The sequence below is a fragment of the Talpa europaea genome (genome assembly GCF_964194135.1).
Source record: "Talpa europaea genome assembly, chromosome: 6".
NCBI lineage: Eukaryota > Metazoa > Chordata > Mammalia > Eulipotyphla > Talpidae > Talpa > Talpa europaea.
This window is the reverse complement of record NC_140072.1, coordinates 25,244,558-25,316,287: the sequence shown is the minus strand read 5'-3', so window position 1 is coordinate 25,316,287 and position 71,730 is coordinate 25,244,558. Positions and strand designations below refer to the sequence as shown.

Here is a 71,730-nt window from a genome sequence, read left to right as displayed (position 1 = left end):
GTCAGGGAGCCAGGGGCCAAGCCAGCAGCCACAGGCTGGGCAGCTCGGCCATGCTTCCAGAACAGACCTGCGAGTGCGGGACCAAGCAGATGGCCTTGCCCTCTGCTGTGGGGTCAGGCAGGCCTGGGAACCAACCTTGCTCTGCCACTGACTGGCCATGGAACTTTGATTACTTAACAAACGTGGTCTGTGTTCAGTCCTGTGAAATGAGGATGCCAGAATCTACCTCTCAGGGAAATGCCTCACTGGGGGCTGCTGGGTGGGCCGGGAAGGGAGCATGGCCTGAGTGTGTGTTTGAATCTAAATTTGATCAGATCGGACCTTTGGCATTTGGGGAACCAAGAGACTGCAGGGGGAAAGACGGCCTTTCTGTTCCAAGGTGGTGGCTCCTAAGAGATTCATGTGCTTCTCTGGTAGAATCTGAGAAGCTTTGTTTACTTCCCTGCTCTCCCACAATAGGGCCTCGTTCTCGGCATTTCCTTGGGTCACACGGGGGAAACAAACATAGACGAGACAGAAGCCAGAAGGCCACTGCCCAGCAACCAGCACCCAGGGCCCAGCCAACAGCTGCGGTCAGAGAGCCCCTCTCCTCAGCTCTCAACATGGCCCTCAATGGCCCCTCGACAGCTCCCTCGCTTCATGCCAACTCCTTCCTTCTCTTCCCCAACCTCCCTTGCAGAGAGAGGGGCTGCAGTCTCCATTGAGCGGAGGGCGCTGGAGACTCCGTGGCAGCCATCCAGGCCACTTCTCCATTAGCCCCCGCAGGCACGGGGCCCTCGAATCTTTTAAGAGCCCCCCCCCCCATACTTTCATTTTGTTTAAAGTAAGAAGAAACAAGTATAATAATATAATGAATATATAATCATATACTTATGATATATAATTATATAATATAGAATCATGAATTCAACTGTCATTATAGTCACCTTTATACCAGTACAACCAGAAGCTTAATTTTTAATAATGTTTATGAAGGAAAAGTCTGACTCAGGCCTAAGGACATCAGTGTGGCCCTGGGCCTGGGGTCTGGACTCAGGCGGGCACTTGCTGGCTCTCTTCCTCTAAGGGTGTAAAAGGTGAGCCCTCAGGACAGGCTGACTCACAGTTCCTGGAACCTGCTGGAACACAGACAACCTTACACCTATGTGGCAAAACCCACCTGGAGGCCACCAGGCTCAGCAAGGGGGGGTCACCTTGCAAGAGGGTGGACCCCTGTAGGGTAAATGGTTTGGTAAATGGTTTTCAGGCTTTTCTGCCCTCCCACCATTAGAATTGCCCTGCCTGAAGGGGCACCTGCAGTTGTTACATTGTTGCAAGCTGTCTTATTTACTTCTGCTTGCCATGGGAGGAGTATTGAAATAGTCACCGAGAGAAGCAGAAGCAGGAGAGAAGAGAGGCAGGAGAGAGGGGAGAGAGAAGCTAGAGAAGCCCAGAGTGAAGATTTGCTGGGGGCTTGGAGGCCTACCAGCCTCCTGCCGCCCCCTCCACCCCCTGCACCCTTGCATGTCGGGTACCTGGTTGCTGTAATACACGTAAAGCCTAATAAAAGCCTGAGAAAGCCACCGAGGGCTCCAGGACTCCTCTCTTATCTGGTCTGCTGGGATCCTAAAACCTGCCCTGTGACCATCCTGCCCCTACAACCCCCCCAGCCAGGATCAATGCAGTGGTGCAGCCAGGGGCTGCAGCTCTTCTCTGGGCTGATGAAGGGCTGGCTGTCCGCATTAGAGACTCCCATCCATGCGGAGCACAAGGCTCCTGCCTCCCGGTCAGGCTCAGATCAGCCACCCATCTGCACTCAGCTGCTTGTAATTGCAGGCCCCTGGTGCTGGGGCTTTGCTTTCAACATTGATTTATGGGAAACACAAGGTTGCCTGAAATCCATTGGAATTCCTCCTCCATGAAGCAAGGGTTCTGGGGCAGAGAGTGGGGTCCTGGTACCCTGGGGGTTGGGGCAAAGATGGGGTGGGGAGCAGTCACAGCACTGGAGCTGTCCCTGCACAAGGGACTAACCCTATGACCAAAACCACCCCCTTGGGGGGACCACAAGGAGCCCTCCTTGGAGAGATGATAGAGTGACACAGTGAAATTCTCTGCAGTGCTGAAAACCAACCAGGCAGAATTACACATGTCCACAGGCTGGAATCCCATAAACATGCTGGGCAGAAAAGAAATGAATTGCACAAGAATACGCATCAGAATGACACTATTTATACAAAGCATGCAAAACAACTCTGTAAATATTCAAGAAAATTACATACGTAATAAAAAGTTAAAAAAATGCATGACATTGAAAAATACCAAATCCACGATAGTGGCTGGTTGGGGAGGGGGTGCGATGCCAAGGAGGTGTATTTGGGAGGTGCTCGCAGCTTTGTCATTTTGTTTTTCAAATGTGGTAACTCATGGGTTGTCATTATTTCACAATTCATTTTGGTATATCCTAACGATTTTATAACAGTATTTTGAGGATACTGAGACCTGAAATGAGTGAAAGATGAAAGAAAAACTTCCAGCTTCACATCAAGAATCCCCCAGATGCAAAGTTCCCAAAGAGGTTTCCAGATGACTTGGGAATTCTTGGAGCAACACCCATGAGGAGAGAAAATGCACCCACAGCCTGGGCCTGCTTCCTCTCCATGTGGAAGGTACATGTGGGGTGAAGCTGAGGTCATACTCGTAATGCCACACCTCAGGTCAAAGCTGCATCCCCCCTCCATCCAACCTAGGACAACAGCTCTATCTGGAGGTTTCAGGACCACCTCCCCAGGCCCAGTGCATCTCTAGTGTTCCCCTTTTTTTTTTTTTAAGATTTATTTTATTTATTTATTTATTTATACAAGCACTGGGTACAGTCAGAAGCGCGGGAGGGTGAGAGAATTCACCAGAGCCAGAGCGGGGAGCAGAGCAGGCAGAAGGACCGAAGTACACTGCTGAGGGGAGCAGCGGGCGGCAGGAGAGGTCTGCGCATCATGTGGGACCCTCCTCTGGTGGCCGGGGAGCAGCCGGGGATCGAACCTGCGCCGCAGAGGCCACGGGCAGCTTCTCAACCCAGCGCTCAACCACTGCGACACCGGGGAGGCCCTCTAGTGTTCCCCTTTTCTGGACAGACACCACATCCTTCCATTGTACAAACCAGAAATCTGGAAGCCATCCTTGACAATCTATCCACCACCTGCCTGAAAAAGCCTCCCTGACCCCAGATGGCCACTGCCTGCCCTGACCCAGCTCTCCAGCAGCCAGGCATAGACGGGCTTTCAACCAGCAAATGTGCAGGCAAAAAACAGGGGTCTGTGTACCTCTGGAGAATAAGCAAACTGTGTTACTCCAGGATGGTTTAGTCTCAATATCTGGTTCTCTGGAAATGGACTGTATTCAAGTTTTTATCTAGGGCATGAGCCTTCACAGCACCTAACATGGATTCTTAAATTCACACAGGGCCAAGGGCCTGGAAACCAAGGTGCACAACTCCAAACATGCAGAAGGACAACTCGACCAAATTGCACAATAGCGGAGGGGCCAATAGCCACAACCGGCCAGCAGACATGTTTTGCTTGGCCTACACCGTGTTTTAAATAGGAATTTTTGCCAACATGTAACATGAGGAGAGTAGACATAAAAGTCCTGATTTGAAACCAGAGGAACTGGCTTCTCATGGCTGGTGTTCTCCTAATTCAACCCCTTCCTGCTGGGAAGGGGTGGCCCCACAGATAGAGCTGTGTTCTCCAATAGTCTCGCTCCCATGCTCCCCACAGCTCCCCAACCCTGAGGTCCAGGGCCACCCACCCTCTTTCTTGGGTATTTTTTCTCCTCTCTTTACATAGTTCCCCAGATCTCTGTGGGCAGTGGAGTTGGTGAACCCTCCTTTTAGGATCTGAGAACAATTTTGCTAGTAAGAAATCTGGCCCCACAATACATACGTTCAGCTCGCACCCACGGGGGTGGGAGTTAACAGTCCAAGTTAGAAAAGATAACCTGGTGTGATGACAACCCAGGCCAGGCTGGCGAGAGGAGCCAGCTTTGCCTTGCAAGTTTCAGTCAAATTGGCAAGAGAGGCCATGGGAGGGGAGGCCGTGAATCTGGTGAGAGCTCTAGGCTGCGTTTTCTTTTTACATTCTAAAGTAAGGCACTTTTCATAGTACCAGAATATCCCCTCATTCCCTCTACCCCCACCCCCAGATTCAAAACCCCCCTTCTCCCTATACACAGTGCCAATAGAGAGGGAAGGGATGGTGGGATTTATGACCTTCACCAGAGGCATGAGCCTGCCCCAAAGACTTCCAAGCAGTAGTGGCTAGGAGGCCTACTCCCGAGGAAAGGCAACCAGCCTGGAATGGAACTCAACTATAAGAAGTTTCAAATTCTCGGGTGACACAAGGGAAAGAAGAAAGCAGTAGCAGGAAGAAGGGAGGGCTCTGGGGGTGGGCGCCAAGGGATCACGCACTGCTGGGGTCCTGAAGGAATGATCAGAGGGGACCTGAATTCAGGCCACTGGAAGGATATCTTAGATAAGAAGGGTGAGTCTTGACTTTGCAAATGCTTTCCTCTTCCCCACCCCCAGTTCTACCCATGTTAATCCCTCACTGGAAACCTGCATGCAGGGTAGCTAGACATCTTTCTGCTCCTCACCTTGCTCTTACATACATACACCAGGCCAGAAAGAACAGCAGGCCCCTAAGTCCAAGCTGTTCAGGTCTTGAAGACAGAAGACTAACCATGAGTGTCATCTAGCCAGAGGATCCATGGATGAACTTGGATGAACATGGATGAACCATGGATGAACCATGAACATGGATGAACCATGGATGAACATGACATCTTCCCCTCACAGGCAGGCTGCAGGTGCCAGACAAAAATCACTGTCAGAACAGCCCAGGTCCATGAAAACAAACCTTAAGGCAAAGCACAACTGTCTCTTTCTCTACATTTACACAAAGACCAGCTTATATTCAGTAGACACCAAAGGGTTAATCCCATTGAAGAAAAACTCAAGAGGGAGAAACTTTAAACTGCTAACAATATTTTCCTGTAAATTGGGACAAAGCAGCCAGGATTTGGTGTGAGCTATGAGAAAACACTCTGTTTCAGCTAATGAGTATCAAGTTCCCTCAGGCACCTGAAACCCTGCCATACCGTTGTTACTGCTGGGCCACGCAGGTATGACAAGAAAGACATCTGCCATTCATGGTTTTCCCCGCCATGCTACTTGGCACGGGCCCCAGGAGCTTTTCCAGCAGAGGGAGGGGTCTGCATGGAGCCTTCTGGACTCTCCTGCCTAGTCTGGGTTCGTTGAGTGGCCAGTGTCAGAGGGACAACCTGTGGGATGAGACTGAAGATCAAAGAGACACCAGGCTCTTCTGCAGCCCACACCAGTGCCTCAACCTTCTGGCAAACTCCAAGCACTCAGCCTGACTCCTGACCACCCCGATCACTCACTCAGCTCCCCTCTCTCTCTGACCCCCCATTCCTTTTCCCAGGATATGTTCGCACAGCAGGAAGTGACTTCTCTGGCTCCTCCTATTTTACTGCATCCAGAAACAAGCCCACCAACCAACCTTTTCACTCCACAGTTTCACTGCCGATGCTGAAGGAGACAGAGGGGGGATGATGAAGTCACCACGCAGGGGGAGACCCCTGTGCAGTCAGCCTACCTCCAGTTTTATAGTCAAGGTCCTCGGTGGCCAGGCTAATTCTCCTCTTGCCCTGAAGTCAATCATTCTCCCTTGCAAGGCCATCCTCTTCTCCTCCTTCCTCAAAACTTCTGCAGACCCCTTAACTGCTCACCACTTACTTTCCCAACTTTGATTTGTCCTCACCAGAGGGAAGGGAAAGTTAGGTCCACCCCACTCCCATGAACTTTTTTAAAAGGAACCCAAAAACCCAGGCAGAATTCTAGATTCAGAAGCAAACATCCAGACCTACCCAGTCACAGACAGACAGACACACACACAGATACACATCCATATACTCAGAGACAAAGCAAGGCCCACCCCAGACCCCCTCCCCACCCGCTCACACTCAGCACAGACCCACAGCCACACTCAGGCACCCACACCAGGAGCATGCCCTGCACCACGAGTCATTTGGAGTTTCTTTTGAGGAAAAACATTCTGCTCCAAAGAAGGCTTCTGACAGGGTCGTTTTTTTTTGCAGAGCGACTGAATAAATTGCCTTTGTGCAAAAATAAACACAAGTGAACTGCATTAGCCGAGCGAGTGACACATTAGTTACAGATGCGGGGCCTGTCAGAACATTGAAGGAACAGCTTTTATTGGGGAAGGGCTGAGAGACTCATAAATAACCAGTTGGCAATCTCGCATAAACATTTGTGCGTTCACATAAACACCGCCTACCACAAATGCAGGCCCAGCTGCCAGCCCGGCCTGGAAGAGCCCTTTCCCCTGTCCTCTGAGACTAACAAGGCCGGCAGGCGGGGGAAGGGTCAGAGGCGCCTTTTCTCCCATAGTCCCAAGTTTTTGGACTCAAGTTCTATGGGCTGAAAGATCCAAGCTGCATCTTAAATATCTGCCGGGAATGAGGGTGTGGGCCCAGCCTAATGAACGAACTCCCCCCTTGATTTAGGGTGGGAGAACACAGAGTATAATTGCACTGGGGTCTGGATTATTAAATAAAACCAAGCAAGGAATTTTAAAAGAGCTTTGAAATGTCTCTTTGTTGCTACTCCAGTTGATTGGAATCATTGGGAAAGTGGGATGAGGGCAGCACCACCCTCACACCAGGGACAAAGGCCATGGACAAGACACCAGCCTTGTGTGTCCATGGAGAGCACCGGAAGCCTGGGTTTCCTCCCATTTGCTCTTGAGATACCCTTGCCTTGGGCCCCCAGAGCGCTCTTCTCTCAGTAGAACACTTCAGAGCCACATCGAGCAAATTCCATAAAGAGGGACAAAGCAGAAGGTGTAAGCTGACAAAAGTCTGTGCTCTACTTTGTTACCTGCCAACCCAACACACCACTGCTACCTTTATACTCCACATCTCTCCCAAGGAAAATCCAGCCTCTAGAAGGGATCTGATGCACTATGTGTCCTAAGGTATGAGCTAGAGTTAATGCTTCATTCTTATCCCACTTCCTCCCTCTGTCACAAACGCTTGACTGAGAGACAAAGTATGAAACGGTAAGATTTCAAACAAATGCCTAACACTCAAGATTGTTGAATTTTTTCATCAGCCAAGAGAGGGGATGAGTTGGGATGTTTTTAAGGAAGAGAGAAAGGAGAGAATGCTCACTGGCCCCAAGATGGCATTATGATGATTAACTACAAAACCAGCTCCATCAATGCTACCTTCATCTCTTCCCTTTGGCCAGAGCTCAGAATGCTCTTAGGGGAAGGAAGCGACAAACACCAAAAAGACAAGCAGAAAGGGATGGGCCAGTCTTTGAGATGTATCCCTGGCACCGCCTAGATCTGCCATTCCTTGGGGCTTCCATTGTGCAATCTTTCCACTGGTCCCCCATTTTCCACCAGATAAAAGGTTAAATCCTTAGATGGAGTGGTCTATATTTTCTTCTATTATATCTCCTCATCTACTCCCACCCACCCATCACCCTGATTTCCCTCACTGTCCCTCATGCAACCCGGGGCCTAGCCAAACTGTATTATTCCCCTCCTCATCCCTGTGCTGCCATTTTGTGCTTCCCCTTAATTCAACCTTCTTCCAAGAAGGCCTTTTCCATCCAGTTCTGCAGGTCCAGATCCAACCTATCTTTCCAGACTCAACTCAAAAGCCTCTGCACCTCACCCTCCCTTGAATTCTGGGAGGACTTCTCAATACCTTGCTGATGACTCTCCTTGTTCAAGATTTTGTATATCTGGCCTATCTCAAGATTTTAAACTCTTAGACCTGTGCATACTAATCTTTTCAGTACTGCTCCCTCCCAACCCCAAGCCAGTGCCGGAAATGGTAGTTGTGTTGAATCCATGAAAGTAGGTGGTGGCTGTGTCTGGGTGGGTGATGGTGGTGGTGACAGGATGTGGTGGCAGAGTTATGGAGGTGGGGGGAAGGAAATGGTGGTGGAAGATGGCGGGAGTGATGGAAACTAGCCAGCAACTCTTCCCCCAAGAACCTCCTCTTGGCTTTCATTTTGAAGATCAACAACAATCAGAACTGTTGTTGCTTTGGAAGAGAAATTAAAATGCCAGGCAGGTACAGACAGCCAAGCACCATAGTCCTATTGAATAAACCTCAGCCATCTAGGCCCTTCTTCCCATCAACAAGTGGAATGCTTAATGAGGAAATACAAAGCACAGCCCGAGATAGAAATATTGAAGGCTCTTTGGCTAGGACATCCCTCAGGAGGGAACACAATGTAGCCATAATTTATGGCATTTGATATTTTTTTCCCAATCTTATTTTTATAGACATTATTTCATAGGCTTCAGCTTAAACACAGATGGAAAAGATTCTGGCTTTGTAATAAGAGAAGGTTTATGGCCAGCCAGCCCACTGCTCTGTTTGTGTGTGAGTGAACGCACATTATCACGTCCTTAGGTGGGGCTGGAAGATGCCTCTATTATGTGTTTGGACTTTAATCCAACAAGGCCGACTTCATCTCTTTCCTTTGGCCTGAGTTCAGAATGCTCCCAAGGGAGCAAGCGACAGACACTGGAGGGCAAAGGGAATAGAACTGGGCCAGTCTTGGAAAGGCGTTCCTGGCCCCGCCTGGACCTCCATTCCTTGGGTCTTCCAAGGGCCTTGACCCAGGGACTGGGACCTAGACCCTATAGGACAGAGATAGCAGGAAGTTGACACTATAGAGTTATAAATACAACTCTGAGTTGTGTGATTTGCATTGTCTTTTGGTGGGTGGAAAGGGGGTGAGGAAACTGAACTCACTTACCTGTGAGCTCTCTTTCCTCCACAGACATCTCAGGTAGCTCATGTCAAATAATGCTCTTAAATACATGATCTGGTGTATGATGTTCATAGTCTGGATAGGCCAAGGTTTGTTTAATCAACCTCATTCAAATTGTGGAGAGAACCATGGAGAGATCTAAGGAGGAGAATGATGTTCCTCATCACCTGGCAAAATGGTGGCTTGGTGTTTCTTGTCCAGACATTCCAATGTTGCACAATCTCAGTGATAAGATTCTGGGAGAGCCACCCAGAACATTCAATAGATCCAAAGAAATGGTCATCGGCACCTACTGGAGCCTTCGCTGGGCTCCAATCACTTCTGCTCTGCAGGTAATGTGTCACACCTGCACTGGGGACTTGGCCAGGGCTGAAAGCTTTGAAGCAGGAGTGGGTGAAGAATCTGCTTCAGGCATCAGAGGGCTCAGGAAGATATTGCCCACCACCTGGGCTGCTTGAGAAATCTGGCCCAGGTGCCCAGCACAACAGACTAAGAAGCTGAATTTCACAAAAGACTCTAACCAGGTGCGGAGGGCAGGTTGTGTTCTGGCTGCCACCCCCTTTGTTGGGGGGAGCCACACTCCTCCACCCAAGTCTGGGAGTCCTGGTGGGCCTTCTGCCAATCACAGCGCTCCTCACCCCATCACCCCCTTCCCCCCACAAAGCCAAAATCTGAGCCCTGTCTCTCTGCCCTTGGACTTCCCATTTATGGGAATCAATAGAGTCACTTTTTTGCTTAAGCCTGTTTGAATTTGTATCTTGTCACTTGCAGCTGGCGATTTCTCAATGATACACCAGGCTTATCGCTGACTGAAATAAGCTTCAGACAGAAATCTAAATCAGAGCCTAAGTCTTCAACAGTCAGAGTTCCACGGACCTTCAGGACAGAGGCACGGTGCCCCTGCCAGGCCTGTGCAGTGCCTGGAAGTGTTCACGTCCTTAGAAGTAGGTGAGAGGGGCCCCTGCTAAGCCCCACACTTCAGAGGCCCCACATTTCACACACACATGCATGCACAGCACATACAATAAAAGAACATCAGGGCCTCCCCGGTGGCGCAGCTGTTGATCGCTGGGTTGCGAAGCTGCCCACAGCCTCTGCAGCGCCAGTTCGATCCCCGGCCACCTGGTGAGGGTCCCACATGGCGCGCAGACCTCTCCTGCTGCCCGCTGCTCCCCTCAGCAGTGTACTTCGGTCTGCCTGTTCTGTTCCCCGCTCTGGCTCTGGTGAATTGTTTTGCCCTCCCACGCTTCTGACTGTACCCACTGCTTGTATAAATAAATAAATAAATCTTTTATAAAAAATGTTTAATTTAAAAAAAAAAATCAGATACCTTGATGCCTTGGGCTCCAGCGCTCAGCACCCACCCAACATGGTCATTGCCCTAAACATCCAGGCTCCAGGCACATGCTTCTCTACGTCATGTCATGTCCTTGAATCTAAAGGAGACTGTAACTAAACATCATAAAATCTCAAGGATTGTGCCGCTACTGACATGAGATGGAGCCCACTGGGGACTATAAGGGAGGCTTGAGTGGTGGAAGCACTTAGGTAAGAAAAAAGACAGATTCGTTTAGCAATTCCTTCCTTTCACATAGCAAGCAGGAGTCGAAGTTGCTGATGTATCCCTGTAGTGTAGAACATGCATTTTCTTGCTCTCCTTGTGTTTCCAGAGGTACTCACAAATTAGCATAGTAGTTGCTACAATTGCACATGGGAGCTGAGGGACATTTTCCAGTATAAATAATTCATAATTTTCCTATGTTTGCACATACACAGGTCAAGATGTAACATGCATGAAGTGTGACACTGAGTCTTTGCATTGGCATCTAAACAGACATGAAACTATGCTAGGACTGTGGACGGTTTTACTTCTATAAAACTGTTTACTGAGATTGAACTGTTCAAAACTTAGATTAAAAATTCAGCTTTACATAAATATTTTAAAATTGTGCGTGTACTAGATAAATTCATTATTTATCCTATCATTTATATCTGCTTTTTAATTTTATTTTTGAATATATTAACAAAAAATAATTTGTTAAAAACTTACATAAAAAGTCATTTGAGGGGCCCAGTGGACTAGGGGGGCAGATTATGGATACTTTGGGGGTGGCCATTGCGTGGCTCACACATCTGAAGAGGTGGAAACTGTACCTCGAAATCATATGCAGTGTTGTGAACCAATGTTACCTCAATAAAAAAATTATACATTTTTCAAAAGTTATTTGAAGTTTTGATCTTTTATAGTTTAATTTGCAATTTGTATTAAAATAAATGTAATTTTTGTACTATTTCAATTGCCTATTGTTTCATAACAAAACCCAAAACTTAGTGGCTTAAAATGAATTCTTTTTCTCTCACACAATTCTGTGGATCGACTCTCTCAGTGATCTCTGGTTGTTGAGTGTGGCTCTTGTATGGCTGCCATCCAAGATACAAGTCAAATGGTGGCAAAGTCTAGAGTCAAATTCAGATTCATTTGTACTATATGGCCAAGATGGCGGCTTCCTCACCTATTTGTGGTGTGCAGCTGGGAGGCTGGAACAAATGGAATCTGGCCAACTCTATTGCTTTTTCCTATGACTTTTCACAGGGCTAGCTTGTTTTTCTCATAGCATGACAGTCCAGAAGACTCAGACATCCTACAGATTGATTGACGTACCAGAGCGAACATTCCAAGATATCAGGAGTTATATTTCACCAAGTACTAAATTGAAGACTAGCTACTGCTGTCTGCCCTCTGGCCCCAATGAATCATGTGCTTCACACATTGAAAATATGCCCACCCTCCAAGACCCCCAAAGTCTCTTTCAGGAAGGCATCAGGCTTAGGCTCCAAACGCAGAACTTTGGCATCCTGACCAGGCCCAGTGCAGAGGAGGTGCCCCTCACATGTGGCTCCTTGGAGAGGGTTTCTCTTGATTGAGGAGTTGTGAACTGAAGAGACAGTTAACATCCCCCAAAATCCAATACACATCAAGGAAGGAGACACAGGGTAACCACAGGGTAACTACAATAGACATTCCTGTTTAAAAAGGAGAAGAAATGTATAGACCAATTCTGAAATCAAGCTAAGTCCTTCTTTAGGGTCTGAGCCTGCTCTCTGGGTGATTACCCCTCGCTCTAGGCATCACATTCTAACTTATGCTTCCTTTTCCAGAAGAAATGGTCAATGTTTGCTGCCAAATCAACTTGTTAGCCTGTTTCCTGCCTATAATAAAAGGTCTCTTTTCATTTTTTAACTGTTTCTATGCTTTTCAACCCAAGCTGATATCATTCTTTTAAAAACATGAGGGTTGGGCCTCCTTGGTGCTCAAGGGGTTAAGCACCGCACTATGAAGCAGTCCGCAGCTTCTGCAGCATGAGTTTGATCCCTGGCAGCCAGGGAGCAACCCACATGGCGCAGCAGACCTCTCCTGTTCGCCCGCCACTCTCCTCTGCAATGTATTTCAGTCAATCTGCCTGTTCTGTTCCCCGCTCTGTCTCTGGTGAGTCCTCTCACCCGCCACATCTCTGGCCTGTGCCCCAGCTCTTGTATGCATAAATAAATAAATTTAAAAAAATAAAATAAAATAAAATAAAATAAAAACATGAGGGTTTCTTATATATTAAATTATAACCATTGGACAAAACCACATCCTTATTTATTTTCAAAAAGTTCTGTCTCAACTTACACCAACTGTGAGGTTGCTGAGGGTCCTTGGAAGTCCTGCCATCCAGCAGAGAGGATCTGAGACGTGTACCCCTAACATTCTTAGAAGCCCTAGAATCTATCCAAGGGACATCCCCTAAATCTTTCTGAGGTCTTAACAAAAGGCCTTCCAGCCACACCCTTGAATTTACCTTTACCTGAGAACATTTTCCTGGCAGCACCTTAGAATGTTTCTTTGCCCTGAGATCATTTCTTACTTTTTCTTCCTGCAGTCCTTTGCTGGCTGAAACAGCAGACTTTAGACTCCTTAAATTTCTTAAATTATGCTCAAAAACTTCTTTAGTTCATCTCTCTTTTCCTATTCTATGAGAGTCAGCTGAAAAAGCCAATCAGCGCTTTCATCATTCTGCCAGGAAGTTGCCTTAGCCACCCACCAAGCGCCTTCCTATGTCCTCGTTACTGTGGGGGAAGAACCCATGCAATTCTGCCAGTGGTATCTCTGGGACTAGTTTCTCCAGCCTCCAGTAACAGTCTCCACACTGTGTTTCAAGCCATTAGTAATATTTCATGATTCTTCAGCTTCTATCCTCCTACTGTTCCAAAACAAATGCTACCAGTTCTCAGGGTTTGGTTTAAAACACTCACGTCCAGCACTGCGGTACTAGGTCTCCAAAGAAGGCCCCCATGAACAAGACTGATGGCATTTATGTCTCTTTGTGGTCCCCCTACACTGAATTCCACATTGAACTTGGTGGTTTGCGGGTAGAGAAGCCCACCTATCCATCAGCAGAGCCAATTGTGGTTCCACTGGCCTAACTTGGCACAGCAGAGAGAACACAAGAGTGCAGGACTTTCCCCAGTGTCTGGGCCCAGGGCCTAGTGCTAGTTCTGCAGTCAAACCACGCAGACTTTGCAGCCGGTATGTATTTAGAACTATGCTTCCCACATTCCCCCATTTTTACAATTTCAAGTATGTGTCCTTTCCCCATAGTTTCCTTCTAAGAAATTATTTCTGAAAAAAAATCCTAATGTTTTCTTGGTAAAATTAAGGTGAAGAGATCTAGCCATCCTTTAGCCAAGTGCAGAGCAGTGAGAAGAGACAGGCGGGGCGCGGAGGTTGGATGGAGGAGGTGGCAACAGCTGCAGTTGTTGACAACAGCAAAGCCGGGACATGTGTGATCAGGATTACTTGTAGGTCTCACTTTTGCCAGGCTATGCAGGCGACGACCTGGATCCTGAGACGGGACATGTCTGGGGCCCGTAAGCAGTGCTCTACCTCCTGGCTCCTTCTTTTCTGGTCTATGTGGTCACTGCGGGTGAGTCTCTCAAACCTTATAGAAGAGCAGCTGGGATGACAGCAGACTCTATGCTGGAGGCCCAGGCTTGTGTTCCAGTGTGGCAGGGTCACTTCCTGGGTTTCAGCCCCTACTCTGCCCTCTTTCTAATCTGGTAGCACCTGGCAGTGTACTTAATCCCTCTGTACCCCAATTTCCTGATGGATAAAATGGGGATGAGAGTGGTGATGATGATAACAATAGCATCTGCCTGGTTGGCTGTGAGGAAGAAGAAAGGAGTACAGGTGAAGTGCTCAGAGCTAAGCCTGGTGCACAGAAGTGCCAGTGTGAACTCTGCTGACAGAGAACATCTAGGAGGCATGTGGGTGAAGGATGTTCAATGCACAAGCCTTGAGGAGGAGGGGTCAGATCTTCTCAGGCAGAGTCCTCCTGTGGCTCAGGGGAGGGGCTGGCCAGGAGCAGAGCCGCCTCCTGTCACAGCCACACAGCACCACAACTCCTTTAAAGAGATCTCCTTGTATTAAAATTACAGCCAGCCACCCAGGGCAAGAAATTGGGGCTTTGGATGTCTGTGTCTTGTTAGTCCTCAATTTCCATAATGTATGCACTTAGGGAGCTTTTGTTTCTTTCTCTGACAAACTGGAAGTTGGACTTGAATTAAGACTTGAGGTTAACGATTGGCAGGTGAGGGAAAAGCTATCTCAGAGACTCAGTTTTCAAGCTCATAAAATGAGGGCGCTGGACTCGATCTCAAATTCCCCAGTTCACTCTACCATTCTGAAGCTGTGATTCCTCACTGCCTCTCCCAGGCTTGCGCTCCATCAAGGCCACATCCAGGGCAGTGTTCTCTGAGCCGGGGGCAGTTGGAAAGCCATCGAGGCAGCCCCTCGGGCTGCCAAGCTGGGTTGAGCAACCTAATCCTCCCCTTGGTGCAGAGACCTTGCTGCCAGGCCCCAGGAAGCATGGGGGACTTCCCAGTTGGGCCCACCTCAAAGCCTCCAGCTGGCAGACGCCTGGTCCAAGAGGAGGTGATGAACAGAAGCCTGACTGAGGCCAGCATGGAGAAATCAGAACCATTGCCCGTGGGCAGAAGCCCGCACTACCTAAGGACAAGGGGGTGGGACGAGGCCAGGGATCCTAAGATCTCAGCAAAGGTCAACACTTAATTTAGCCTCTGGAAGTGAAAGCAAGTCTGGCCTCTTCCCCCAAACTGTCCTCAGCACCCCCAAAAGAGAAGGAGCTGTGAACTCAACATTCATTATAGCAGGTGCAATTTGGAGTAGTTTGAAAGCCCAGAGGACAAAGAAAATCACATTTTGTTTTAACCAGCTGGTTGAAAGCTAAAAGGTTCTGCAAAGTTCAGCCCTGTGGCTCCCCAGTCAAATGCAGGGGTTCCAGACCTGGTCTTATGACTATGGAAGTGCATCTACGGTATAGAGGGGGCTTCATCACACACATGGGGAGGCCTATGACTGAGGTGTCTGTGAGCATGAAGTTTATGTGTGCAGGGTCCAAGTCCAGAACACCTGGCCTGAATCACCAGCTAATTACTAGCTTTGTGACTTCACGCTATCACCTCTAGGTGACTCCATTCACCCATCTGTTAATTGGGATAAACAACAATACCCATTTCACAAAGTTGTTGTAAGGGTTCAAGTTCATAATCCTCTTGTATAATGTGAGAACAATCATAGCTGCTGTAGAGTAAATTTCCACTAGATGTTATAATTATTACAAGTGAATGTACATCTACATCCATAAATGTAGGTTCAACTTCAAATCTATACAAAGGTTCATAGGTATCCATGCATTTTTGAATACCAGGGTATACACATTGCGGTGTCTATGTATGTTTAGGTGTAGTAAACCTTTCTGTGCATCCAACGAAAAGAAGAACAGCTGGCATGTGAAGGTCATGTGTCAGGTGCTACTCTGAGAGTTCTATAGGTATCCACAGGGAAATACATAAATGTGGATTTCTCCTCGGCACATATCTGGCCACATGGACAGTGAGTACCTGTGAGTATGGCCAGAATCCTGTTCAGGACTCTGAGTCACAGGCCTCAGAGTCCTGTTCAGAGTCCTGTTCCTGAGTGAACTGTGTGAGAGGAAGCTCACACCACAACCTGCCTGCCTACAGCATGGATGGGGGGCAGTGAATTAGATGCACCCCTTTCCTGGGCTCCTTGTTAGTTTGAATTATATGCATCTTCTTTCCTCCAACTGGAGAGGGCAAAGGAGTAACCTGGAGAGGAGCCCACCAGTCACAGCCTTCCTTTCATCCTATGACAGTCCTGGTCTTGCCTTTGCCCTGGGCCATGCGGGGAGTCGGGTACCCAGCTCCAAACGCCAGCTACTTCTGACTCACTGTTGTTCTCACTAGAAGGACAGAGTCTAACACCAGCAAGACAGCAAATTCTCCTCCTCATGGAAACAGTCTTCACATTTCACTTGGTATGTTTGCTTTGTTCCCTTATCAGTGTTGGTAATATTTCAAACATAAATGGACAATATTTGAAAATTCACGAATGTGTTTTTCTTTCATGCCTTTATGAGTACTTGCCTTTCATTTTCCTTGGTCTGTGCCACCCATCCCGGCCTGAGGAGAGACTGGGGTGTAAGTTTGACATGGAAGGAACAGAAGGAAAAAAACACGGTCCTGTCTGGCATCCCCCATGCAAAACAGGATTAGGTGGCAGGTCAAGAGCCTCCCAAACCAGGCTGTTCCCTTCAGAGCATATTTTTGAGCCCCTCATCTCTCTCCTTGGGCATGTCTGTGATGTTGTATGTCATGTCCCCAGGCAAGAAGAGGAAGCACTTCCTGCTGAGGAGTGATGAGGAGGGAGCAGGAGGAAAGTGGCAAGGGAAACAAGTGGTCCCATCGGGCTTTGCTTCAGAGAGGAAGGCCCCAGAATGAGGGCCCCTGAATGAGCTCGCCATTTGCAACTGGGAGGAAGCTGCATCCCAAGCATGGCCTCTGCCTCTGGCACCAGGACTCTGGGTTGAGCAGAGGAGACTCAGAAGGCACTTCAGTTCCCAGAGCACACAGCACAGCAAGCAGACCCACAGGAGTGGACTGGTCATAGGAGACCCTCTGGGAACAGCCGGGAACCTCTAGGCACAGAGGGCCCAGACCATGAGTTACACCAACACCATTCCAAGCACAATCAGTGGTGTCATATAAGCTATATTTCTCTGTCCGTACACCTCGAGATTCTAGTGGGAAAATTGGGGGAAGGCAATCTGAGAACTGAGCACGTTTATCTCAGAAAAACAAAACATCACTTAACAGGAAGGCAAACTGGTCAGGTCCCATGAAGTTTAAATCAAGTCGAACAATTCATTGTTTCATTCACTAATCTTTAGATAGGGGTTGGGAGAAAGGCCAAATTCATTATAGACTAATAAAAGGGGAAATTACTCTTTTTTTCTGCATAGATTAATTGAAGTGTGAGTGAAATTTTCAACCCCGCTGGACACACCAAAATAGAAGAGCCCGCCCCAGCCCCACTAAAACGTCAGCTGGGTTTCCACTGAAGACAATAGCCCAGCGAAAGAAGCGTCCTGGCCTCTGGATCCCAAATAGACTCCTCCAGAGGGTGAGGGAAAGACAGGTCGCAGCAGAGCAGACCGAGCAGACCAAGGGTTTCCTCTCGCCCAAGGGCTCACATCACCGTCTTGGGCCCTCACACAAGCTTCCCTCCCCCTGGCTTATCTGTGATTTTTTGAGGTAAAGAATAAGGTTCTAATTCTCTTTCCAAGCCGTTCCCAGGCTCACAGTCTTGGCCCCTGTCTCTGAAGCTGTTGCCATTCCTCCTTCCCTGGGGAAGAGAGGACAGGAATGTGAGGTGTGAGTTGAGTGAGGTCCAAGGCCCTGCACACTGTCTGGGAGGAGGGGTGGAGTGGGGCCCAGCACATACAGACAGCAATGCTGCCACCTGCTGGAGCCATCAGGAGAGACAGCCCAGCCCGAACGAGCTCCATCAGCCTTGGGTGTAGCCCCTGCAAAATCAAAGACTCACTTTTCTTTTCCAGAAATGCATTCTTCACTCACTCCCCCACTTGGTCATCTTGCCGGGTGGGCCGGGTCATCATCCTACTTTTTGGATAGGAAAGAAAGAGCAGAGTGACATCTGCAGTCACAAGACCAAGGATGGCAGGAAGGTAACACGCAGTCTCGAAGTCAAGAGCTGTGTCACCTCCTCAGAGTTCAGACTAGGTTGTCCTAGAAGGGAGAGGGTTCTAGGTTGATAGGGACATCCCCAACATCCACGAGAGCTGTGAGGGGCGGCGCAGGCAGTGACGTCCTCCTGCTAGGCCCGAGCACCACAGCAAAGTCTCTGCAGCTGGCTGTGGTCCAGAAAACATGCACACTCTGCTCGTCGGGAAGTCACCCACACGTTACCTAACCGTTACCTAACCGACTCTCAGGACTTTGGGCACCAAAATCTGAAGCGCCATGAGGTTCAGGCTGACTTCCAAGGGGACGCTGACCAATGCCTATCCTGGTTAACTGAGTGCCCCCTATCCCAGGACACCCACCCACCCAGGCCCACCTTGGTCACTGTTCAGAGTTCTCAGTCTCAGCCCTCAGAGGAAGTGTATCCACCAGCACACATGTCCCTAAGGTAACACACTTAGCACGCCACCCCCCCACCACCACGCCCCAGATGTCACTCTTGCTTTTCTGTTGGGATCATTTTATATTGAGCAGGAAAAGTTTACTTATTTTGAATTCTTTGACTTTTAAACCAGTGAGATTACTATTTATTGAATAAAAAAAGGAAAGTGAGATTTAAAGCATAAACCAAACTATTTTAACTGATTCAACATGAACAATTGATGAATACAGATTTAATACTAAAAAAATCCTAAGGGGGATTTCTGCATAGCGCTCGACCCAGGGACCAGGGAAAGGCAGAGTTGCAACAGTGACTAAGAGTGTCCCTGCAGTCCCCACCTCTACTTTCTGCTCCCACTCCCAGGCACCCCCTTGCATACTCCCTCCCTCTCCAGCCTTCCCCAGGTGGCTCTGCTAATTCACCCTTGTGGTGAAGGGGCTGAGGAGGGCTTGACAGGCTCCCCACTAAGGAAGGAGGGCACAGGAACCTCTGAGCTCAGACACCACTCTGCATTCTCCCGTGAACACTGCAAGCCAAGACCCAGGTCAAGCATTTGGGACATAGCAAGTAACCACCTGCTTCTGGCATGGGCTTCGAAGAAGAGTTACAATTCTGCTTGGTGGTGGTGGTGATTTTGATGAGAATCTAGAAGGCCTGAGTCCTCAGGTAGGGCTGTGGGTATGTCCTTGTACACAAAATAAGTAGTAAAAAGCCAGCTCCCCAGGGTCAGCCTCTTTATAGCCATTTTCCCAAATAGCAAGAGCAGCCAGAGGGTGAATGGGGATATTTCTGTGGCCCCTGCTGAGAATGTCCTGAGGTCATCAGCCAGCAGATAGGCGGGTCACAGGGGTTAGGACTTGCTCCATTTGGGGCTCTCAGGATTCCTGAGTCTCCTCTTTGCCTCCCATTCCAGCCCAGGCCTTCACTTAACCAAGATAGTCTGCAAGACAGAAAAAGTGCCTCTTTTATGACCAACCCCCCCTCCCATCTACACCCACCATGAGGGTAACGAGTTCATTTTTACTAATGTGTTTTGCACACGCTGGGAGATGTTTGGGGCCAGTATTAAAAGCCCATTAGTCCCAGAGCAGCCGTTCCTGGCCCTCCTCCTGACAGCTGAACTGGGTAGTCACCCTCACAGTCAAGACTCTGTATTAGCCCAAACCGCCTCCTCTCCAGACCTCCTGCCTCCCCTCCTTCCGCTTCTTCGCTTGCCAGAGACTTGGAAAGGCAGAAAACTGTGGACAGATCCCAGGTTTCCCTGCAGGCTGTGGCTTAAGCAGGTTCAGTGACTGGTCTTGTGGCTGACCCAGCACCCACTCCAGCGCTCGGGAGTCTTCCAAGGCAGAGCCACAGCGCCACCTCGTGCCAAGGCGCATCCTCACAGCAGGCCAGAGCCAGTGCAAAAACTTCCCAGTGTTTCCTCTGTAGCTATTTCACTGTTTAGTCCCCAGGGTCTTCCCTAGTTCCCAGAAGAGACCCAACCCCAGGGGACTGAGGGCAACTGTCAAGTCGAGGTCCTAGCCACATCTCTTATCCCCACAGCAAAATGCAAGGAAAGGCCTGGGTTTCTGTGGCAAGTGGACTTTGCCTCTCCCGTCTCCTCTGGTTGGCATCTGTCAGAGCTCTGGCTGTTACATAACCTCATGAGGCTTAGCGTCCTGCCTCTAAAATGGGAGCGGTACAAAGGCTGCTGAGGGACAGATTAGGTAATCGAGACCCTACAGCCACACTAGCTCATGCAGGTCCAATAAACAATAGTTTTCTTTCCCTTCTGTCTGGGCTTGGTACCTGGGAAACCTAGACCTGCTCAAAGGCCAGCCCGAGGGGACAGCCAAACCCACAGTCAGAGCCCAGTGGTTTCTCTACTTTAGCCCCTCCTCTCAACCCCCACATCTCTGGCCTTTACCTCAGTTCTTGTATGCATAAATTAAAAAAAAAAAAAATCTTTTAAATAAATAAATAAATAAAACTGGGTATGTCCCAGGCCAACTTGGATGAGTTGGTCACCCAGTCCTTAACCTTTCCTCACAGTCTACTTCTATGGCTCCCCAGAGTCAGTGGGCTGAATTTGCAACACAAGCCAGCACAACGGGGCACATGTTCTCTACTCAACTTGCATGTTGGCATCATATGTTGCTCTTCTATTATTCTTTTATCCATTCATTAAATATTTGTTGAATCCCTACTGAATTGGTACAGTAGGAATTTAGACCCTAATGATAAGAGATTAACAATTATCACTTGTATGAACAATAATTTTAGACAGTAGTGAATACCACAATTCTACATTCAAAGACATCTTGAGGAGTTGATTTTTCACTGAGCCCTGAAGTCTGAGGCACCATAGTCACCTAATATTTGAGTGAAGTTTTCCAGGAGAAGAAATGGTGACTGCAAAGGCCCTGCGGCAGAAACAAGGGAAAGAAAGACTAGAGTGGCTGGAACATAGAATGGCAGGACAGTCGCAGGAGCTGAAGTGGTAGAGGTGGGCAGGGGCCAGTTGGGACAGGTGGGACCTTCTGGACTACTATGAGCTTTTACATCTTATTCTGCATGCAGTGGGAAACCATTGATGGTTTTAAGCAAGGAAATGGCAGGATATGAGTTGTGTTATTACAGCTCATTTGGGATTCTATATGGAGAAGGGGCTGGAGAGGAACATGAACTGAAAGTAGAACCAGTTAAGAGAACACTGCAAAGTCCAAGCAGGAAATGAGAGGAACTGCAGGTGAGAAGTGCAGGCATTCAGGATACTGGACAGGGACACAGGACTTGCAAATGGGGTAGATTTAATTTGTGTACAGAGGCACAGTGAAGGCTACTCCTAAGCTTTTCATTTATATCCAGGTGAAAGGATGAAAGAACTATTTTCTGGTCTGGGAAAGACTAAGGGAGGAGAAGGTTGGGAGGGGAAAAATTAAAGAGCTGTGCTTTGAATGAGTCATCCAAGCAGAGATGACATGTGTGCTGACGAAGAGAGCTGGGTTTTGCACAAAGGCACAGGGAAGTATGCATATGAACCTTACCCCAGAAAGTTTAACATTTTGAAAGAGTACAGTAATTTTTAGTTTAAGCAGAAATGGATGCTGTCTTTTGTTTTTGGAGGCACTTAGAAATTTGAAATTTTGATCATTGATGTAAAATGATGTTTTGTACAATGACAATTGCATTCGCCAAGACCCCTCTTGGTTACAACTCTAATAGTTGGTAATAACTCTAACATAAAGCGCACTTTTCTTTGGCTCACACAAACCACAGAAAGAGAATTGGTGGAGCAAGTCTTAAGAATCAGAAACTCAGATGCTTTCCGACCTCTCTATCTCTTGACCCTGCTTCTCACTAAACGTAGACTTCATTCTCCAGGCCAAATAATTCAACTTGAATGATTCCTGCTGGGAACTACAGAAAGCTCTGGAATTATATATATACATCCTTTGTTTCTAACCAAAAACTTAAAAAGTTTCTTCCCAAATAGGTCAAGATAGAGAAATCCCTGGAAGTACTCTGATTAGTTCATTCTGGGTCACATGCCCATCTCTGAACCGGCCAGTGTGCAGTGTGGCCTCAGGGTGATGTAGTATGACTAACCCCAGCTGCCTGTGCACCTACTGTGTTCAGAAGGGCCAATATATACCAAAAGAAAGGGGAAATTGCTGGAAAGATAACAACATCTACTGCACAAGATCACCTTTCTAAAAACAGAACTAAAAATCTTAGAAATCTCACCAACTTCCCAGCAATGCAAGATTCTTTTCTTCCATATCCCAGCTTCTCCTTGATTGCTTTCAACGCTAGGAAATATACCATTCCACCATTCAATCCACCCAATTTCTCAATAGCACTCATCATTTTAAAAATAAATTTACTTCTTTGTCATCATCACCCATAAGCTCCAGTTGTAAGTCATGTTTTTTGCTCTAGGTCAACAGTGAACATGTCTACTTCTTTACAGATACTGAAAGCCCCTAATATATCTCTTTTCAGCCCCCTCTTCTGCAGGACCCCTGTTCCTTGGAATTTCAACTGGGCAGCCAATTGTTCAGGGAAGCAGGAGAAGCATCTAGTCCCCCGAATCCATTTAGATTAGGGGTTGTAGTATCAAGGACTTGGTGGAGGAAAGACAAGAAGCTAAAGGAAGAAGGAAAAAGTTCTTCACCCCAGACTTTCCCATAGTTGGACTCCCCCCAGCTCCCTGCCTCTGCTCCCAGGGGACTACTCAGTCAACAGGAAGCCCAGAAACACTTACAGAGATTCAGTTTTGTAGTTTAAGATAAAAAGAAGAGATGATAAAAATAAATTTGAAAGTGGGCCTCCCTGGTGGTGCAAGGGGTTAAGTACAGCACTATGAAGCAATCCGCAGCCTCTGCAGCACGAGTTCGATCTCCCACTGGCCAGGCGATAACCACATGGCGCAGCAGACCTCTCCTGTCTCGCCTGCTGCTCCCCTCAGCAGTGTATTTCATCAGTCTGCTAGTTCTGTTCCCTGCTCTGTCTCTGGTGAGTCCTCTCACCCCTCTGCACCTTTGGCCTGTACCCCAGCTCTTGTGTGCACAAGTAAATAAATCTTTTTTAATAATTGAAGAAAATGACTAAAGAGTTAAAAACTGACAAAGAAGAAATAAATGAAAAGACTAAGGACAGAAGGAAAGGTATAATGAAAATTTTAAGGGAAAGAATATACTCATATCAAGAGCTTTTAAATGACTGAAAGAGAGCAGAACTAAAATATTTTTTAAGTTTAAGAATAATTCAAAAGTGTTCAGGCCGGGCCTCCCTGGTGGCGCAGCGGTTGAGCGCTGGGTTGCGAAGCTGCCCGCAGCCTCAGCGGCACCGGTTCAATCCCCGGCTGCTCCCCGGCCACCGGAGGAGGGTCCCACATGGTGCACAGACCTCTCCTGCCACCCGCTGCTCCCCTCAGCAGTGTACTTCGGTCCTTCTGCCTGCTCTGTTCTCCGCTCTGGCTCTGGTGAATTCTCTCACCCTCCTGTGCTTCTGACTGTACCCAGTGCTTGTATAAACAAAACAAACAAATAAATAAATAAATAAACATGCCTCTATAAAAAAAAAAAAGTGTTCAGGCCACAAAAATAATGTTTAATTAAATAAAAAAAGATGATTTTAAGGTGACTTCAAACATCATAAGGCTAAATGATAAAGTAGAGACAAGCTGAAAGCAGAAGCTTTCAAAGGACTGAAAGAAATGGGCCGGGCTGCCTGGGGAGTTTCGTGGGCTTTCTCTAAGCCTGGGGTTCTCTTCAGGGACCCCTGCAAGTTGAGATCCTCAGCCAGCCATGCCTGAGTGTCAGAACCTCTGTTGCTTAAACGCAATGTGTGGGCCTCATTTGGATCTTTGAGTCCAACAAACTGTAAAAGCCCCCTTCAGAAGTAAATGTGGAAATTTGAATGCCGACGATTAGATGACGTAAAGGCATTATTACTCATCTTGTTGGGTGTAGTAATGACACTGTGGTTATGTATTTTTTTAAGTGGTTAACTGTTGGTTCTAAATTACTGAAATCTTTTACGAGGTTAATTAAACTGTCTGGGATTTCCGTTAAAAATTCCAGGAGGGTACAGGAGAAGGTGATAAGGAGGATGATGACACAACAGTGACAATTCTTGAGGGTAGTCATGGATGCATGAAGGTTAAAAATACCATTTTCTCTACTTTGGGGTATGTTTGAAATTTTCCATAATAAAGAACTGGGGATTGTTTTGTTGAATGTTTAAATGGGCTGTGTTCATACAGATCACAGCCCTCAGGCTGTGTTCCTACTTTCTGAGAGTTCACAAGGTGTTCCCTCCCTCATCCACATGGAGGCCACACGCGCTCAACGTCTGGAGGGTGTAAATGAGAGAAATGAGTCAGGGGTTAAGAAAACAGCAAAGCAAGCCAGGGAATCAGTGGCAGCTGGCACCCACCTCTGGGTGGGGAATTAATGCAGGGTGGTGGTACTCTGGCAAATGGCCCAGCCAAGGGGGCAACCAATTCTGCCATGTGGCAATCAGAGCGTTGGATGGCCAAGTCTTAAGACGTTTCATTAGAAACTAAAAACCTGGGTGTTGGGTGAAATCTCCATTATGTAGGCAAATTTTTAAATACTTTGCAAGTCAGTACTAAAATCCAAACAAGATCTGTCTGGGAGGCTAGATTTGTTCCAGACTGCTATTTTGTGACCTCTGACACCATACCATGTAATGCATTATATAATAATGCATTAATAATTGGTTGACATTCTTAGCAATTTGGTCACACAGCTGGGAAAACTGATGGCCCACATCTGAAACCCCAGGTCCTTGCCATGCAAATGACCATCATGTCAGGCATCCTCCAATACTGAACCTTTGAACTGAACACAGACTTATAATTACCTCTATTAAATTGCATCTTATCATTTGTGGGAAACATTTGTCTCTGGATTAGCTCTACTCTTCTATAGAATCTGCACACCTTCTGGCTTTGTGTCACACACATGTACAAAGCTAATGTCAATCTGGGACTATAGGACTTCTCTGTCACTGGAATTTGTGGCTATTCAGCTATAACTTCAATCTACTTTCCGAGTTCATTCTCTTCATGTATCTCCACGTTCTTCTGAACTCACCATATAGTATATTCCGGCCTAATCCACTAGTCTTGTAATAATAATGCTGCCTCCTTACATCTGTAGAGTACCTCATGGTTTTTTTAAAGCATTTTCCCAAAATTTTCTACTTGATCTTTAGCATACATCGCAACTTTAAAAAAAAAAAAAAAAAACCCTATCAATATCACATTAAGATATTGGACTACAAATCTGCCAAAAATCTGTTTATTTGTAACACACTAATAATCTACCTGGGAATTTATAAATTAAATACAAAAAGAGCAACTAATTCCTCCCTCCCTTCCTTGCTTCCCCATTTCACCAGAAAATAGTTGCCCCCCAAACGACCACAATTCCAGCAATAACCAAGAGAGATAGAAACTATATTTAAGAAGAATGTTCTAACCATGAGAGTTGATAAAAAATGGAATAGGTTGCCTTGTTAAAAATGAGGTTCCAGGGGCCTCCCTGGTGGTGCAAGGGGTTAAGACGCAGCCTATCACCAACCACTTAAGCACGAGTTCGATCCCTGGCCAGGGAGGAGACCCACGTGGCGCAGCAGACCTCTCCTGTCTCACCTGCTGCTCCCCTCAGCAGTGTATTTCAGTCAGTCTGCCTGTTCTGTTCCCCACTCTGTCTCTGGTGAGTCCTCTCACCCTCCACACCTCTGGCCTGTACCCCAGTCCTTGTATGCATAAATAAATAAATCTTTCAAAAAATGAGGTTCTAATGCTAGAAGTTTTCAAATAAGAGCTGGGAGGTTGTAGGAGGGGTTCCTACATGGACAGAAAGTTGAGCAGAGTGGGTCTTACTCACTTATTTCTATGTGGGAGCCTACTCTCTGCTCAGTTCTCAGAAGACCCCGGCAGTTTTGCAGTTAGTAACCTCTGATGTTTTACTTGACAAGTCTGATCATTTTATGCTTTGTATATTTTTTAATTAACTCCTTTTCAAGAAACAGTTTTGAGCAAATTTTCTTTTCAAATTGTCTCCATTGTTCAAAAAAGGGAAAGAATCTTTACAATGGAACATTAGAATGATATACGAACAAATCAGGGAAAGAAACCACATGCTATGTAACTTCATCTGAAAACCTGGAAGAGTTTAGAGACACAAACTAGATTAGCAGCAGTTTAAGGATGGGTAGGGGACTGAAGGCGTGACAGCTAAATACAGAATTTCTTACTGAGGTGATGAAAATGTTCTCAAATTTCTGTGGCAAGGAAGCACCTATCTGCAATCTACTGAAATCCACTGACTTGCACACTTCACATGGGCAAATTGTATGGTATGTGAGTTATATCTCAATAAAGCTGTTTTCTTAAAAACTTAAGCAAACCTTTAAAGTAATGGGTGAATATTACATTTGTCTTCTGGCCTAGATTTCTAGAGGAAGACTCACCACCCTTTCCTGGGGAGGCTCTAAGGAACCGGCCGCTGGCTTAAGGGAGATCCAAGCTTTGTCACTTTGCAGCTGGCTGAGGCTCCCGGTTCTGAATCCCGGACTGAGCTTTCTCGGTCTTGCTTCTGCCACTCCTCAGGGAAGTACCTCCTTCCCAGAATTTAACTGAAGTACTAGCATGTCCATAAAAACAGCTGAAACCACTCTTTTGGGAGAATCCTTCAGGGAGGCCTCTCACCCAGCTGAACGTGTTCCCTGCTTTACCCACACCTTCTTGGGCTGGGGGGGGGGGGGGGCGGGAGGGGGTGGCTGGGCACTCACCCCTTGGCAAAGATTATTCCAGGACTAGCTCCCCAAACCAACCAGCCATGCGGGGCAAGCCAGATTTCCCGCCCCTGGTGGACCTCAGAACTCAGGATTTTGTGGCATGCATGAAAGATCATCCACTCTCCCGAATCTCTAGGAAACCCCTGCTTTCTGGCCTGCCAGCTAATTCCACCATCGCAAATTGAAACTGGGGAGAAGGGACCCAAACTGGGGAGCGAGGAACCCCCCTGGCACATTCCCAAACTGCAGATCGGTGCGGGGAGGCCTGGGGGTCTGACAAAGGTGAAGGGCCTGCGCTCTAGGTAGGTGTCTGCAATCAGGAACAAGGGCTAACGACCACCGAAGTTATACTAATCAGGGGGACGGAAGGAGCTGCTCCACCTGCGCCCCCATGCTGGGCCTCCGGCCCCAGTCCCGGGGTTCTCCCGAGACTGCGCTGCGACCAGCAGCCCGCACCCCCGGCCTCGTTCCTGTGCCGGGAGCTCGGGCACGCCCAGTAGAGAGGCGCATCGGAAATTTCCCATCCTGCTGCCCAGGCAGGGCCCACACACCCATCTTGGGGCGTGGGGCGCCCCAAGGCCCCCGTCTGCACACACACCCGGGGCTGAGTGCTTAAAGGAGCCCCCTCAAATATTCGGGTTCGGGTTCTGGCGGGCGCGCCGTGACAAGGAGTTTGGCGGGTGTGCGCCTGCTGCCCAGCGGGTCGTGCAGGCGGAGGAGTCAGACAGGAACTGAGAAAGGCTAAAGACAGAATAACTAACGTGTTTCTTTGGTTAAGAAGATAAAAGGGGAAGGCGGGTCTCCAAAAGGGTCGTGCTCCAGGTGAGGCTCGAACTCACAACCTCGGCATTGCTCTGCATGTACTGCTGTATAAGTACCGCGCGCTAACCGATTGCGCCACTGGAGCTCCGCTTAGCCCGCCTCGCGATGGCTCTATCAGGGTTCACTCGGGACGGATGCGGGGCTCCGCAGAGCATGCGCACCCGCGGCGAGACGCTCGGAGGGAATGAACCCGAGCCCCCGGGCCCCCGCCGCTTCCCGCTTGGGAACTGAGCCGGGAAACCCCGCGAGGGTCCCCCAAGAAGGGGCCGGTACGCCCGGCCGTGAGACGGCGGGCCTTCGGGTCCTCAGAAATTCAAAGCCCGCCTCCCCGGGCGACGCTGGAGGAGGAGCCCCGGGCCCTGCGGCCTGAGAGCACCGCCGCGCCCTCAGGGGGGCTTCGCCTCCCGGGGAAGAGCCCCGCGAGCCGCAGGCCGACCCGAGCGGGCGCGCCTCGGCGCGGCGCTGACGCGGGCCGAGGGGTGGGGCCGAGCGGGGCGGCCGAGCGGGGCGGCCGCGGAGTGCGCGTGCGGCCGCTCCTTCCGGGTCCCGCTGCCCCGCGCGGCCAGGTGGCCGGAGGACCCTCCTGCTGGCCCCGCGGTGCGGCCAGAGCGGCGGCCACCCCCGGCAGGGGCGGGAAGCGGGTATACCCCGCGCCCCCTGATGGAGCGGCCGGGGAGTGCCCCGACCAGGCGTGGTCCGAGAGCGCCCCCCACCGGCGGAGCGCGGGCGTGGCGACCTGACGGGCCTGCTTTCAGCCTCCGGGCCTGGGGTACCCTGATCTCCGCGGCCCCCGTGGCGGCCTGAGGGGGGTGCTGCGGCGGGGGTGCTCAGGGTACCCCGGGCGAAGGCGTGTCACCGAAACGACCGACGCAAGATAGTGCGAGAGAGAGCTCTCGCCTTCAAGAGCTTGCCCGTTAAGCCCCACGTGTTTGTGCCACAGAATGTTTAAAATCAATTTCTAATAGTAAAATCAGACTGTTTCATACAAATAGCTGGATATCTGTTTCTTAAAAAAAAAAAAAGGTCTAGGGTCTCCCTGGTGGCTCAAGGGGTTAAGATGCAACCTATGAAGCTCTCTGCAGCCACTGCAGCATGAATGAGTTCCAGCCCCAGCCAGGGAGCTACCCACATGGCGCGGCAGACCTCTCCTGGCTTGCCTGCTGCTCCCCTCAGCAGTGTATTTCAGTCAATCTGCCTGTTCTGCGCCCCACTCTGTCTCTGGTGAATCCTCTCACCCTCACCCCCCCCCCTTTCTGGTCTGTAGCCCAGTTCTTGTATGCATAAATAAATAAATCTTTAAGTAAATAAAAATAAAAACCGGAAGGTCTAAACACTGTACCCAGGGCGGATTTATGACTGTACTGTGCCCTATCTTGATGAGATCCTTCCTCCATTAAAAAATTTTTTATTGTATTTTACTATTGCATTGGATAGACAAATATAATCCTAGCGGGGTTTATTGCTATATTCATTATCGCATTTACTCTTTCTTATGATTTCCAAATAGGCACTGTGCCTACTGTACCTAACTGATAACTCTGCAGAAACCTTCCTCTCCAACCCCCCCTCCCCACCCCTTTTGGAAGGTAGCAGTAGCCACAGCTGCAAAATGTCCTCCTCTTCCTCCATGGTTACCTCACTCATCTTGATTATCTCCTGGGCGCCCGGTAGCATGTTGGTCACCCTGTTTGGTGACCTCTGCTTTCCTGGTTGAACCAGCAGAGAAAACAACGAAGATTGAGCAATAGATCTGGGGAACCAGCATGAACAAGACAGATTGAGGGTCACATATGCATTCCCCTTGATGGTGACTCACCCTCTGTAACCGATTGTGTGTTAAATGACAAGTGTCAAGCAATGGGATTGTAGAAAGTCTTGAAATTCGAGCTGAGGCTAGATTGAGCTGTAGACAATGAGAAAATAGCAAACAGTACAGTGTGAGGCAGGGGTCTCCAGAAGGTGGTGTTTTTAGGAATCACGGTGCCATATACAAATTGGGCTATCCATCCAGAGAAAGAAGGCAGGGGAAACTGTGTCCAGATGGTGTTGTAAACTGTGAGAGACACGTCCAGAGCAAGAGCTCTGCTCTGAAAGAGGACAGTCAGCACCCCTGCAAGAGCCCATAGCCAGGAGGCAGGTAGTGGGATGCTGGGATTAGGGCTACTTGGTATCTCTATTGGTGAGTCCAGGGTAAGTCAAGGGCAGCAAAGAATGTATCTTTGAAATAAGTTTCTCCCAAAAGCTGGAACAAACTGTAAAGGTAAACGTATGCATTTCCTTGGGGTGGAATAATTTTTTCTCCTAAATTGAAAAGGGTTCATTTCCTGACAAAGTAAATTGTGGATCCATACAGTGTCTTCTCAAATCGAGTAGCATTTGCAGAATTTGCTCTTCCTCCCTCTTGAATTGCTCAGGCAGGACACTCCTTGGTGAAGTGTGAGCAGCAAAATTCCCAGCCATCCATCTTCCCTTCTCAGTCCCTGGATTCATGGATCTGCTCCTTTCTTGGTTCAGCAAATACTGATCCAAAGCTGCCTGCCAGGGAATGGTGATTCCTCATCCAAGTCTTGGGGAACTTAAATGGCTTAGTCCCCAATATATTGGATTCCAACAGAGGAAACTAGTGAGGGCAAAGCTGAAAGTTTGGAGAGTGTGGGAAGGGATCAGAAACTTTGCTGCCAGAGAGATTTTCCAAGAAGTCTACTAAGACCAAATCACTTAGCCTCATCCAGAATGACACTAAATAACAATGAATTAAGAGTCTGAACCTTGACCCTCCCTGTCTGTGGGACCTTAAGTAACTGTGGGACCTTAAGTTAAGTCTCTTACCTTTCTGAAGCTCAATTTCCTCATCTATAGATTGAGAAATCTAGACCAGATAAGACCTTTCCAGCTTTGACAGGAGAACTCCTTTCACCATGTATATTCTTATCAATACATTGAGGTTGGTTAATAATGTGTGTGATGTATAATAAATAATGATATTTTAGATGAGACTTATTTTAGATATGTATACAACCATAAACATACAAAAGTTGTCTCTATATATACAACATACAAAAATTAGTCTCTTTTTCCATTCACCCTATAGCACTAAATGTTTAATTTACCTTGAATTAATTATGTAAGGGAAAAGCATGCTTTGTTAACAAAAAATCTTTTAAAAAGCATATATCATATTTGGTATTGGGACAAATGTATGTTAAAATGTATGGAATTTAATGACTCATTGTAGCATCAAAAAATAGACAAAAAGTTCTTTCCTAAATGAATGTTTGGATTTATGCTTTTTTGCACTTAAAAAAGCTGGTTTATTTTTAGTACTTTCATGGTTTTGTGTTTAAATGATAAAATACAACAGAAGGATTCAGGCTGCTTGTGCAAGCACCATTCCGCAAATAACACGAAGGGGATTTGACTGGTCTTCATCCTAATCACGAGAGGCTGAGTTGGACAAAATGGTTGCTCACTTTTCTCTTTTCTGGCTATGGTTCAAGACATACAAAACCATGGTGAGGAGCCACATAGACATTTCAATCAGCTGGATACAATCAGCAGGTCTAGTGAATGAAAAATCTCCATTCAAATGTATAGATTTATCGTTTTATGGTCTTCATTGCTTTATTTCAGTAAATTAGTTATATTTTCTGTTTTTTAGCCAGTGCTTCATTAGGGGTAGATATTAGGTAGCAGAGGACTGATAAAAGTTACCATAGAGTAGTCAAAACCCACATGCAGCCCCACCTGAGCCACTGAGTCTGCAGGGCCTGCCCCAGGTCCCGCCCACATGCATTCAGAGTGTCATCTCTGAGCTCCAGTGGCGCAATCGGTTAGCGCGCGGTACTTATACAGAGTGTCATCTCAGTGCCCAAGAGGGTGTCTAGAGAATTCTCTCAATTCTTATTTTACAAAATAGAAACTTTTTCTATTTTGTATAGAAACTTGAAGATGCCACTCTCACTTTTAACAGTGCAGACCATGCTAGACCCCTTTCAGAATCCTTGGCGTTTGGCCAAGTAACCTGTGATCCTCACCTGCTCCAGATAGGAAAATGATGCTTTATTTTCCCTTAGCAGGAAGAGCCTGAACCGCAGGACCTAAAGAAGTATGATTCAGAATCAACCAATTTACACCTAAGAGTGGGCTCGATGATAGCTTGAGGCAGCAGAGAGACCATCACTCTGGACTGAAGTTGAAATGAAGAAACGGTGAGAGCCTACCCATTGAGGAAACATTGAAAAAATGGGTAACATTCAGTGTTGGTGAGTATGGAGAAATGGATGCAGTTTGGTTTGGTTTGGTTTTTTAGACAGTTTAGCAGAATTAAATGCTGAGTCCTTTTATCCACTTCTAGGAATCTCTCCTGTAGAAACACTCACAATTGTGAACAAATACATATTTGATCAACTCTAAGATGACCTAAATTATAACATGTACATTATTCTATCCACCAAGAGAGAAAAAAATGCTTCCATTTTAATTTTGACACAGTGCTTTCTTATAGCTTTGACTTTTCTTTCTCCAGTTTTATTGAGAATCAATATACACCACTGTACGATCAACACTCAGTATTTACTCTATTAACATGTTTGCTATGTTTATTTGAGACTTACTAAATGACTTTTTATTCTACTTACTTAATTAATATACTTCTTATTAAGTATGAATTTTATAATTACATTAAACTTAGGACTTTTAGATTATATTTACTAAAAGAGCTCTGTTATAGGGACTCAGATGGACTTTTTCATGTATTTCTCTCGAGAGTTATTGCTTTCCAAAAGTGAGTTTTGTTTCTTCCACTTACAAACCGGCCAGTGCCTCAAGGAAAAAACTCACGCAGGGTGTTGGCATCTCTACAAACTTGGCTTTTCTAGGTTCCCCAGATAAATTGGATCCTATAATATTTATCCTTTTGATCTGGCTTAGTTTCTAAGGTTGAATGCTGTTCCATTGTATGCAGAGACCTTGTTTTGTGTATTGTTAAGCTGTTGGTCAATAGATGCGTAGGTTGCTCTCATCTCTTGGTTATTATAAATCATGTTACTGTGAACATGGCTGTGCAAATATCTCTTTGAGTTCCTGTTTCACTTCTTTTGGGTTTTATACCAGAAGTGGAATTTCCAAACCATATAATTCTGTTTAATTTTTTGAGAAACCACCATACTGTTTCCATAGCACCTGCACCTGTTCCCTCCATCATGTATACACGTTCTGATTTCTCCACCTCTTCACAAATGCTTCTTTTCTGTTTGGGGTGTTTTTTAGTTATAGTCATCCTAGTGAGTGTGAATTAGTATCTCTGTGTGGTTTTGATTTGTATCTCTTAATGACTAGTGATGTTGCATACTGAGTTTTAGAAATTCTTGATATATTCTGGGTATTTGTCCCTTATTAGTTATATGATTTGCAAACAATTTTGTAGGCTTCCTTTTGATAGAGCCCTTTAATGTACTCTTTTTTTCCCCATGAAGTCCTATGTTTAGTTTTCTAAGAAACCAACAGACCCTAATTTCCAAAGTAGTAGTGCCATTTTATAACCTCACCAGCAATGGCAAGCGTTCCAACCTCTGCTCAACAGCCTTGTCAACACTTGGTTGTCAGTCTTTTTAATTTTGTCCATTCTACTAAATGTTATAGTATCTCATTATAGATTGAATTTGATGAATAATGGTATTGAGCATTTCTGAGCTTGCTGGCTATTTGCATATCTTTTTGAAATGTTTGTTCAAACCTTTCACCCATTGTTTTGTTGACCTTTTTTTTTGGTGCTTTTTTTTTTAATTAAGTTGTATTAGTAGCTAATATTTCTCAGTTTCCTCATCAGTGGGTATGAATTCCTCCACGATACCTGGGCCAAGAAATGCCAAGCTCAGCCATGATCTGCAGTGCCCTAGATTTATAACAGCCCACACAGATGTCCACTCCCAAGCAAGGCATGTGGGAGTCACACCAGAAAAAAATGGGGGGGGGGATTGCCATGTATATTGAGGGGGTGAGGAGGGGTATGTCTAACAGAGTGACTTGAAGGGAGGCAGCATTCAGTCGTCTGGCAAAGACAGGAAAGAGGACCAGCCAGCTGTTGAAGCTGTCCATGGGAGGGAAGAAGGAAGAAATCAGAGACATCCTGCAGGGAAGGAGGAGGGAGAGGAATCAGAGGGAGGGAGGGAGGAGCACAGGGGACTGAGGTGATGGTGCACGGGTGCATTGGTGAAGGAAACTATGGGGACTATACCTGAGGGGATGGGGAAGCAAATATTGTTTTAAAATGAACAATGACGTAAAAAATAAAAAATATATATTAAATAAAAAAGAAAATAATGCTCTAAAAAATAAATAAAATATTAAATATAAAAATAAAAGAAAAACAAAGGGAGGAGGCAGTGCCCACCCACCCTGGAGCCAGAGAAGATGGAACTGAGCAGATGTATAAGCCAGACTGAAAGCTCATGGCAGAAGCGCCTGCGAATGTCTCCTCAGGGACTTTCTGCCTATGAGGTGACAGGGAGACATAAACTTCCCGTTCCGTTTGCAGAGAGCCTGACAAGCTGGCCATGACCCCGGTGGGAAGGAAGGGCTTTTTCCTTAGCTGCCCAGGCCTCTCCTTCAGGGTCTTAGCTGAGCTTGCTGGCTCCTTCCCAGCGCTGACAACCAAATCCCATCATTTTAAGGAGGCAGGATATCAGGGGCCAACCACTTCTATTATCGTAGAACCTAACCGTCCCTGAGCCGCAAATCACAGCTATAAACAAATCATTTAATAAATAGAATTAAGCTTATAAAGGTTTATCTCTCAGGAGACAGAACCCACCTCAGTTATATACCAAAGAGACTGTAACATAGGACACTGTTAACTAGATTCAAAGTTGTAAACTAGGTAGCTGAAAATTTTTTAAAAAATGAACTTCAGTATCACAGAAAAAGCAGCTGCACGAAGCAGCTACCAGCTGAAGGGTCAAAGGATGAATTACTAAAACTTGGAGGAAGACTTTGAGAGAATTGAAACTCGGACTTCTGAGAGGGTGTGCCAACTTCCAGTACTATTATGTCTGATGGGGTCACTTGAAAGCTATTTCTGCAAGTACAGGGGAAGCTATGAATTGGATTTGGAAATTGCTAAAGGAAGGAACCTTGGTGATGAGCCCAGGAATCACAAGCAGACAGGGGACAGACAGGAAACAATCAAGAAGCAAACCCCTGCTTCCCCGTCTTCCTTGCCATCTCTCTCTATTACCTCCATTTACAGGGTCTAATAGAACCAACTGACAAAGCATAAATGGAATTTGCAGGATCCCAGCCCCTGCATCATAATGCAGATTGGAGAAGTGAATTTGGAACTCAGAAACAGTGACTTAGTAACTGGCACCAAGCACCTAATAGTACACAGAATGCAGAAACCCTGCAGGAAACGAGGACCATTTTTAGGCTAACCCACCCATCCTTTGCTTACCTAAAAATGCAAGCATTATCTTTAGAATGAATAGGGGCCTCCTTGTGGTGCAGGGCCGGGTTAAAGTCTCAAGCTATTGGCAGTCACAGCCACAAGAATTTGATTCCTAGCCATGAAGGTGACACACATGGCGCAGCAGACCTCTCCTGTCTCGCCCACTGCACCCCTCAGCAGTGTATTTCAGTAGATTCCCCTGTTCTGCTCCCCACTCTTTCTCTGGTGAATCCTCTCGCCCCCTGCACCTCTGGCCTATACCCCAGGTTTTTTTTTAAAGATTTATTTATTTACGCATACAAGAACTGGGGTACAGGCCAAGGTGTGGGAGGGTGAGAGGATTCACCAGAGACAGAGAGGGGAGCAGAAAAGGCAGACGGACCAAAAACACTGAAGAGGGGAGCAGCGGGCGAGACAGGAGAGGTCTGCCGTGCCATGTGGGAATCTCCCTGGCTGGCCAGTAGTCGAACCCACACTGCAGAGGCTGTGGACAGCTCCATAGCACTGTGTTCAACCCACTGCACCACCAGGGAGGCCGTGTACCCCAGTTCTTGTATGCATAAATAAATAAAATAAATCTTTTTAAAAAAATAGAGTGAATGGGCCAAATATCCCAGCATCTGCACATACACATGAGTGAGCCATTTTATTTGCTCAGGATGGGCCTGCGGGTCAGCCAGACCCTGTGCTTAGCTGGTCCTCTCCTGGTCTCTGCTGGAATCACTATGGGACTGCAGTCCTCTAGCAGCGCCACTGGGGCCATATGGTCAAAGCTAGCCTTACACAGCTGGTGCCCCATCTCCACTTGGCTCCAGTCCTCAAGGAAGCTGGCCCCAGCTTCTGCTCATGGTGGCAACAGCATAACGGGGCTGGGAGGTGGGGGAATGCTCAGCTATGGCTGCAGAGAAGCCAGGTCTCCCACAACATCAGTTCTGCTGCCTTCCATACAGGTAGACCTCATTTTATCGTACTTGCATTTTTATGCATGCCACAGACATTGCAAAGTTTCGTACAACCCCGTGTCCAGCAAGTCTATGGGCATCATTTTTCTAACAGTATGTGCTCATTCATGTCTTTGTGTCACATTTAATGAAGATATGTACATTGTTTTTAAAACAATATAGCTTAGTATAAGTGTTACATGGCAGGGAGAGGGGCAGCCCAAACCCCGCAAACCTGCCTGTTCTAAATGGGTTCTGCCATCCACTGCATCAACACAAAACATGAGACTTTAATGGGAAGGACCTTTAATACAACTAGGAAACAATACAGGTAAGGCAAAGAATCTAGTTTCTAAATCAAGCACCCAAAGTTACCCGTCCCCTCGTGGGTAAAACTCCATCCAAATGGGATTGGCCCAGAGCAAGGCCCCAAAGCCTGCCACAAGTCTAAAGCATCATCCAGTGGGGACCCACAGAAAAGGGTCAGAAACAACCAGACAAGCCCGGAAGGAAAAGAGCAAAATCAACATCAAGATAAAAGCTGCCATTGTCACCTCCACACGGGTCTCATCCACATCTGTGTCATCCAGTCCACGACCAAAAGACAAGCGCAGTTTCTTCACGTGTCTTAGGCTCCATGCGCCTCCTCCAGGTCTCCTTCTGGCTCCATCCTGCTTCCTTCCTTCCTCAGTCTCCTCTGCAGCTTCTTCTCTTCCTGCTCAGCTCCCCCCTCCCTTGTGTGGGGCAGGAGACCTGGAACCTCCCCCTTTCCTGGGGACCACCCAGTTACAAAAGCATAACTTTCATATGCACTGGGAAACAAAGCATTCATGAGGCTCACTTTACTGTGATATTTGCTTTATTGTAGTGACCTGGAGCTGAACCCACAACACTTCCGAGGTTTGTCTGGATTCAAAGTAAGCACAACGCCAGCCTGGAGTCATCAGGTGGAGAACCAGATCCCACCTTTGACAGGAAGAGTGGCAGAATCACATTGCAAGGGATATAAATGGAGAAGGTAAGAAGTTGTTGTGGCAACTTTTGGTCAATTAACACTACTTGGAAAATAAGCATACAGAAGATGTAGCAATATTAATATCAGACAAAGTTGAAGTGAGGATATAAAAAGAAAAAAAATGATGCTGTATTGATAAAAGAAATATTACAACAAGAAGGTAAAATAGCCCTGAACCTTTTTACATCCAACAACATAGATTCAAAACAGGTAAAGCAAAATCTGCTCAAAGTATAATGAGAAAGTGCCAAACATTACAGTGGAAATTTTAATGTATGTCTCCCAGAAATTAAAGTATTAAGTTGTTTAAATAAAAAATTTGAAGAAAAATACCGGATGGTCTCACTCATAGCAGGAATCTAGAAAACTTAAATAAGGGACCAGGAAAATGAATAACTATAAGAAAGTGAAAATCAAAATCAACAAAAAACTATGAACCAGAGACACTTTTAGGGGGGCGGGGGCGGGAGGGGAGGGATTGGGGTCAGAATGGGGGGCTGCAATTGTATGGGGAATATAACAATAAAATTTATAAAAAAAAAAAATGTATAAAAAAAAAAAAATTTGAGTAACACAAGTTTGTCTAATAGAGTCATTTATAATTACATTAAGCAAAGACTATACATTCATAAAACCTTGCCACTGGTTAAGCTGCAAAGGAAATCTTAACGTATCCCCCGACCCAAATACATGGACCATCCTTACATACCACACTGCAATAAGATTTGAAACAAAAAACAGAACAATATGATAACCAACCAACCAAACAAACAAAAAAACCCTAGCTATATATCTAAAGATTTTTTTAACAGACTTGTAAAAACTAAAGTTAAAGGCCTAGGCAAGGTCAGAATCCAGATTTCCAAATAACTAGTACTGTTCATGATCCAGTCCTTTAGTTGTTTTATTCATATAGAGTCATTTGTTTTTAAAAGTTGGCTGAATTATATGAAAGTCTGGGGAAATAGGAGAGTTAGGGGAAGAGACAGCCCAAAGTGGCCTGGGAAAAGGATCTGCTGAAGCGACTATTTGTTCATCTAGGGATAAACAACTACTTGTTCATCTGGGGAATCAGCAGCCAGTTCCGCAAAGCCTACAATTATCTACTGGACAGCCAATGGAGGCCAGTGGTGGACTCAGCAGGCAAGTCAGGACAGGTTCTGGTGACTTCTGATCCCAGGTCAGATGCTGTTTGCTTCTGACTACATGGTGCAAATGAGCTCCTGTGTACAGAGGACAGAGGTGGCTACTGCAAGCAGGTAAAGGTCCAGAAAGGAACCCACTATCTAGAAGGATTCTATGACTAAACAAAGCTATATATGTGGATCAAATGGGAATTGTCAGTTTTCTGAACACTGCCATCAAATGGTACCCAACACACAAGCTAGGAGGTTTCCCAATTGAATGGACTTTGGTGCTTTATCTACACAGCATGAGCCAAAGGGCATATTTGACAATGACACTACAGGAGATTATTTAGCCTGTGTTTAGGATTAATCTGAAAAATTCAGACCCCAAGCTTTCCATTTGTGATATCAATTATTTACATTGTTTGACTACAAAGATTAAAATACAGAGCAACTATCATTCTTTCTTGTACTATGCAACAGAACATCTGTTGGGTTGAAATCATTTTTTTCCTCTTAGTGAGAATTCATTCATTTCTCTATCCACCCACCCACCCACCCGTCCATCCGTTTAACAAACATCCAAACCAAACCTAACACATCATAATAGACCCTTGGTGTTCTCCGTGTCACTGTTTACATCCCCTCTGAATACTTGTATTTGAGACAGATAAAGAATATGGTTTTGAGTTATTTTGGTGCCACACAACATTCTAGAAAGAAAGATAGCAATTTTTTTTTTTTTTTTTAGTTAAAAAATTTCAAAATAACTGAAAAGAAAAAGGAGGAGGGACAGGTGGGTCCCAGCAGGAGGTGGGCGGGAGTCTTTTTCCCTATCTGTCTGCGTTTTAATTTGCACCAGAGCTTTCTCCCAATCTGAGGATGTGGAGAAAACCAGCCCATTCCAGGCCTCACGGGAGTGAGGCGGCTGTGAGGGCAGCAGTTGGAGGAGTTTAAAATTTCTTAAACTCTCTAGTCCGGATTCTGGTTTCAGAGTCTGAGCTATTTTCCTTCTCCCCCACCCACACTTCCCCCACGTCACCCTCCAACACACGCGCGCGCTTTCCTAAGAATTTTGAGTCCAGAAGAGACGACAGCAAGTGTCCGACTGTCCTTCCCACTCTCTGCACCCACATGCGTTGCTTCTGCTTCACATCCCACACCCAGGAGACGCATCTCTGCTGCGGCCCGAGAGTAACCGGCTTCTTAGAGGCTTCACAAGCGCCATGATCCTTAGCACCCGCCTGTCCCCTCCTCCCTCTGCGACCGGGAGATTTCTGCAAGCTGGGACGCCGATTGTTCATTTCTTTATCTGCAAAACTCATGCAAGGGACTCGATCGATCGTGTCCTTAAGACCTGCAAGTTGCTCCTAAGAGCGCCGCGTCTGCCTCGGGGGCATGTAGAAGCAGGGCCGGCGCTCCCCGGCCCGCCCGCGCGCCCCTCGTCCTGCCTGGGGGCTCCGCAGCAGCGCACCGCAGCCGCCCCTGGGTCCTTCACCCTCCCAGCCAAAGACAGAGCCAAGCGGCGGCGCAGGGCGCTGAGATGAGTGGGGCCTGTCGTGGCCGCTGCGCTACCCCGACGACTTGCAGTTATTCCCGATTTTTTTCAGATGAGAAAACGAGGCTTCAACCCAGTGCCAGGCCCCTGGCGCCCGGATACCCAATTCTGGCTTCCCATCGCGGGATTTCTGTTTGGCCTCCCCAGGGCCCAGAAAAAAGTCTGGGGGCCAGGAGGAAGGTCTGGAAGGTTCTGGATCCTGTGTCTCATGCCTGCAGCGGGGTCCCAGCTCCTGCACGGGGCGCCCCAGCAAGTGCGGGGGGAGTGGAGCAGATGCCTGGCTGAGAGGCAGGGCCACAGGAGGGCAAAGGCAGGCCCAGGGCGGCACGGGCTCCTGATCAAAGTCCCAGAGAGGCCACAGCGTGCGGGTCCCCAATCCCCGCCAGCCAAGTGATTTAGGGGGTTGCCCCGCCCTTTGGCCCCTGGGATGCTGATTAACCAGGCGACCAATAAGCGGCTGGGCGGCGCCGAGCCCCTCAGACAGCCGCGAGCACCGGCTCGCAGCGCGCCGCTCCCCAGGTGCCATGGAGCGTCCGGTGAGAGTGAAGACTTGGGTGGAAGAGAACCGGGCCTTCTTCCTGCCCCCCGTGTGCAACAAGCTCCTGTGAGTCCCAGGCACACCCCCCGCCGTCTGTCCTCTCTTCCTCTTGCATCTGCACCCCTCACCCCTCAACCTCTGGCTCAGAGTTCCTTAACCCTAAAACCTGCGTAAAGGGGGCTGTCATCTTCAATGTGCCTTCAGCGGTGAGGGCGGACTTTTGCGGGCGCCACCACCCTGGTGTTCCTCTTTCTGGTGACTGCAGTGAGGCTGTGACTTTGGCTTCTAAGGATGGTTGAGTGACTCTGAGGCTGAAGAGACACAGGTGGTAGGTCTCAGTGGTTCCAGATGCAGGAGAAAATTCCCCTATTCTCAGTTCTTTTTGGGCTAAAGAGCAAGCAAATGAACATCAGATAGATAAAGAGGAGAAAAAGACCAAATTGAATTACATAGGCATGGAAAATTTACATGGTCATATTCCAGAAAAAATAGGACAAACCGAGGGCTGACATCTTGAGTTAAGGAATGCCCATCCCATTTCCCCAAGAGATGGAAGAGGAACTCATACGATGACTTGGGGATGACTCACATGACCAAACCTCGCCTCTACATGCTTGTACTGCCAGAAGATAGGTTTCTCTGAATTAAAAAGGGGGGAGAGTATTTCTGGAGATGACCCTAAATCTGATAGTCCTCACTATTTAAGGTAACCTACCATTTGTCCTGAAGCCTGCCCCCCAGGGGAAGAAACAAACAGATCTCCCCTCTGCCCCACCCCCCCAGTGACTTAAAGATTTGGGGAGGTTAATTTCAAACCCCCAGAATTGTAGTAGAACCAGGGTCTGGGGACTGCCCCAATCTTATGCCCCAATTCTGTCCAGGAAACTGTGGGCACAGGGCAAAGTCAGAGCATCAGCTTCTGTGGGAGCATCTTGAGTTATTGTTCTTCTAGGTTCCCTTTTTGTGGGAAGCCACGCACACTCCCACTAGGCCCTCCCTGGCCCCCTCTGTCTGTAGCACCCCGCTGCTGGTGGTGGGTTCTGCAGTTCTCAGCCAGTAGACTTCTCAGGCCTTCAGGGTGGTCTTCGACACTCTCCCAGCTCCCTCCACCTCATGGCCAGCCTGCTGTTCTCCCCAACTCCAGACTCACATGTCCCACATTTGCTGTGCCCCCAGGATATCTCCAGGAGGGTAACACCTCAGACCAGGAGCCAGAGCCCATGCCAGCCAGGTATTCTCACATGACCTTTAATTCTCACAGTAACCCCATGAGGGGGGTTTTAATAAGTAACTTTTTCACTGTCACAGGGTCCAGTCTCAACTCATGAAACAGACTTCAAAGTCCACACTCTTGGCCACTGCGTAACACAGCCATGGTTGACAGTTAACATGGCATCTACCACTGTGGTCATCCTCATCTCACAGTTTTGTCTTTGCCGCTTTCCCCCACTTCATCCCCTGTCCACAGTCTCATTCTCGGTCCTCAGTTTTCTCCCCGTGATGGTGTCATGTCCATTTGCTCCTCTCCAACCCTGGCAGTTTAGGCTGCCCAGCCTCCAGGCTCCCCACCCTGGCCTCTAGCACGGCCGCCATATTAATGACCACACAACACAGCCCTTCCTCTATTCATTCGATAAATGTTTGCTGAGCACCTACCACATGTAGGCATTGTTCTGGACACTGGGGATGTAGCAGGGATAAAATTCCCTTTCTTATGGAATTGACATTCTGGTGAGGGGGTGGGGTGATTGGGGGAGAAGGCAGCAAAAAATAAGAGCAAAGAGGGGGAGCAGGTAGACACGGAGGGCCACAGGGCAGAGTGATGCTGTGTCTTTACCCTACTTTGCTAGGGTTTTGGGGAGAACCTGCTCCATACCTCTCCCCACTTGGGGGGACTTGATGGCAATCTTTGCTTTCCTTGGCTTCTGTTCTCTAGCTTCATCTCTAGCTTCACCTTCAGTGACATTCTCCCTGTGAGTCTGTCTGTGCCCACATGCCCATCGCCTTTAATAAAGACACCAGCCATTAGACAAGTTCCCCCACTCCTGGGTGACCTCATCGTGGTTTAATCAATTACATCTGCAGTGACCCTATTTCCAAATTAAGCTTTGAGGTACTGGGGGTTAGGACTTCACATGTGAATTTAAAGAGAATAAAATCAATCTGTTATGTCCCCAGTGACATGAGAAACTGTCGGAAGCTTTGGATCAGAAGGGGGTCATGATCTGGCTTACACACTTCAACTGATGGGTTGAACTAGTTCTTGAGTGGACCCTTTCAAGAGCTTTCCATATGTACCTAAAAGTAAAGTTGATTTTTTTTTTCTGACCACAGCCTTCTATTCTTTTCCTTTTTCAATTGAGGTAATTTACTTTCCAACACTGTATAGGCTTCAGTTGTACAGTTTCTTACCTCAGCAACTGGATCTACAACACACTGCACCCTCTACCAAGTGTCCAGTCACCATCCACATCCACACCACCCAGCCAGCCCCCTCTAACTGCTCCCGCCTGCCTTTCCCACTGGTAACCACCACTCTGTTGTCAGAGTCTAAGCATTTGTTTTGTTCAGTAAAGTTGATTTTTGGAAACCCAAAAGTTTTCTAGGCTCCCTGGCATCTCCACATCAAGACCAAACTCCTTGGCTGAGTTCTGGAGGCCTGGGGACATGGTCCCCCATCCTAAACCAGTCTTCTTGCCATCACTCCCCAAGGCCATCCCCACCCCACCAGATCCAGTCTCCAATCTTGGGTCAGCCTCGGCACCCAATATTCCTCTCCATTTTCTTCCCCAAGTACCCACAGTTCTAAGCCCAGCAATTGGGGGGAAGGGCAAAAGTCATAATCAGACGGCTCTGGAGGATGGGGGGGGTAGATACAGGTCATTTACCCTTATGCTTCCCCATCCCCAGGAAGTGAGGTCTCCACTTTGCTCTCCTTTCAGGGGAGACCTTGGATCAGGGATCCTGGTTGACGAAGACATAGATCCACCACCACACTGTCCACTGCTGGGCCAGAGGACGTGGGAGACACGCACACACAGAAACACGGAGACGCAGATAGAGAAAGACACAGAGCACAGAGATGCTTGGAGCAGGGACACACTGGGACGAGAGTGGGGGAGGGGGTGGGGGTTGATGCAGAAACAGCCCTGTGACCTCTCCCAGGTGCACCTAGGCTCCCTGCGGGCCCCCATAGTTTGCTGTACCCCATCTCCAGTCCTCACTCTTAGGAGCTGGTTCAAAATCTTTCCCTGCTCATCCACTACAGGCACCAGGAGCAGCTCAAAGTCATGTTTGTTGGGGGCCCCAACACCAGGAAGGACTACCACATCGAGGAGGGTGAGGAGGTAGGTCTGCATTGCCCCTCCCCGACCCTGTCCTGGGGGGCGGGCACACTTCCCACACAAGGCCCAGAGCCTGCGATGGATCTGAGCCAAGGGCAGATGTCTGATGGGTGCAGGGGGCACAAGTGAAATCACAGGGTAAAACTGCTGCCTCGAAGGCATGAGAGCCAGTGACACCTTGGTAGCCCCATCTCTAAAGGAGCTCTGCCAGGGGGAGGGTCCATCCTCTGCAGATGTCAGAGGTCTGGCTATGGGGAACACCCCATGGACACAGGGGGGCCGTCCATACTTTGGATGGGATACCTGGTGTATCCCTAAACCTGAATATAAAGATTTGCTTCCAGTATGACACCCAAACGCCAAGGGGGACCTGGATACCCCCATTCTGGTCCCAGGAGCCAAGTTCTCTGGGCAGGGTCAGAACTGGGTGTCCCCTCCTGATCCAGTGACTGGGGCTATTTGACTGGGTGCTGGAAGGACAGGGGGAGGGGGAATTTCACTGAATACCCTTTTGTACCTTGAATTTTGAACTGTGTTTCTGTACTACCCACCCCCAAAGTAAATAAACACAAGTAAAATTAAAAGAAAGAGATGGATCCCCTTAAAAAATGGCACAAGTGGGTTCCCAGCTATTAGAATCTCTAATTTCAGTAGATCCGCCTGTTCTGCTCCCCACTCTGTCTCTGGTGAATCCTCTCACCCCGGTTCTTATATGTATAAATAAATAAATCTTTAAAAAAAAAATTCTCTTCTTGCTGAGCTCAGGACTCAGCAACAGGCCCTTGGGTGTCCCGTCTCCACCCATCACCTGTCTTCCTCTATCCCCACTCCTTCCCTCAGGGTGCACATGTTCAAGGGGGCTGGACTAGAGTCAACTGGACTGGATTGGGGCCCCTGCCTCTTACCAACTGTAGGATCTTGGCCTAGTCACCTCATATCAGCTCTCTGAGCCTGTTTCCTTGCAGCACAGGGGATCTCTGGGTCCTGCCTGGCACAAAGACTCAATGTGTATAGATTATGTGCGCAGAACCTGGCCAAAGCGCAGGTTCTTAATACACAAGTGTTCTCCGTCCCCCCATCCCCCCTCTCCAGTCTCGCCTGCCTGTTAGGCCTTTCCAGGCCACGGAGGCCAGATTCAATTCAATATCTGGCCGAGCCAGTACAGTTAATCTTCGGGCTAGCCTCAGGCCCCAAACATCATTTACTTCTTCCCAAGGAGCATAATTCCTTTTGGAGTGCCCAAGGCTATTTGGGGTTTTCTGCTGTTCAGGATCCACTCCCTTGCTTTAGGTCAGGCCTTCCCTCATCACAAGGAAGGCCTCAGGGCAGAGATGATACTGAGGAAATTTCCACTTGCTTCTTATGTTTTTTTGTTTGATGTCAGCTAATACTTGTCACAGACCTGAAAAGGGTTTGAATTTGATCAAATCTCCCCAGATTCGACCTCCCCCACCCCACCCTAACCCAGTTTCCCCTGATATTTGCTGGGTCTAGAGCTCACAGAACACTGTGAGCTCCTCCTCCTCTCTTTCCAGCATGGAAGGACCTGCCCCTTCCCCAGCAATCACACTGAGGCTTCCTCCCAAATTGGGAGGCAGAGGGAAGGCTTCCAGAATTGCTTCCTAAGAGAGCCTGGTAGGCTTTTTTCTTATTTGTTTTAAATAACTTAAATGGGTTGTTTTAAATAATAAGAGTAAATATTGTGAGAAATATTTCTGTATTTCTAGATGGGAAATATAGAAAAGACAAATGAATATGTCATTCGTAATCCTACCACTTGGGGAGACACTGTGAACACTGCCTATGTGATTATAACTCTGCAGGCATCAAATATTCCTGCCTAATTAGAATCCTGCTGGGTGTAGTTTTGAATCCTGTTTTAACACAATAACTTGTGCATTTTCCATTCTATTATTTGAAAATGGAGTTTTTAATGACTGCATAATGTTCCATACTTTGAATCCACCATAATATAATGACATTTCTCTGTAATTATTAGCATTAGCACTAGCATTATGCTATGCTACTCCTGACATCACCAATATAACAGCAGAGGTTTGTTGAGTGCTGAGTGTGCAGGTACAGTATCCCTGGGAGATTTCACATCTGTCATTTTATAGATGAGGAACAGAGGCACAGATTGACTGACTGACTTGACCAGGACACACAGCAAATTGGCTGAACAGAGGACCAGTCTGGCTGACACCAGAATCAGTGCATTTAACTGCCATGCACTGTAATCAAACACCCATGTATGGACACCCCAGGCAGGTGCATTTCTGATCCACACTGCCCACCTCTGAGAGATGGAATTACTAGGTCAAGGGTATGAGGTGGCCACCTGTTCTGGATTGCCCTGAACTTCCCTGCTTTCAACATGGAAGATCCTGCATCCCGAGAAAACCTTCAGACTACCCCACTGGGTGTGGTATGCGAAGGTGTCCCTGCCTGCTGCCAAATTGCCTTTCATAGAGCTTGTGTCGACTTGTCCCTCATGGCCGACTGTCAATACACATTTCTCTTGTTCCCCTGAACTCAGTTTGATTTCTCTTAGTAGATGCTGTGGCGAGAACCTCTCTCCCCTCTAACTCCTTATGTGATAATCATAATTATTCGTAATAACACAACGTATTCTGTTGGGGCATTTAATGCCCATGTAGTATGTGACTGGTGGAGAGAAAACATGTCTGCTTCCTCCTCTCAGCTCCATGGGGTGATCTCAAGAAGCACATTAATTTGGGACTTGGGACGGAATAGGAAAAATGCAGTAGGAGCCCCCGTAGAGAGGCCAGGAGGGGGTGCTCCCATCCCTTGCTGCCCCCAAACCAGCTCCCAACATCACTGAGTCCACCTCTGATAGGGTCAGCCCCTGCCAGGGCATCAGGGTGGCCAGAGGACCAGCACCGTATCCAGAGCCACACACAGTCCAAACGACATGACCTTGGCACATTGCTTTACTGTGCCTGTTTTCTCATTTCCTTTTCTGCAGAGGTGGGGAACAATACCTCCAGAGGTAGTTGCAAAGAGCTCCAATCTGCATATACTTGCTCTCCCCTGTGCACAGCAATGGATGGTTCTCTTTATTTTTTTTTAATTTTTTTTTAATAGAGGCATATTTTATTTATTTATTTTGTTTGTTTGTTTGTTTTGTTTATACAAGCACTGGGTACAGTCAGAAGCACGGGAGGGTGAGAGAATTCACCAGAGCCAGAGCGGGGAGCAGAGCAGGCAGAAGGACCGAAGTACACTGCTGAGGGGAGCAGCGGGTGGCAGGAGAGGTCTGCGCGCCATGTGGGACCCTCCTCCAGTGGCCGCGGAGCAGCCGGGGATCGAACCGGCGCCGCAGAGGCCGCGGGCAGCTTCGCAACCCAGCGCTCAACCGCTGCGCCACCGGGGAGGCCCTGGATGGTTCTCTTTAACTGGCGGAGGGCTCTGAATTCTCCAGCGAGCATCTCAGCCAGCCTCCCACCCCCAGCCAGGCCCCAACTACTGTGTCCTGGGTACTCTGGTTATTACATGTGTGTCGGGATGTGGTCCTTGGGTGCCCCCAGCACGCCTGCCTGGGACCTGGGTCAAGGGAGGCTGGGGCCGCAGGGCATGAGTGAGGGAGCGTCTCATGAGCCCCAAGACCTTCAGGGAGATTTTTTGGTTTCCTGTGTAGAACTAGGGGCATGAGCAGTGGCCAGGGACCTGGAGGCTAGAGTGGGAAGGGCCCACACTTACCTGCTGTCCCACAGGTGTTTTACCAGCTGGAGGGCGACATGGTTCTCCAAGTCCTGGAGCAAGGGAAACACCGAGATGTGGTCATCCGGCAGGGAGAGGTGAGGCTGCACCCCCACAGGCAGGAGGCCACAGGCCACCAGAAGAGGCTCCTACTGCATCCACTCATCCTGGTCTACTGAGGTCTTGTCCTCCTGGTTTTCTCCCGCCCTCCTGCCCAGCCACTGCCCCGGCCAGTCCTGGGGCATTTCCTCTCCCAGTTGCCTCCCCTTCATGGTTTCCCCAGTAGAGGCTGGGCAGTGGGGTGGGCTGGGTTGGACCCTGTGGGTCACAGGGGAGGCCCAGGACACTGCTAGCACTGAGGTCTCCATGAGGGATTGCAGCCTGGCTCACACCTTGTCTCCCCACCTTGCAGGTGTTCCTCCTCCCTGCTGGGGTCCCCCACTCTCCCCAGAGGTTTGCCAACACCGTGGGGCTGGTGATTGAACGGAGGCGACTGAAGTCCGAGCTAGATGGGCTCAGGTAAATGGGCCTTGTCTGGGGGTTGGGGTGCAGGAGGCAAGCTGCAAAGGGAAGGAATCCTGGATAGACCCAAAAAAGCACTCCCCAGTCCCTGAGAGGGCTGGAGGCCACAGGGAGCTTGTTGACTGCTGGAGAGAAGTTGGGTAGGGGGTGGGGGAGGTTGCTGGTAGGGGCTGGGGTGCCGTGGAAAGTTCTCTGTGCTACCCTGGGAGCCCACTCAGCCTGAAGACATTCTGGATAGGACCAAAACCTCGGCTTTCAGCACTGAGATCTGCTGGGGGTGGGCACTTCGAGGATGCCAAAGTCAGACCCACATGGTCTGTGCCACAGCTGCTTCTCCCAGCTGCCCCTCCCCACCCACCTCAGTGTTTGTTCAGCCTCCACCAGTGCCTGTCTCTGCTGGCTTCAGCCCGCTCATCCCACGACAGCAGTAGCATCAGCAGTAACATTTGCATAGCGCTTGCTTGTGCTGGCACCAGGCTAAGCGCCTTACTCGTGTTTATTTATTCAGTCCTCACTCACCGTGATCTTATGGGGTAGGTGCTATTTTCATCTGCACTTGACAGAGAAACTGAGCAGAGAAGTCAAATTTGCTAGAAAGGATTGGCATTATAGAGAAATATGAAGTAGGGCTGGGACAGTCTAGACAGGAGTGAGTCAGCTCTAAGGAGGGGACACCCATGGGAGGGTGGGGGACACTGTTTCTATGGCTGATTTCCCATTTTGTTCTGATCAGTCACCCCATTATTATCCTCTGAAAAGAGGATGAAGTCTGATTCTGGGGGACAAAAATTTTTCCAAAATTTAAACCATTTTTTGGGTATATTTTAACTAAAAAATTACATTTTCCCACCAAGTTACTCTTTGTCCCACATTTTCTGTCACAATGGACATTTTTAATGCTTCCCCTTTTTCTAATTACCAACGTCATACTCGTTCTGCCTTGAAATCTGGAAAAGTACAAGAAAGCAAAATTAAAATGACTTTCAGGAAACGGGTGCGTTTTATGGTAGGTGAGGGATAGCTCAATAACACAAAACAAACACTAATAAAGAGAAAAGCAAAAAAATCATCATCCAATTAAACCTCACTAAACACAATCACTTCCATTTTGCCTTTTTTCTGCGAATATCCACAGTTTACAACACCCAGTCTTATTGCATGTCTGGGTTTGAGTTTTGTTTGGTTTTTTTCCTTAAAAATACTCATGAGTATTTCTCATATCAGTAAATGCTTTTCAAAAGACACAGTGTTAATGATTGCATAATAATCTACTGCATAATAGTCTGTTGTAGACACAGATGTCAGACTTTAAATTCTAAAAGAAATTTTTCACATGGGGCTTTATATAGGGAATTTTTAGTGATAGGGAGGATAGTGTCCCCAATAACATTTTTACAGCAAAGTCAATAACAAATTTCATCTGACTGCTTTTGACCTTTAATAAAAGCCGGGACTCAACATTAAAATGCCACTGTGAAGGCAATTCCTGGAGGGCACCTCAGTCCAGTTATAAAGCTTTCTGGTGGCCAGCATTATCCCAGGATAGCACTGAGCATGCTGGGCAGGGTGGCTGTTCTGTGTGTCTTTAAACCATCCCTCATAAACAGGGCCAATCTCCTTGGAGTTGAAGTGCAGATAGCTGGCCTGGCCCTGGGAACTGAGCCCCAGAATCATATAGTCAGTCAACAAACACCTCCCAGCACTGACCATGAGCCTGAGGCAAGGCCAGTGGTGGAGCCAAGCAAGGTGGGCCTCAGGGAATCTACTAGAAGCTGTACATGCACATGGGCTTTCTCTGGAGAGAGGCAGCACTTTGACCCAGTTCTCGAAGGCATTCATCATCCTAAAGGAAGGACTCCTCATACCAATGGCACCTTCTCCATCTTGGTTCCTCATTGCTCTCTGCACTCTGACACAGAGCAGAGCATGCCCCAGCCTGAAGCTGAGCCTCCACTTCCTCTTTGGGAAAAATGAGGCCACCTGTCATCAATGTCCTCTATACGCATAAGACTGTGAGCCCGAGGCTTCTGCCACTTATAGGCTGTGTGCACCCTGCCAAGTTGCCCTGCTTTGCTGAGCCTCGGAGTTCTTTCTGCTTAGTAAATGGTCAAGTTTGAGGAACCTGCTATGCAGATGGAGTCAACAAGAGCCCTCCCATTGTGGGGGCACACGCCTGCATTTAGGAGAGCAGATGTGGGGGTGAGCTTTGACCACTAGGTTGCGCTAACAGGTAAACAGGCAGCCAGCTCTGCAGGGCCTATGCCCAGAGGGCCACAGGTTGAACCAGGCCTGAGGGAGGCTGCTAGGTGGGCAGCTGAGTTCCCTCTCTCTGCTCTGGCAGGTACTACTTGGGGGACACCACGGACGTCCTGTTCGAGAAGTGGTTCTACTGCGAGGACCTTGGCACACAGTTGGCTCCCATCATCCAGGAGTGAGTCCCTGGCCCCTGCTCCTCAGGGAGCGCTGATCCACCCCAGCAGTGCTCCCAGCACCCCCCAGCCTGGAGTCATCAGACCTAGGATTTAGGAAAAAATTCTGCCCACCCCTCTCTGGGGGAGACTGGAATGGAGAGAACCCTGGGGAGGAGAGGAGACTGCTCCATGGTGTTGGGAGGGAAACAATGCACCTGAGAAATGTGTGAGTGAGTGCTGTGTGTGCGCGTCTCATTGGTTCTTCAGACAGAAACACAGTCCACACCTCCTCCCATTTGTCCCTGCAGGTTCTTCAACTCTGAGCAATACAAGACAGGAAAGCCCATCCCTGGTGAGGCACTGGGAACCACCTTTCCCTCTCCCTCCCTCCCTCCCTCCCTCCCTCCCTCTTTTCCCAAGGTTGGGTGGGTCTGGCTCAGAGTACCAGGGAGTAGCCTTTTGAGTACTCTCTCTAGTATTCAAGGTATGAGAAGATGGCATCAAATAGTACCCCCACATGGCTGCTTGGTCCTTGAGTTGGATCAGAGAGCATTACAATGTGGGGGCGGGGGTGTCCCTGGGAATGGGGCCCGCTACAGCTGGGCAGGCTGGGCCCAGAGGACACTGATGACAGCTGTGCTGCCGGTGCAGACCAGCTGCTCAAGGAGCCGCCGTTCCCCCTGAGCACGCGATCCATCATGAAGCCCATGTCCCTGGAGACCTGGCTGAACGGCCACCGCAAGGAGCTGCAGACGGGCACACCCCTCAACCTGTTTGGAGACACCTATGAGACCCAGGTAATGCAGCCCTGGGCTACCCAGGGTGTCCACCCAGCAGTGCTGAGAAATGGAAACTAATCACACACACACACACACACCACACACACACACACACACCAGATTTGAAGGTTGTATACATGGGCATAGCCATCCTGTTTCCTCCCTGACTGAGAGAATGACTGTTTCCCTCTGAGTAGAAGTCTGTGGAGGCTGCGTGGACCCAGGCAATCTTTCAGGTTGTGTTAGAGTAGGGAGGTACCCATCCACAGACAGGTCCTGGGTTTATCCCCCTGCTAGCAATATCTGAGTCTTTGGCCAGTCACAGCCTAGGGAGCCAGGAGGGAGAGAGGGATTTGAAGGTTGGGTTTACACCCAAGTAAAGCTGATCTTCTTTCATTCAACATCTATGTAGTACCTACTGTGTTTCAGACTTTGTAGGGAAATAAGATAAAATCACTCATTCAAAGAGCATACGATCTTGTAAACAGGTAAATTAATCAGCTATTGCCACAATCTTGTGATATATATGCTATTTGAGGGAGACACTACAGGAAACCATATGATGATAAAGGAAAAATGCAGGGTAGGTGAGAAGTCAGAGAAGGCTTCTTGGAGGAAGTGATATATAACCCTCCATTTAAAAGTTAATTTGGTGGGACCTCCCTGGTGGCACAGGGTTTGGGTACACAGCACTATCAAGCTGTGACCAGCCACTGCAGCACAAGTTCAATCCCCGGCCAGGGAGCTACCCACAGGGCACAGCAGACCTCTCCTGTTTTGCCCGCTGCTCCCCTCAGCAGTGTATTTCAGTAGATCTGCCTGTTCTGCTCCCCACTGTGTCTCTGGTAAATCCTCTCACTCCCCACACCTCTGGCCTATACCCCAGTTCTTACATGCATAAATAAATCTTTTTTTAAAAAAGTTAATATAGGAATTCACAAGAGGAAGACAGGGAGAGGCAGAGGTTATGGGAAAACATTAGCAAAAGCATGGAGGCCTTGTTCTGTTCCCCACTCTGCCTCTGGTGAATCCTCACCCCCCATACCTCTGGCATGTACCCCAGTTCTTGTATGCACAAATAAATAAATCTTTAAAAAAAAAAAAAAAAGCATGGAGGGTTAAAACAGCCCAGCACTGCAAGGAGTTGAGGTTGGCAGGAGCCAAAAACAGAGAGGTTGGGCAGCAGGTATGATTTCTAGGTAGCCAGAAAAGCAGGCAGTGCCCAGACCATTGTGGTTCTCTGTGACTGAGAAAAGCATAAGGACTTATCTTGGAGATTGGAGTTTCGCTCATGCATTCAAGCAGGGGAGTGACAAGGGCAAAGTGGTATTTCAATCACTGTCCAATATAGGGGGGAGGGGTCAGGATGGCAAGTGTGCAGCTAGGAGACCTGCTAGCCTTGTACTTTCAAATGTGCCCTGGCACATCAGTACTTTCTGAATCATCCAGGGGTGGGATGCTCACTGGACACAGAACTTCCCTGCAGAGGCCTGGCCAGCAGAGGTTCAGCTTACGAGGAGATCAGAGCAGGCACCACAAAGCCACTGCCCCCTATCATGGCTACATCACTCAGCCCTCTGCTGGCCTCATGGCCCTGCCTTCTGCCTCTTTCACACCCCTGCCCCTCCTGCTTCTGTTTGCACCAACATGCACGTCCAGAGTCCTACTCTTGGCCAGTGGGAGTGCAGGCTTGTGGGCTTCCAGGTCAGTGCAGATCAGAGGGGCCAGCCTCACTCTCACTCTGGCTCATCCCCTCCCACATTACCCCCTGGAGAAGAAGAGGGGGCATACTCTGGAGAGCTAATGTGCGTGTGCTCCATGGGTCTACACTATGCCGTGGACACAAACATGCAAGTCCCAAGCATGCCTCTGGCAGGCACACTTTCATCTAGGTCAGCAAAGCTGTGATGCGCATCAGAGGGACCAGAAGTGCCCGTGGGCAGGGTCGGCCATGTGTGATCCTGAATCGCAGGTGGGCGGCACCGCCTGCTGGAGGCTGCTGGAAGACCTGTGGCCTGAGGACTCTTCCTCTCTAAGTCCTGCATCTGCTCTGCACACAGCGATCAGGTTGTGTTGCAGGCCCTGCCGGACCTCGCACCAGCCTGGTATCTGGGGGCAGGTTCAAGCGCATCTCCAGATAGATCTGTGTTGCTCCCCACCAGGTGATCGTCCACGGACAAGGCAGCAGCAAAGGCCCAAGACAGGATGTGGACGTGTGGCTGTGGCAGCTGGCAAGTGGGACTTGGGGAGAGGGTGATACCACCTCCTGTGCGTGGGAACCAGGCTGTTCCTGGGCTTGGCTCCATCACTGGGACTGACTCCCAGGGCCTCCTTTGCAGGGACACTTGGACAAATGTTAAGGTCTAAAAGCCTCCATTTGATTCTCCTTCTCTCTCCCAGGAGGGGTCTTCTGTAGTGACAATGGGGGGACAGCGTCTGAGTCTGACCCCCGATGACAGCCTCTTGGTGCCAGCCGGGACTTCGTGAGTACACGGGAGGGCTTGCCCCAGCTGCGGGATTTCCTGTCTTCCCTGGGATCCTCAGGGCTCAGCCTCATCTCACCCCTGCCCATCTGTGTCCGCAGGTACACCTGGGAACGAGCACAAGGCTCTGTGGCCCTGTCAGTGACCCAGGACCCCGCCCACAAGAAACCCTTGGGGTGATCCTCCTGCTGCGGGCCCAAAGCAGCCACAGGGTGTGCCCAAGAGCCACCCTAACAAATAACTCACCCAGAGGCCACCCCCTTCCTGGTGGCTTCTACGGTACTGCTGCTAAGTGACTCAGTGTCCCCTGCACTGGGCCCATCACTGTCTATCCTCCTCCTGTCCTCTCCCCAAGTGCCAGGTCCTGGGGTGCCTGTAGCTCCCTTCTCCTCTAAAACCCTCATCCAACTATCCTGTACCGTTCCACCGGGTGGTCTCTCCCTGAGGCCTCTCTGTCCTCCTTCCCCACAGGCGGAGCTCAGCGCTGCCTGCCGCCAAGGTGGCCTCAATAAAGGTTTCCTGACTGGTCGACACCTGTGGGTCGCTTGAACACGGGCCATTGTCCATGGCAGACCTGTGTGCTCCCGTGCATGCATATGTGTGTGTGTGTGTGTGTGTGTGTTGTGGGGTTCAGGAACATGGGGGTCCTGCACATGTGGAGCTTCTGTTATCCATGTCCCTGCCTGGGGACACCAAGTGGCCCTGAACCATGCAGACTCCATGACTTGTCCTCTTTCTCTGTCCCCACTTATTCTTTTTTATGTTACTAAAAGACAGAGCATCTGTTGGCTTTTTGGCTCCCCCCCCCAAATAACAGTATTGATTTGTGTTAATTGCAGAAAACAGAAACATATTAAAACACAAAACCCCCCCACCCAGGGTTAATCACTCTTAATATCTGAAGGTGTCATGAGCCCTGAGAGTCATAAAGATATATCAGAAGCTTGGGGGGTGTGTGTGTTTGTGTGTGTGTGTGTGTGTGTGTGGTGGGGGTGGGGGTATCTGGCTTCACCTTTCCACCAACGCTGCTATGCATAAACACCATGTCCAAAAACTCAGAGGGCCCCTGAGTCTGGAGTACTGGGGTCTCAGAAGCAGCAGTAAGCAGAGAGGTAGAGATGTGGTTTCAGTTCCAGGATTTCAGTGAGAAGTAAATGAGACGTCACATCTTTGGGTGACAGTCACCTCCAGAAAATGTGGGGTCTGAGCCCTGGCTTACTTCCTCCCCACCCCCCCACCCCCAGCCCACAGTCTCTGGTCAGAGGAGAACCTGCCTTTGCTGGAAAGGCTTTCCACCCCAAGGGAACCTACATGGTTCCCTAAGGCCTCTCCTCTTCTCAAACAAAACGCTGCCAGCATCCCCCAAACTTGAAAGCAGTCCAGGGCCGTGAGGCTAGAGTGATGCCCCACATGGGAGCTGAGAAGAAAATGCGGGGGTGTCCCGGGGAGGTCCCTGGACAGAGAACAAGAGCCACAAGAAGAGCAGTTTGTTCCGAGTGCCAAGAGCAGGCCTAACCTGAGACAGAAAAGCAGAATACCAGCTCTGTGCCAGGGAATCCCCCAGAAGTTCTTATGAATGTTACCTTGTTTAATCCTCACAACTCTCCAGGAAAGCAGTAGAACCCCATTTTACCCATGAGGCTCAGAAGGGTTTGGGAAGCAGGCAGCTGTGTCCAGGCCAAGCCTGTCTGCATTTCAAGCTCAAGCTGGCGTCTCATGCCCTGCACACGGTGGTGGCAGTCTACCTGCCCTCAGTTTCAGCCAGACGGGAGCCAGGGCAGGAGGTCCCTGGAGGGTGCTTAGGAGAGGGACTAGGAGTCACTGTGCCTGAAACTCTGGGGCCTGGTCAGCTGGGGGTGTGGCTGGCAGAGCCCATGCCACAATGCTGACCACAACCAGGTGGCAGGTCTCGGAGCCTGGAACCACAGTCTCCCTCAATACTGTCCCGGGTTATCTCTGTCCTAAGGCCTGGCCCCATGGGCTCATGAGAACACCACAGAGCAAGGGAGCTGAACTTGAACCTTGTCTGAAGCCAGCCCTGCCTTCTGCGCCCCTCTCTGCAGTGGCTGCTGGTGAAGTGGAATGTGGCACAAACAGCAGAGAAATGAGAGGTCTCAGAACTGTTCTGTTTGCCCCCAGGTCAAGGCAGCAGGGCTTGTCAGAGAGCCCTCTGCCTGCGGATGTGCCTCGTCACACCAAGGACTTGGGACCATCACAGAGTTCAGAGCCATCAGCAACCGCAGCCAGCCTGCGGATACGCCGCAGGCTTGTCCCCATAAGGCTGTGAACTTGCAGGTTAAAGTGCTGACAGCACTTGCAGGCTCCACCATCCCTGCTGCTTAGCTGGGGGCAGCCTGTATGTATGCAGGTGGCCACGGAGCAGGGAGAGTTGTCCCGATGGTCTGCGCCGTCCTGAGCACTATGTCTGGGCCAGCTCCTGCCTTCAGGCAGGGTAGTGTCTGTCCACTCAGGCAAACACACCCTCAGAAGTACCCCAGGGGGCCCTTCTTCCTACTTCTCTCTGGGCCTCCCTCTCACCTTTGCTGACGCCTACTTCCTTCCCTGCCAGGAGCAGCACAGTTCACCCCTCTCTACCCCAGACAGGGTTCAGAGATCACAGGGAGGTCACACAGTAGGGGGTGGCTCCAGCAAATGAGGACACTGGGTGTTTCTCAGTGGCTGAGAGAGTGCTGATGAAAACCCCAGGATGTTGAGCCATTGTGGTAATTAGCTGATAGCGAATAGTCACCTGCTCGGCCCTGGGCACTCATGCAGGGACAGAAAGACTGGAAACTTCTCTCAGGTCCTCAGCCAAAGCTGCCCATGGGATTTCAAAGCCTGACCTCTCCCTCTCCTGCTTTCTCTCCCTTCTCCCTCACTGCTGCTTTGGGGTCACCAGGAGAGGCCTCACCTACCTGTCCCCCGATCACCTCCCAGCCAGTGTCTGCCGTACTGGTTCCAGTCCTGGACGTGGAGTGTGCTCTGGGCCTGGTGGGGAACAGCCTGGCCCTCTTCATCTTCTGCTTCCGCATACGGCCCTGGACCTCCAACACCGTGTTCCTGGTCAGCCTGGTGGTTGCTGACTTTCTCCTGATCATCAACCTGCCCCTGCGCATGGACTACTACTTTCTCCAGGAGAAGTGGCGCTTTGGGACCACTGCCTGCAACATCAACCTCTTCATGCTGTCCACCAACCGCTCAGCCAGTGTCGCCTTCCTCGCAGCCATCGCGCTCAACCGCTACCTGAAGGTGGTGTGGCCCCACCACGTGCTGAGCAAGGCCTCGGTGTGGGGGGCCACCCAGGTGGCCGGGGGCCTCTGGGGGGGCATCCTGTTCCTCAACGGGCATGTGCTCCTGAATACCCATTCCAACCATTCCTGCATAAGCTACCAGCTGGGCACAAACTCCTTGGCCTTGGTTCATTGGCACCGGGCACTGTTGATGTTGGAGTTCTTCCTGACGCTGGCACTCATACTCTTTGCCATCGTGAGCATTGGCCTCACCATCCGGCGCCGGGGCCTGGCAGGGCAGGCGGGCCCGCGGAGGGCCATGTGCATGCTGGCCACGGTGTTGGCGGTCTACATCATCTGTTTTTTGCCCACCATTGTGGTGGGCACGGCTCTGATGGTAGCCCTCCGCCTACGTGCCTGCCACGCCCTGCACATCTGCATGCAGCTTTTCCACGGCTCCATGGCCTTCACCTACCTCAACAGTGTCCTGGACCCTGTGCTCTACTGCTTCTCCAGCCCCAACTTCCTCCTCCAGGTCCGGGCACTGCTGGGCCTCACCCAGGGCTGGCAGGGCCCAGTCAGTGATGAGACCAACTACCAGCCCTCCTGCCAGAGCCGCAGCCAGAGCCAGGGCAAGAGAAGGAGCAGGAGTAGGAGCTGGAGCCGGAGCAGGCACAAGGAGGCCTCTAGGAAGGCCGAGGCTGCAGGGAAGCAGTAGCCAGGTGTCTGTCAGCAAGGCCCCTCCCAGGACTGGGGGTCTGCTACAGGGCCGCAGGGTGAGGACTGCCAGGCTTTGGCCAGGAGGGACATGGTCATTCCCTGGACTGCTGCCGACATGAGATGCCTCAACTGATTTTTGGATAAGGACATCTGCAGGAGCCAGGTGGGCAGCAGGGAGAGCAAGCGGCCTTGGCCTTACGGGGAGGGTGTCCCACCACCGTGCCCAGAGTGCAGGGGAGAGCATGGTGGTGGGTGTGGACCAGAGGACTCTGTGGGAGCTCCAACTCAGACCAAGGCCCACCACATGCCTGTCCCGGGTCATATGATTTCCATGAGAGCAGATGTTTTTCCTGCTTTAGAAATTGCATGGATGCATTTTGTGTGATCTCTTTCAATACTAATAAAACTTCTTTTTGAAAATATGTTTGTCTCAGCTCTTCGAAGGAAAACTGAGTAAATGTCTTCGGTTCCAATCCAGTGTTGAAGTCAGTAGGGTTTATTTATTTTTTTAATATTATTTTTAAATTTTTTTCTTTTAACATTTATCATTTTTTTTAATTTTTAGACAATATTTGCTTCCCCCACCCCCTCAGGTGTAGTCCCCATAGAATTTCCTTCCCCAAGGCACCCGTGCACCATCACCTCAGTCCCCTGTGCTCCTCCCTCCCTCCCTCTGATCCCTCTCCCTCCTCCTCCCCTGCAGGATGTCTCTTGTTTATAATTGTCTGTTTGGTGTCTTATTGGTGCCCCTATATTCCTGTTATATTGATATTGATATAAGACATCAATATTATATTGATGTCTTATTTGGTGCCCCTATATTCCTGCTATAAGTGAAACCATCTGATAGTTTTCTTTTTCCTTCTGGCTTATTTCACGGAGCATAATTCCTTCTAGCTCCATCCACGTTGCTGCAAATGGCATGAGTTCATCTTTTTGATTGCTGAAGGGGTCAGTAGGGTTTAAAGTATGTGCTCCAGAACTATAGTTCATCTCCCCAGTCCTTTACTTACCACATTTACTAAAAATAAATAAATAAATTAACTCTATTTGGTAAGGGAGTCCTCTGCGAGCTGCTCCCTGGCCCTCCTCTTCTGCCTCTCCCTGCAGACATCTGCTTGCTGCAGTCCTGCTGGACTCTGGCACCCCGGGATGTTGCCTGACCAGAGCAGATCCAAACCAAGAGGGAGAAGCACTTCTGAGGTCTGACGGCTCAGCATCCTGCCACATGGCACCCGGGAACACCCTGGGAAGTGTTGACCCGCCGGAGAACCCGGTCTCAGGTGCATGGTCATTGCTCCCCATCCAGTGAGCACAGTGACATCCATTGTCTTAGAATGTGATGGGTGACAGCTTGAGCTTAAAGTTGAATTTCAGAATGTTCATAGAAAAAAAACTAAACTTTTTCCCTTTATAAGCCTCCTTTGTCTGGCTGCTGTGAGAGAGAAGCCTGGGCTTAAAAATGTGTTCCTCCCTATTTTCTTGCCTTTCCCATCATACTCTGAATTTTCCCTTTCATCCCTCCTTCGCTTCTCCTTCCTTTTCCTGTCAGGCCATTTTTCAGATCTACCTCAAAGATACCTCAAGTTTGGTATCTGATAATATTGGTCCTGCCTCTTCCAGAGTGACCTTTTATTTTTAAGATGACTACAGACCTACTTTAGGTGTCTTTGGTACCGTTCTGAACAGTAACTTTAAAATGACACATCTTCCAGTGGTAAGAAGGGGGCGCGTCTCTGTAGATGAGTCTGCTGCTGTCACCACCCTCTGTCTCCCTCAGCCCCTAAAGCACTTGTTCCTTTTCCTCCTTCTTTTGGCCGTGCATGTTGGAGTTTGTAGAACTGGACCACTCCGCCTGGCTGTGGGATGGTGATGAGTGCCTGCCTCCTTGGGCAGATAGGATGTCTGCAGTGAAAGGGAGGAGACCTGAAGGGATCTTAAAAAGCTGGGCTCTCGGGGCATGAGGGCTTAGGGAGGGACAGAGGGTTGGACAGCTGGTTCTGGGAATAAAAACAAGCTCCTGGAGGCCCTTCCTGGTAGCGCAAGGAGTTAATACGCAACCTATGAATCTATCCACAGCCACTGCAGCATGAGTTCGATTCCTGGCCAGCCAGGGAGCAACCCACATGGTGCAGCAGACCTCTCCTGTCTCACCCGTTGCTCCCCTCAGCAGTGTATTTCAGTCAGTCTGCCTGTTCTCTTTCCCACTCTGTCTCTGGTGAATCCTTTCACTACCCCCCCATACCTCTGGCCTGTACCCCAGTTCTTGTATGCATAAATAAATAAATCTTAAAAAAAAAAAACAAAAAAACCAAGCTCCTGGAGAACATATAGGGCCACTGGACAAGCAGCCCAAAAGAGACCTGGAGAGTCAGGCAGTGACAGATCTGGGGCAGCAGCTGTCCCCGAGCTTGGGGGGAGGAGAGCATCACCCAGCCTGACAGCTAACTAAGCCACTGTCCCAGCAAAGCACAGCATAAAACCAGGCCTCATTTCCAGAAATTTATTGGAAACACGATACAAATTGATTAGTAGATGGCATCTACGTACAGACAGACAGTCCACACACTGTAATAACACACTCTGAATGAATTATCCTAGGGAAACACTCATGACCACTGATGCATGGACTGGGTTAGTGTTCCCTGGCAGGGAAAACCAGAGACTGGGGAGGGGTGGACAGAAAACTGGGACATGGCTTTCCTGAGGGGAACGGGGAGGTGGGGGTGCTAAGTGGGTAAATTCTCCCAAAGGAAAACAAGGACAACTGTTAAGAATCAAGGCTTTCTCCTCCCTCCCGCTCTAGGTAGGGTGAAAGAGAATCCACAAAACCCAAAGGGCAGCTCCTCCCTCCACCCTCACCAGACCTTACAAAGGCATGGGCAAAAACATCACACTCAGACATGAGACAGAGAAGACCAAGGCCACACAGGCCTGGACCTGCTTGCCCTCAGAAGTGGTCTCTCCTCCCTGCTCTGCTCTGAGTGGTGGTGGGGGGTGGGGTAGGTGCTGCAGAACCTGCCCCACCTCCCGGGTCAGCTGCTTCCAGCTGGAGTTAGCTAATAAGGAGGTTTTTGGCAGGGATCTGGACTCTTCATGGATGCAGCAACAGTCCCCCACCACCCAGATGACCTCTGCAGGCCAGGTCCTGTCCAGTCACCCTGCCTCCCAGAGTTGCCCCACAGCCTCTCCCAAGTCCCATCAGCCTCAAGGGTGGTGGCTGCCTGCTACTGTTTTCCATCTCCGGATTGCCCCTCAGGCTCCAGCTTTGCCTCTCAGCTCTTGTTTGCCTCAAACAGCTCTTTGGATTGCAGTCCCCTCTGTTTTAAACATTGAGACTGACTTCTGCTTTCCTGGCTGGATGCTGACTGATAGAAACTGGGCTGTGGGCAAGACAGAATGGTGAGAGGTGTGCTGAAAACCGTCTGTCCTCCTCCCTTGCTCTGCCTCTAGGACAGGGAAGATGCTTACAGAGCTTCTGCCTCCTCACCCACGGGAGCCCAGCCCAGGCTCAGCACAGCACCCACTGGACACATCTGCAGTGGGCCAGGCAGACAGGCTGCATGTTCCCCACCAGCTCACTGCACAAGGGTGACATGCCACTGACACACACCATGGTGACGTGGTGGCCCCATGCAGGGCCTGGCTGGGACAGCTCAGAATGGCAAAGGCTAGTATTAAAGGCTCCTTGGCATCCTCTCTCCATCTCCTGGAATGTCCAATCAGAATGCAAGGGGACTTTCCAAAGATGAAGCGACAGTGTGAGATCTAAGCCAACATCTTGCTCACTGGAGGACAGAAGTGTAGAGCCAGGAGCTCAAGCTACAAGGTGAAGAGGGGGCTGTCTCAGTACATGAGGCTGCACGTGTCCCAAAGCTAAACGTAAACTGGAAACAGGGAGAGCCTCTCCCTGTCTCTCCTCAGAACTGGCCTGGTCCCAGGCACTAAATTTCCAGGTCCTGGATAAGGAGGGCCTCTCCCAAGACAGAGAAGCTGGCAGCAGAGGTACAAGCAGCCCACTGCTACTCTGATCAACAGTCTCCACACACATGGGTTAGGAAAGCAGAAGGGCGAGGGAATCATTCCACCATCTACAGGGATGACAAACACAGGGCAGGGGGGCAGAGAGACAGCTGTGCCATGTCTCTGTCACTAGAGAACACAGCACATAGCAGTGAAGGGAAGAACCAGTTGCCCCCTCCCCCTGGGTCTTTCTGGAAGGGCTTCTCAGTGGGGACTCCTGAGGGCAATGGCTGCTCCCCACTTGGGCTCCCTGAGCAGCTCCCACCCGGGCCCCAGCCAAGACACAGAACGGCTCCAAGAATTGGCAGAGGCAGGAACATTCCCCCAATCACCCCCGCAAAAGCCTAAGATGAGAACCAACTCCTCCTCAGAAGAGAAGCCACAATGACTGCAATATTGGCAGAAGAAAAGGCAGTTTGAGCTGAAAGCATCGCCTTCAGCCACCATAAATCACATTCTTTTCTATGCGAACCTAGCCCTGGAGGATCCGGACTCCTGGAGTGTCACCATCATTTTAATGATATTTTACTGTGCTTTGGAGGTGGGGGGAGTGTCAATTCAACTGCAGCCACTCTCCTGCAACTACCTGGCTATTCAGGGTGCCTGCTATCAGCCATCCAGGTGCCTCCCAGGTGCAGACCCTGGGAACAGCTGGGAGGCCAGACTCTAGGACTATGATCCTGTGCCCTACAACCTGTTTCTGCAAAATAGGGGAGTAGCCAGACTCACATCTGCTCTGGGAGCCAATGGAGCACTAAGTTTTTCCTATTCCTGCAGCTGTGTGCAGTCACAGGCAGCCAGTCTATGATGCCAGCAAGAGTTGGTGCCCAGGGCACATAGGAAGAGCCCAAATTAGCAGACACTGGGCTACAGCAGCTCTCCTGGGCTCACAGAAACCTCTGGGTATGAAGGGCAGGGGCGTCATACCCATACACACAGGTTCACCTGCAAACACAGTTCTCTCACTCCACCCTCTGAGGCCAAATACATTCCATCTGCTTAGAAGAACCTGGCTGAGCTGCGACCAAGGGTAGGACCAATCTGAGTGTGGCTCCTCGCGGCCAGCCTGGCTGCCTGTGACAGGGCGGAACAAAGTGCCTCGCCAGGCTTGGCTTGGTTCAAACACCTGCTCTGGCCACAGCAGTCGGGGAGCAAGCAGGTCCCAGCAGAACCCCGAGCTCTCCTCACTGACACAAAACAGATGCCATGGGGCTTCACAGGCTTATCAAACAAAGACAGTTTCGTCAGAACATCAGGTAATTCTGTACCTTGGACGGCTGGGGGAGGAGGGGCCCATGGATGCAGGAGGCGAAGAACGAAATTTCCCCATTGAAAAAAAAACTACGAAGCCTATTGAGAAAAAGCCAAGTGACAGTAACAGCAAAGTTGGGGGGAAAAATCAGGAACTGCATAAACACTGGCACATTTCTTAAGAAAAATCCATTGAGAAAGATGCCATGTCCCTCCTGTACACAATCCTACGGCTTACACGAGAGCTGAGCTGACACATGCAGGGCAGCAGCGGCGCTCAGCTCTCAGCAGCACCACTGCCCGGGGTGCAGAGCGCTGGAGAAGGGAGGGAGCAGAGTGGCTCTCACCACCCCTCAATTCTCAGGCAGGTCCCCCTCTGAACAGCGAGGTCTCTGGGAGGAAAGCGAGGTGACATGATTCACATGTGGAGATGCAGCTTTTGGGACGTGCACTCCTACAGTCTCATCCCCGGCCCCAGCGGGTCTACATGGGGCACGCGCTGAAATGTGCTGGGAATGGGCTGCCTCCTGCCCAGGCATGGCTTGAACATCAGCAGGATGTGTAGCAAGTCTTGGATTATAGGATGAAACAGGCATAGCTCAGTCTGACACACAGCATGTGAGTTCTGGAAAAGGAAAGAGACCGGGTCACAGTTACACGAGTCCCAGGGCAGAGGCAAGAGGAGAGGAAAATGGAGTCAGCCCTCCCGCCACTAGCATCACAGCCTTCAAGGAAAGGATGCTGGGAGTTAATTAAGTCAAATGAAAATTCACAATACAGTCTAAGACTGGAACTGAGTCAAGCTTCATCGAGGCCAAGGAATTAGGTAAGTGGCACAGAAGTATCTCAGAAGCTGGGTCTCAGCTGGGCGGGATTAGTGGTCACTGGCAAGGTGCTGCACCAGCTTCAGGAACTTCTCTGATACGGAAGAGTGGGAAGCAATTGGCCTTCAGGAGGCACAACCTGGCCTGTGTGACCACAATCAGTCTAGTGACGTGGGCACGCAGAGTCAGTCTAGAAACACACTGTCCTACAGGAGGGGAGCAGACTTCAATACCCACAGTGTCACAGTCCTCAGTCTCACGCCCTCCATTTCCCCCGAAGACCTTCAACTCTCCTGCCCCAGAGCTGGGCATCTACAGACTCATAAGAAAAGAGTAAATGAAAAGCAGAAGAAGCCTGCAAACCGTATCATCACCATCTGGTGTTACTCAGCAGGTCTTGAAACCTTTCACTTGGTTATTAGGAAAGCGGCTTGGAGGGAAGCGAGGGGTGTTTACTGAGATGGGGTCGGGTGCCCCAGCACAGAGAGCTCAGACAGTCTCGCCCAAACAGGAGAGGATGTGGGAACGCTCACCTTCACAGCCTCCCGCCATCCTGAGGAGGGTCTGCAGGATGGAGCAGAGCTGCTCCTTCACTTCATGAGCCTTTCTAGAATAGGGGAGATATATACACACAGCCTGGTATTTGATAGGGCTCAGCAAATATGTTTTATATAAAAACCCAGATAACTCAGTTCAGGATTCAGGCTAACCTTTGCTTTATTGAACCTACTGCAGATTATGTACACTTCCTTATTTAAGTTTCACCAGAACCTAGTGAGGGTCATAAAGTTTAGGAACTTGTTCATGGATACACAGTAATTGAAAGAGTCAGCATTAGAACCCAGATCTTATTGGTCAAGTTTTTCCTATTTTACCAAGTGGCCTGTTCTGCCCCTCGCCCAGTATTCTGCTAACAGCTAACAATGGCATGCCATATTAATTGCTCCCTAAATTAATGGTTATGTAGGTGTCAGCATCTCTCAGAATCTTTTTTTATTTTTTTTAAATATTTATTTTATTTATTTATACAAGCACTGGGTACTGTCGGAAGCACGGGAGGGTGAGAGAATTCACCAGAGCCAGAGCAGGGAGCAGAACAGGCAGACTGACGAAGTACACTGTTGAGAGGAGCAGCGGGTGGCAGGAGAGGTCTGTGTGCCATGTGGGACCCTCGCCAGCGACCGGGGATTGAACCAGCGCTGCAGAGGCTGCGAGCAGCTTCGCAACCCAGTGCTCAACCGCTGCGCCAACAGGGAAGCCCCTTTTTTCATTTTTTGAAGGGGCGCTCTGCCATTCATTTATTTGTACAAACCCTATGGAATGAAACCATCTGCCAGAACGGCCACTTGTATTAGTTTTCCAAGTTTCTGACATGCCATGGTAAGTTGTGCTTTCTTCTATGTGTGCAAAACTTACCAGCTCCAGTTTCAAAAGCAACCACTTCTTCTGGCAGCTCAGGGCCTGGTTCACACCTGCCTTCTCCACACTGGTCAGGTTTTAAGTTGAGACCTGTCACCTTTCTGCATTCCAGACTGAAGACTCCCAGTGCTTACTACCTGCTCTTTAAGGCTATCACTATCCCCTTGTCCTGCTCAGAGCTCCCTCAGCTTCACTTCATTTGCTTGAAGAAAGGAATCAGAGCCATATACAGAGCCCCAAAAGTGGAAGCTCCCAGCATGAGAGACTGGCAGAGGTTCCCATGCTGATTCCCAGGTTTCCTTCCTAGACAATATAGCCCAAGTCATTCCCTTTTTGTTTAGAAATAAATTCTCAACTGCATTAATCTACATTTGCTACTTTTGTTTATACTAATCCCAATTCGCAAGCACTTATTTTTCCTTTTATAAAATTGTCCTTGTTGGTTTGACTACTCAGAAATATTTGGAGTCTATGGATTTGGAGATTCTATGATTCTAACCAACCAATGTGATGAAAGCAATCTTTGTTATGGTTTCTAGGTGCTGGCTTCTATGTAAACTTCCCTTCTTCTGAAACCCTGAGGAAAAGCCACCATCAGAATTTGGAGGCTAGAAAGCAGACAGACAAGTGGTCATGGACTATGCACTCAAGAAAGCTACCCTGAAACTGGTAATTTAGCCAAGCCCAATTTGCCCAAAGAACCCTCAAAGGGCACAGGCATTGACCCCAGTTACCTCTGGAAGTGGGGCAGAGGATGAGTTGAAGGCTGTTGAAGAAGCAGCTGGACCCTACTAGCTCTCCTGACTCCATACCCTTAGGTAACATCTACTTCTTACAAGTCTGAGTGTCTATTCTCTGAAGACAAATGAGACACTGGGCACCAAGCACAGCCGAGGGCAGGGCTACCAATTCCAAAACTGAGTGATCAAGTGAGCATATGCCTACTGAATGGTAAGACCATCAGTCTGTACTGAGTTCCCAGAAAGCAGGCAGCCAAACCTTTACCCTCTGGGGAAGAGATGGTGCTATGATCTGAATGTGTGGGCTGCCTACAAAATTCATAGGTCAAAATCTTAATGCCAAAAGTGAGCATATTATGAGGTGAGGCTTTTAGGAGGTGCTTGAGTCATGAGGGTAGAAACTTCATAAACAATTAGAGTTCTTACCAAAGAGACCCTACAGAGCCCCCAGCCCCTTCCACCATGTAAGGACACAGGGAGAAGTCAGCAACCACAACAGGTCTTCACCCAAACCTGGCTAACTGACACACAGATTTTAGACTTCCCAGCTTTCAAAATTATAAGAAATACGTTTCTGCTGTTTATAAACCACCTAGATTGTAATATTTTGTTATAGCACCATGAACAGATGAAGACAGACAGCAACAATTTTTTCTGGGTAATATGATCAGCACATGAAAAAGACATAACGATACTGCTATTTGGGCCACCCAACAAATACCAATAGCCAGATTACCATGACACGCACTACAGGCTCCACCCACAAGCCTGAGCACTGAGCTACCACTCTGATTTTTGTATCTTATTCTTAAACATTATCAGACAACCAAAGGTTACCAGGAATAAACCCTTGAACACAAAAGTTAGAGAACAAATAAATAATAAAGAACACAAATAGGAGGAAACAGATTATTCATGGAGAATATTTTTAAAAACCATACTATCATTAGTATCTCCAGAGAAGTAAGAAAGAACATAGTATCCATGAAATACAAATAGTATACTATTTTTTTAAAAATTAACAAAACCAAATGGAGGTGGCAGGGAGCCCAAAGAAGGACTGAGAAGTTCTGCTTCCTACAATGGTAGGTTCATTGGTATTGGACTAACCCTGTACCAGTAACAGTGATAAAATGTGGTTAAAAGAGAAAAACAGCTGTTTGAAGTTACTGGAGATCAACCTAAATTAGGCAAACACAGCAGGAGACAAAAAGATACAACCTGTGAAAAAAGTTGACATTATGTGAGATCCACTCTTTATTGGCTTTTCCCTTATGAGCACTTCCATACAGTATAGAAGGCTGTAGTTCAAGGAGAAAGCTGCAGTTTAATTGGGCTGAGGAATCAGGGAGAGGTCAGTATGAGGCTGCCATGAAGCTGAGAATTGAGGGAGGAGATGCTGGAAAGGAAGGAAACAGATGGGGGATCCCTCAAATCTACATAAACATTGCCATCAAATCACTGGCTGATTACTGAACTATGCATGTACAATAAGATTCCAGAGAGCTCAGTGGAAAAATTAGCTGAAAGGCTAACAGTTAAGCAGCAAGGCCAGACGCTGCCCAGTACTGGGAAGACAAAGTTTGGAATTCAAGTTCTACCAAGTGAGAAGGGCTAGCAAACTATGCATTATTTCCACTGAAATCCCATGGGACTAAGAAGTAGACTAAACTAATAAAGTTTTAAACCAACCCTCCACAAAATCAAGGCAATCTACCAATTTAACTGCTTGCTAGAACAAAACTCAACACTGCAGAGGAACATAATAGAATTCAGTGTCTCTACAACTTATTATTCACACAGACCAGTGTTCACTAAAAATTAGACAAGGGAAGCAAGAAAATATGACCTCTAATCAAAAGAAAAAAAATATTGTTTTTATGATTAATGAATGATTCAGATGGTAGAATTGGCAGATACCGTTTTTAAATAGTTACTATGTTAAAGAATTTTTGGTAAAAGATGGATGTAATGGGCCTCCCCGGTGGCGCAGCGGTTGAGCACTGGGTTGCGAAGCTGCCCTTGGCCTCTGCGGCGCCGGTTCGATCCCCGGCTGCTCCCAGGCCACCGGAGGAGGGTCCCACATGGCGTGCATACCTCTCCTGCCGCCCGCTGCTCCCCTCAGCAGTGTACTTCGGTCCTTCTGCCTGTTCTGCTCCCCACTCTGGCTCTGGTGAATTCTCTCACCCTCCCGCGCTTCTGACTGTACCCAGTGCATGTACAAACAAAAACGAACAAATGAATAAATAAATAAATAAAACATGCCTCTATAAAAAAAAAAAAAGATGGATGTAATGGGTGACAAGATAATGTGTTTTAGAAGAAATAGAAAAGAACTAAATGGAAATTCTAAAAATGAAAAAATACAAAACCAGAAGTGAACAATTTGTTGGAATCAGTGAACTTGAAGATAGAGCTCTAAAAAGTATTCAGATTATATACTGTACTGTATATTCAATTCATATAAAATTGTAGAAAATGTAAACTACTAAAAAAAAGAAAAAAAAGGAAACAACTCTATGGTAACAAAAAGCAGGTCAGTAGTCCCCTGCTATGAGGTGGTAGAGATGGGGAGCAGCAGGTGGGTGGCTTATAAAATGTGACAAGGAAATTTTTTTAGAGTGATGAGGAATTTTACCATCTTGATTGTGGTGATGGTTTCCTGGTGTATACATGTGAAACTTACCAGATTTTACATTTAAAGTTTGTATAGCTTACTAAATCTCAAGTATGACTCAATATAGTTATTAAAAAAAGAAATGATCATGGACTATGACTTAGGAGGGTTTTTATAAACTTGTACTGCAACAACATGTTGGCTTTAGTGGTGCTCTAAGAATCACTATTATAAATTTAATAAAACAAGAAAGAATCATTAAAAAATTAAAAACAAGGGGGGAAAAAGTATGTGGTCAAATTAATATCTGACAGAAAAAGATCTCAAGACATGAGTGTTAAGAGAAGTTTTTCACAGTAATACGGTCAAAAAGGCATAAATATTCAATCACAGAATTTCAAATACGTGAAGCGAAATTGTCTAAATGGAGAAATGAGCAAATCTGTTTGAAATATAACATTTAGAATGTCTCCCACAAAGTAGAGTAAAAAGACACAGAGAAAGAAAACTGGACAGTCATAAGAAGAATATCAGGGGGGCCTCCCTAGTGGTGGAAGGGGTTGAACGCAGCCCTGTGAAACTGTCCACAGCCTCTGCAACGTGAGTTCGATCCCCGGGCAGCTACCCACATGGCACAGCAGACCTCTCCTGACTCGCCCTACTGCTCCCATCAGCAGTGTATTTCAGTCAGTCTGCCTGTTCTGTACCCCACTCTGTCTCTGGTGAATCCTCTCACCCTCCCGCACATCTGGCCTGTACCCCAGTTCTTGTAATCATAAGTAAATAAATATAAAAAGAAGAAGAATATTAGGGGTTCAGGGCAGAAGATCCACTATCCTAACTTGCTTTTTCTGCTGTATGCCTGTCTCAGATGCCTGAAATGTAGTCAGTCCTGTGGTCTTACTCTAACTGATTGCACCAGAGGGGCTTCTATAGATACTCAATGAAGTTGCAGTCAGACTATCATGCAGAGACTTTTCATATATCTTCTCCAACTAACAAAGCTGCCTTCAAGCTTGCACCTCAGTTTCACATTATTTACCATTCACATTAATTTCTATGCTAAAATTTGCTGATAAAAATAAATATTTGGTTGAGGGAAGAAAACGCACAGATTACAGCTGAGATATTTTCTGAGTTTAAAGAGTGCTCAGTCATCTGGAAGGAAAAACAGAACACAGGGAAAGAATACAACAGTGAGCGTGGTTGGGAAACTTAAAATGAACCCAGTGGGATCCTGAAATCAACCAAAGCATGCCATTTCCACTGTCCTGGGAGCTCTGCAGATTCTGAAGACTTCTCCTCATTTCCTTACAGGGACCCAAAGAGATGGCTCAGGGGGATGTCAAAATCAATTGGTTTCAAAAAAATAATCAGTTGGTTTCTGGGGTTAGTCTTTACTTCCCTGGAGCATAAAGACCCAATGCTGATGTTCCAGTGACTTACTCAGACAACTGTGCCTGGTGTTTTGATGGATGAATCAAGCCTCTTCTAAGGAATAGTTGTTTCTCAAGGACTCATTACTTCCCTCTCCTGTCTTATTTCTTTGCCCTTCCCAAAATTTACCCCCCTCCAAAAAAACTTGAGACCCAGCTTTCAAGTCAGAGGTTCACTTTCAAAGACTCCCCCTGTGCATGTTTCTGAGAATGGGATCACATAGGGATAGGTGGACTTAAAGATTGTAATGACCGCTGCATGTAAACTTATCAAGGAGGTCAAAGCTGGTTCTTACAGCTGAGGACCCTTGAATAACTATCATGAACTTCTGTCATTCTTCTAAGACCTCTATATTGCTGAGAGACCTGAGACATCTAGGCCTTTTTCAGTTCATACACTAATATTTTCATCAGGGACAGGATAGAAATGTTCTCTTGGAGAAACTGCAATATTAATAAACCCAGAAATGGCCCCAAGGTGGCCAATTTGACATCTTTCCAAAGTATTCCAAAACACCAAGTTGTTGATTATTCATACCTAATGTACTTGGGGGCCCAATGCTATGTCTTCTCCATGTGAAATAATACCCACTGCCCTCAAATGATGCCTCAATAGCCCTGAAACTCTCTAGACGTATTGGGTACTCTGCTACAATTGCTTCACGATCAATAAGCCCTGGGGCCATAATGATCCATTATAAAACTCAGGCATCTTTACTTATTTAACTTAGTTATAACATTATACTTTGAGACAAGGGGACCAGGGGCAAGTGTAAGGACACTTGATGTTCTTCCATAAAAATTGTTTAAGAAAAATTTTTAAATCAGATTTTTTTTAAATGGTACAAAATTTATAACAGAAGGCAGCCTGGGCCTAAGCATGCCTATGAGTGCCATCAGCTGTTCCTGGCTGTCTATTTTTATTGGGATTTGTGAAGACAGCAGATGCATTCCCAGAGCTCTCTCACTGTTACAATGGCCCTCACCACCACCCGTTTCCCAGGGTTGGGATGCAAACAGTTGGAGCTGTTGAATCACTGATTTCAGAAACAAGTCATCAAAAGGACAATCTTCACACCATGGATCATAATATTGTACTTCGAGGCATTCACGTTAGATATCCTCTTCATGGGAGACTTAGAGAAATGGGATTACTCAGTGCAGAAAACAAGTGAGAATCACTAGATCCACAGTGGACTCTCATACGCCAGGTGAACTCACTATTAGCTGAATATTTTTTCTGGTACTTTGAGTTCACCTGGAAACTCAAGATTAGTTGGGATCCTATATTCTGAGAAAATAAGAAACAGATACATTATCCCAAGGAAAAGGTCCACTGGGAATACACAGTGGGGATAATTCCTAAAATATGTGTTTCTGCTACATTCTTGCCTCCACATTCATCCATCTAAAGTCAGCTTCATGTTGCTGGGCCTGGAGTCTGCAAGCATTTCTCCTCTGGAATCTGGGCCCTCTTACAACAGTAGGGCTGCCCTAGGGAAACCACAAGGCTGGAAGCAGGAGAAGGGACTTGCTCCTTCCTGTTCATGTTAGGGTCACCCCAAGTAGCCTGGAGTTTATTTCCAGTTCCCAGCTTCACTTCACATTTCCAGAACAGCCTCAAAAGGGCACCGCCCTCTCCCCAGGGGTCTAAGTTCCTGAGTTCCTATTCTGAGGGGGCCTCCCTGAGCTTCTAACTTGAGATAATTCCAACTTCATTTTGCCCTCCCAACCGTAGGGATGGTGGCTGCTTCCTGTTTCTTCCCCACTCCCTTCTCCCTATTACCTAATCTGTTCCCCCATACTTGTCACATTGATTTCTTAAATTAAATTAGCTGTTAAAATAACATATAGTTTCTCCTTTGTTGACTAATACAGCACATTCGAGAGCCACCACCTCATTTATACCAATGGTTAAAACGGCAAACTGTGAGATTCTGAATCACATCTGAGTGGGCATCTCAATCCATTCATGTCATTGCTGGTAACTGGAAAATTTAGTTC

At 48.3% G+C, this 71,730-nt stretch overlaps 2 protein-coding genes across 2 annotated transcripts; both read left to right on the top strand.

The window, feature by feature from the left end:
- Nucleotides 1–40,190: 40,190 nt before the first annotated feature.
- Nucleotides 40,191–53,646, top strand: HAAO (3-hydroxyanthranilate 3,4-dioxygenase; the record flags this gene model as incomplete). Its single annotated transcript, XM_084234416.1, has 10 exons — nucleotides 40,191–40,270; nucleotides 43,473–43,551; nucleotides 47,286–47,369; nucleotides 47,684–47,790; nucleotides 50,135–50,224; nucleotides 50,513–50,556; nucleotides 50,856–51,001; nucleotides 53,146–53,214; nucleotides 53,384–53,466; nucleotides 53,568–53,646. The coding sequence occupies 10 exons, from the start codon at nucleotides 40,191–40,193 to the stop codon at nucleotides 53,644–53,646; spliced, it is 861 nt and encodes a 286-aa protein (XP_084090542.1).
- Nucleotides 53,647–56,235: 2,589 nt separating this feature from the next.
- OXER1 (oxoeicosanoid receptor 1) lies at nucleotides 56,236–57,414 on the top strand (the record flags this gene model as incomplete). Its single annotated transcript, XM_084234778.1, has 1 exon — nucleotides 56,236–57,414. The coding sequence occupies one exon, from the start codon at nucleotides 56,236–56,238 to the stop codon at nucleotides 57,412–57,414; it is 1,179 nt and encodes a 392-aa protein (XP_084090904.1).
- Between the last annotated feature and the right edge of the window lie 14,316 nt (nucleotides 57,415–71,730).